The 72,089-nt window shown below is 42.0% G+C and overlaps 3 protein-coding genes and 1 long non-coding RNA gene across 6 annotated transcripts; all 4 read right to left on the bottom strand.

Moving 5' to 3' along the window:
- Nucleotides 1–14,621: 14,621 nt before the first annotated feature.
- LOC139559415 (uncharacterized) lies at nucleotides 14,622–17,661 on the bottom strand. The gene is made up of 5 exons (XM_071375424.1): nucleotides 17,608–17,661; nucleotides 17,076–17,095; nucleotides 16,830–16,944; nucleotides 16,471–16,641; nucleotides 14,622–15,915 (listed from the first exon to the last, which is right to left on the bottom strand). The coding sequence occupies exons 1-5, from the start codon at nucleotides 17,608–17,610 to the stop codon at nucleotides 15,211–15,213; spliced, it is 1,014 nt and encodes a 337-aa protein (XP_071231525.1). The 5' UTR covers nucleotides 17,611–17,661; the 3' UTR covers nucleotides 14,622–15,210.
- Nucleotides 17,662–40,113: 22,452 nt separating this feature from the next.
- LOC139559413 (uncharacterized) lies at nucleotides 40,114–41,998 on the bottom strand. The gene is made up of 2 exons (XR_011671754.1): nucleotides 41,524–41,998; nucleotides 40,114–41,029 (listed from the first exon to the last, which is right to left on the bottom strand). It is a non-coding gene; the product is annotated as an uncharacterized lncRNA (long non-coding RNA).
- Nucleotides 41,999–48,983: 6,985 nt separating this feature from the next.
- On the bottom strand, nucleotides 48,984–60,049 carry LOC139559412 (uncharacterized). 3 transcript variants are annotated; one of them, XM_071375421.1, is made up of 7 exons: nucleotides 59,946–60,049; nucleotides 55,633–55,794; nucleotides 52,272–52,318; nucleotides 52,038–52,093; nucleotides 51,300–51,685; nucleotides 50,951–51,086; nucleotides 48,984–50,760 (listed from the first exon to the last, which is right to left on the bottom strand). In XM_071375421.1, exons 3-7 carry the CDS (start codon nucleotides 52,274–52,276, stop codon nucleotides 50,711–50,713), a joined length of 633 nt encoding a protein of 210 aa, XP_071231522.1. In that variant the 5' UTR covers nucleotides 52,277–52,318; nucleotides 55,633–55,794; nucleotides 59,946–60,049; the 3' UTR covers nucleotides 48,984–50,710. The 3 variants fall into 3 exon arrangements, with proteins under 3 accessions (XP_071231522.1, XP_071231520.1, XP_071231521.1); XM_071375419.1 differs by lacking the exons at nucleotides 55,633–55,794; nucleotides 59,946–60,049 and adding an exon at nucleotides 52,673–52,839; XM_071375420.1 differs by lacking the exons at nucleotides 55,633–55,794; nucleotides 59,946–60,049 and adding an exon at nucleotides 52,677–52,820.
- A 2,133-nt stretch (nucleotides 60,050–62,182) lies between these two features.
- LOC139559414 (uncharacterized) lies at nucleotides 62,183–65,643 on the bottom strand. The gene is made up of 5 exons (XM_071375423.1): nucleotides 65,629–65,643; nucleotides 65,339–65,358; nucleotides 65,100–65,214; nucleotides 64,737–64,907; nucleotides 62,183–63,394 (listed from the first exon to the last, which is right to left on the bottom strand). The coding sequence occupies exons 3-5, from the start codon at nucleotides 65,148–65,150 to the stop codon at nucleotides 62,783–62,785; spliced, it is 834 nt and encodes a 277-aa protein (XP_071231524.1). The 5' UTR covers nucleotides 65,151–65,214; nucleotides 65,339–65,358; nucleotides 65,629–65,643; the 3' UTR covers nucleotides 62,183–62,782.
- Nucleotides 65,644–72,089: the final 6,446 nt, after the last annotated feature.

Here is a 72,089-nt window from a genome sequence, read left to right as displayed (position 1 = left end):
TGATGTGAAAGCATATACAGTGTTGAATTACTTCAAGAAGAGATAATGTTGATTAAGGTTATGCACATGATTGTCAGTTGAAATGGAGCAGATGGGAAACTAAGTAAAAATGACATGATTTGGGAACACCTCTCAGAACCTGGGGCCAAAAGGGGAAGACTGGGTGGAAGCATGAGGAAGCTTTTTAGGGCTTTTATTTTTGTGGAGTCCAGCAGAAAAAGTATCCTGGAGGCATAGAGTCAGGTGAAGAGAGAGTGGGAATTGTCATGGTCTCAGATTTCAGTTTTCATGAATATATTTATGCATAACACATAACATTGTCAATGCTGTTATTTTTTGTCGTTTTCCAAGTCTTATGTTTAGGAAACCAGAAGGAGAGGGGTTCGCCAGCTTCAGCTGGAATGTCTGTTTGTTGTGTGATGAGTGATGGAAGTAAGAGGATGTATGGTGCAATCATAGAACAGAGGCCATAAGTCTCTAAGTATGAATGCCTCACAGAAAGTAGGCAGAAACCTGAATCAGGATGAGAGGTTCCGTGTCTGATGATCCAAGGGGACCAGAAGGACCTCTCCCAGTGACACCAGGAGATCTAGTACACGTTCGAGTGTTCCGGAGGAAGGGGGATCCACCGAGGAGAGAAGGACCCTATGAGGTGGTCAAAGCAACAAGAACGGCCGTCCAAGTGAAAGGAAGCCAGACGTGGTACCATCTGAACCACTGCACTGAGTCCCAACAGAGAGAAGGACACAACCATATAGAGATGAGGACACAGAGGATGTTGACTCACCAGGAGGGAGCCCGGAGGGAGCAGGAGCAGCGGAAACGATTGAGACGCCAGGGAGGAGCCAAGAAAACAGCAAATCAAGTGAAAGCCAAAATGTGACAGGTGCACCGACTAATGCACCCAGAAGAGGAGGAGAGGACTCACAAGGAACAGAATGAGAACATTTCTTCCCTAAAATTGAAACCCTTCCAGATGGAAGCTAAGTCCGGCCTGAGGAGGGAGCCTCAGGTGAAGAAAGAGAAGGAAAAGACCCGCAAGCTGAAGAAAATGGGGATTTCCTCACAATTGACTTTTCAACTCTTGAATGGTCTCCTTTACAGACAATTGAAGGTAGAACAACAAAAGAATAATGACATTGACATAAACAAAAGTAACAGTGAACACTAGTACAGAAACAACAGACTCACGCACAATCAAAATGTATGGTGGAAGCAGGAAGAGAAGAAAGGAATCAGCTGAACAATCCAAAAAGACTGACAAGGTTAGAATCTCTGTTCCACCTCAACTTATAACAGAAGCAGGAGAACTGAAGTCTATCTCAATCATAAGGATCAAACCCTTACCGGAGATGGCACTCTGTGGATGGACACATCACCAAACAAAGGGACAAGTCGTTTGGGATCCGAAAGGATGTGACCTGACATTAATCAAAGAAAAGGACGAGAGGGTGCTCATCATGAATCAGATTGAACCAGTTGAAGGTGAAGAATTAATAGTTGAAATAACAAGAACAACAGTGACCGAAGGGAGTAGCACCACGGTCATTAAGATTGATCCTACCCCTGCACCTGAACAGGAAGAACCTGTGACAACAAGGGTGGCGGCTGCTGTGACGACCACAGTAGCTACCACTAAGATGACATCGACTGCCCTTACCAAGCAGACCACCGTATCCACAAAGCAATCTGAGACATCAGAGTCAGGAGAGTTTTTTTACTGACATTTGGAACTTTCTGATAAACTCTAATGATCTACCTCAAGATAAGAACATTGAAAAAGCGACAGAATTAGATATATCAGAATCAGAACCACTCAGGGACACCACATGAGAAGAAGTAGTGAAGAAGGAGTGATACGAATGAGCTAAGTATATGGCAAACAAACACAAAATGGACAATTGTATTTTGTGTAGAAAATCAACTTTGTCTGATCTTTTAATAGTCTCTGAACCAGCATCATTTAAAAACTGTGTAAGTTGGAAAAATGACCATTGTACCAATAGAAAGTATTCTATTCCCTTGTGTGACATAGAATGTAGGATTGCTCTGGGTAACCACTAGGGGTAAAACTATGTTTAATGAGACCATGCTGGGAGACAACGATTGTGCTGCCTATAACATTAGAACTGAATCAAATGGACCTCAATTAGACAGAAGTACCGTGGTTAAAGGAAAATATGAATGTTTTTACAGACACCACACCGAAGGAATGGATGTAGGAAACACCACTGTAGAATGTGATACTTTGGGTGTTAGAGAATGTGGGAGTACGTAGAAATAATGATAAAGGGTTGATAATGAATAGAGAAGGGTTGTGTGGTAAAATAACTCAGGTTGCGCCATCTCTTACTATGTTGAAAAATCAAGACAGAGGTATTGCTGATTGTTCTTTCCACACATCCAGAAACTAACTGTTGAATGTATTATCTGATGGATGGATTGGTCTTTGTGCCTTAGTTAGAGCAATTAAATAGGTTACTATTATTAAATCACCCCATGATGACTATGTTAAACCTAGAGTTAAAAGGGCTTATGAGAAGGATCCTGAGGTATACCTTAATGCAATTGGACTGCTTAGAGGTGTACTTAGGGAGTTCAAGGCAAGAGATGAAGTTAAATCAGGATTTGAATCTATATTTTTGTGGATAAGACCAAATAAAAACTTAGAGTGGATTAATTATATATACTACAACCAACAGAGATTCATTAACTATACTGACTCGGATCTGATGGCGTTGGGGGAACAGGTACAGGATACCAGTAAAATGACTTGGCAAAATAGACAGGATCTCAATTGGCTCTTAGCGGAGAAGGGTGGAGTTTGTGTCATGTTTGGGGATGACTGTTGCACCTTTATTCCCAATATTGCTATGGCCAAACTCAAAGGATTACGAGCAGAAGTAAAGGCTAATGCTGGTTTAGACTCTCATGTATGCGTTTGGTTGGACCTAGCGTTAGGAAAGTGGGGAGCCATGTTTGCTAGGATGGCCATCATGTTGGGAGGAGGGTTGTTGGCTTTGGGTATTGCATTTTGTTGTGTTATACCCCTGGTAAAGTCAATTGTGGTTCAGACAACAGTTAAATAGATGTCTGTAAGGAGAGATGACCCTCCTGTGGTGATTGATCCTGTACCGGGTAGCCCAGGCAAGTATACTAATAAGTATGGAAAGCCTTGTAATGCGGTCGGTGGACCTTTGGACTGCCCCTTTGGGAATCCAAACTGTCTATATAGAGTAGTTCCTGGAGGTGGTTATGCTTGCCATGATTTTCGTAAGGATGGTCTACCTGTATATGCTGTATTCCCAAATTCAGGCGAATGTCTACTTGTACATGTCCACAAAAAGTGTCATTTGCGCCGTAAGTGCAAGTGGTGCACAAAATTTAATGTGGAAGGCCATGACCATCACGGAGACCCCGTGTTTTGCGCTAAATGTTAAAGAGGTGATTGTAGAATCTGTCAGGATGAGGACTGTGCTCCTATGTAAGGATTTTAGTATATCTATTTTTGTTTAAGGCCTTGTGTTTTTGTATGTTTGGTTGAATTTTTAGATATGTATATCAATGAATATATATGGTTTCCTTTAATTAAAGCTAGTTATGCCTTCTAAAAAACTAGGTTAATTTCAAAGACATGTTAGGTAACAGAGGGTATTCCGGTTACAAGTGTCTATGGACCATGTCCTTAATCTTCTTAACAAAGGTTGGTATCATTGATATCACTTTATTAGAGAGGTGTCTGCAAGGGAGGATCATGTTGAAATGCTTAAAGTTAGAATGATGTTGTGTCAATTTTCTTTTATAACTGCATGTAGGTCTTTGATTTTCTCATATTCAATTTATTATTATACTCATTGTATTATCTTCTATTTTTTATTTTCACATAACTGAGACAACCTCAGGCAAGGCTAGGTACCTACATGCTCATGTTTTAAATTTTTTTTAAATATATTAATCTTTTTAATTTTATACCAAATTAGATATTTTACTCTCATGAAAACTAGAGATGTTTGGTCTAGTTAGGTTTTCTTTAATGTTTCTGTTTGGATCTTTTACTCCTATTTCACATTGGAGATGTTTGGTCTAGTTGGTTTATATGCTTTACTTTGTTTTTGTTTTTATTTTATTTTATTGTCCGTCATATGTATTCTCATTTACCATTCCAAAGTCATATTTGCATAATTTATGTGGCTATTTAGCCTCAGAGGAGGGATGTGTAGGAGTACATGAGATACATATATAACATATATACGTATAGGACAGCACATAGATGTATAAGCTAGCTGAACATTAAAAATAGGCAACTGAACAAGAGACACATAGTCTGCTGATTCCATTAAGTGCAACTGACCAGACACATAGGCGCCTAAGGATAGGGGGGAACAGAACAAAGAGTGCATTGATTTAGTGGTGAAGGGAAGGGACACGGAGTCTGTTGACACACTGGGATAGAGGGTCTGGCCACCATTATAAACTAATTGAAAGCAGATGGTGGTGAATGACTTCAGAAAGGAAACTTCATTTGCATAAGGGATGGACATAATACTATGTGTGTATAAATGTTGGAGCCGGGGCTGGGAAGCGGGGTGTGTTCCGCGGGACATTCCAGCTGGCTATACAATTGTATTAAAAGCATGTTTGAATTCACAAGTTCTTGTAAGAGTTATATTTGAATTGATTTTCCACGACAGTCATTACAACACACTAACTAGATACATTTTAGTGAATCTGCTCAATTTAATAAATCCCTTACGCCATCTCTGTATGTGCTGTAGCCTGATCAAGGGCAGTTGACGTTTTCTGAAGGAGGAAGGAAACAGAATATAAAGATAGGACGCCTGAACAGTCACCATTAGAGGAGCATCACTCATGTTGCATAACGTTTGGACAAGACAAAACGCAGTCATCATTCGCTATTATTGTCTGACAGCTTGTTCAACTGCTCATTTCATGTAACATAAAAAGGTCAGAAATATTTGATATAATTAGATCTACTAAGAGAAAAGGTTTGAAAGAAATGTTCTAAAACATTCAGACATAAAAATACCCTTAAAGCTATCAAAAGTAAACGTGAAACTATTGAGCACAAAAACAACTTGAAATGCAAACAACATACGCAATCATCCTTTATTTCACCAATTTAATTAAGCCTACCTGCCACTATTATTGTGAAGAAATGTCGTGAATTGGCAAGTAAGATGCTTATTTCCTAACTCTGTAGACACGAAGAGAGAACGGACCGCTGTGCAATTCACGACGCACAGAAATTTCTGCCGTTTGCTTTTCCGCGTTTGAAGTAAACATAACGTCACAGATGATTCACAGGATGTACAAGTGTGACGCATCCGGTTGGAGTTTCCGCTCAACTGCGCAAGTGCAGGCAGTCAAACCAAAGGCACTCCTTATATACAGCATGAAGTCGTTTTTGACGGAAAAAAAAAACGTGTCAGTTTGTCACTTTCACGAAGTTGGAGAAATAACATGTTCAAATTCTTAAGAAGTTGGAGAAATAACATGTTCAAATTCTTAAGAAATTGGCTCGAATCTTGGTTGTGACTTTAGATTTTGAAAAAATGAACAACTCAAACCCCGGCCTGGTCTACTTAGTCTGCTTCGCAAGAGATTCAGAAAGTCTTGCGATGTTGCGACTCTGGGTTTAGAAACTCTGTGCCTATAATCATTCTCCATGGTTTGAACACTGAAGGGTGGTTGTGACTAGAGAGAGTACAACTACTGTACGACCAGAAGTGACTTTTCGTAACAGGCTAGGAGAGCATTTTATTTAACCCTAACCCTTTTCCTAACCTAATTCTCATAACCTGCCACCTAAATGATCCTAACCTGCCACCTAAATGATCCTAACCTGCCACCTAAATGATCCTAACCTGCCACCTAAATGATCCTAACCTGCCACCTAAATGATCCTAACCTGCCACCTAAATGATCCTAACCTGCCACCTAAATGATCCTAACCTGCCACCTAAATGATCCTAACCTGCCACCTAATTGATCCTAACCTGCCACCTAATTGATCCTAACCTGCCACCTAAATGATCCTAACCTGCCACCTAAATGATCCTAACCTGCCACCTAAATGATCCTAACCTGTCCGTATGGGAGCAGCAGCTAGCATCAACCATATGCTCAGTAGGCCTACTATAAATACCACAAACTCTGCCACTAGAGAGCACCACCCAGACATTCTAGTGGTAAATACAACAATAACAACATTTTAGATGCCACAATTTCCTATAACCTGGGGATAATTCTAATGCACACAATCAAGAAAAGAGGGGGCAGTCAGGTGCACAAGAGATTAAGTTTATGGGTAAAATGAACAGAACACAAAATATATTAAAAAGTAAGAACAGACAGCGGCTAGAAGATGCCCATTGTATAACCCCTGGCCCCAAATGTAGCCGTATAATTTATTCAATTACATCAAGGTCCTCTCAATCTATCCATGTCCTCATCGTTTATTTACCATTATTTAAGCAGGTAGCCCCACAGACTAAAGTCTCTTTTGCAAAGGGAGCCCTGCATCAGAAGAGCAGCAATGAATTACACATTAAGAAGTGGCCCTAAAAAGTAGACTACAAACTGTTAATGACTCAGATATAGTTCAGCAATAGTAAAAGCGCCAGTCAGTTTGCTAGCCTATAAAAAGCCTCACAAATAGTGCAGTACAGGAATGATGCTGGAACTGACTAAACAAATGCCTTGGTGTTTGTTCGGGGGGCTAACACCATTGTCTAGTATGCAGAAGAATTGCATTCAAACTGTTGGTCACACTCAGTAACTACAAATACTGATGCTAAACACTCATGCTAGCTTCTCTGGTGGCAAACACATACAGGTGTTGTCTTAACTGATGCTGTTCTGGATGCTGAAGACTGCTCTATTCCAGTCATATGGGCCCATAGGGGTCTGGTCATAAGTAGTGAACTACTGAATATAGGAAATTGGGTGTCATTTGTGATGTAGTGTTTGATGCCTGATACTGATTAGTCCCCAAGTAGCACAAACATCTGGCCCGATTCCAGCAAGCCAGATATAAAACTGCTGGCCCGGGTCTGGCAGCCGGATCCGTCCCGAGCCCGAAATGAATGACGGTACAGACTAGGCCCAAGCCTGAACTTAGCCAAAGCTGCAATTTTAGAACCAGAATACTCCCAGCAATGGCCCAAATCCACTCAATATTATATTAAAATGTAGGTAGTAATATTGCAGCTATTAAACGAACTATGAACAACAAAAAATACATGACATTTTCTCATTTTAAGACTAGATAAAATTGACTTAAAAAAAACAAATGTATTTCACCTTTATTTAACCAGGTAGGCCAGTTGAGAACAAGTTCTCATTTACAACGGCGACCTGGCCAAGATAGACCTGCTGCTCGGACAGCTGATGCTTAAAGTTAGAGAGGGAGATATAAGGCTCCAGCTTCAGAGATTTTTGCAATTCGTTCCAGTCATTGGCAGCAGAGAACTGGAAGGAAACACTGTCATCCCTCAACATGTATAGCTGCATGGATGAACCCAAATAAACGTCACTAGAAAACAGCTTAAACGCAAATGCAGCTACTTTGATGTTATTCTATCTGTTGAGTTGACGTGACTGTGTTAGACCTAGTTGGCTAGCTAGCAAGCAAGGGATAAGAACATTGCCAACCAGCTTAGCAATCAAACAAAGAGAATGAACGACCAGCCCGCTTCTCTAGCAACCTAACTGATAGAACTAACAACCAGATTTAGTGAAAGGATGAAAGTATGAATTTACTTATTCAAATATAAATGAAAAAAAAATGACCGGTAAATTTGTGCTTGTTTCTTTGGCAACCATGGTATAAGCGGGATAAACGCCTCCGCTCTATACATTATCTGGAGCTAATAAGTACCAAGTGCGTGCGTGTGTGTTAGCCTAGTGGTTAGAGCGTTGGACTAGTAACCGAAAGGTTGCAAGATCAAATCCCCGAGCTGACAAGGTACAAATCTGCCGTTCTGCCCCTGAACAGGCAGTTAACCCATTGTTCCTAGGCTGTCATTGAATTTGTTCTTAACCGACTTGCCTAGTAAAATAAATATGTAAATGCATCCATCTCTAGGTCTATCCGCCCTCTCCTGGCTGTGTTTGGTCCTCTCCTTTCTGTCTCGGTCTGGTGCAACCTTATGACAAACTTCTCCGTCTCTCCATCTGTAGCTTTGGATGTGAAGGTTTCACCTGACAGCACCTTTGAATAACAGGGCAGAGCAAAAGAAGTAGTTACAACAATTAGTCAGATTGACACCACACAAAAATCCTAGGAATCACAATCCAGACCTCAAATATCAAAACAATAACCACAGAGGTTTTCAATTTCAACACTGAGTAACAGATCAAGAGATAAACATTGAGAAAATTATAAAATGCTACATGCAAAGTGTTAGTCCCATGTTTCATGAGCTGAAATAAAAGATCCCAGAAATGTTCCATAGGCACAAAAAGCTTCTCATTTTGTTCACATACCTTTTTGTAAGAATTTCTCCTTTGCCAAGATAATCCACAGGTGTGGCATATCAAGAAGCTGATTAAAACAGCATGATCATTACACAGATGCACCTTGTGCTGGAGACAATAAAAGGCCTCTAAAATATGCAGTTTCGTCACAACACAATGCCACAGATGTATCAAGTTTTGAAGGAGCGTGGAATTGGCATGCTGACTGCAGGAATGTCCACCAGAGCTGTTGCCAGATTAACATTAAATAATTTCTCTACCATAAACCACCTCCAACGTCGTTTTAGGGAATTTGGAAGTACGCCCAACCGGTCTCACAACTGCAGACCACGTGTATGGCGTTGTGTGGACGAGCGGTTTGCTGATGCCAACGTTGTGAACAGAGTGCCCCAGGGTGACAGTATGGTATGGGCAGACAGGCATAAGCTATGGACAATGAACGCATTTTATGAATGCAATTTGAATGCACAGAGATACTATGATGAGATCCCGAGGCCCATTGTCGTGCCATTCAGATCGGCCCTGTGGTTCCGGAGATGTAATTTAGGTGTTATTCACAAAATAAAAAAATGGTGGAAAATCCATCATGGTTGATCTTATGAATTAATTATGCTTCACCATCTGGCAGTCCGTTGGACAAATCTGGATTTGGAGGAAGCCAGGAGAACGCTACCTGCCTCAATGAATAGTGCCAACTGTAAAGTTTGGTGGTTTGAATAATGGTCTGGGGCTGTTTTTCATGGTTCGGGCTGGGTCCCATAGTTCCAGTGAAGGGAAATCTTAAAGCTACAGCATAATGACATTCTAGACGATTCTGTGCTTCCAACTTTGTGGAAACAGTTTGAGGAAGGCCCTTTCTTGGTTCAGTATGACAATGTCCCTGTGTACAAAGTGAGGTCCATGTAGAAATGGTTTGTTGAGATCGGTGTGGAAGAACTTGACTGGCCTGCACAGAGCCGTGACATCAACCCCATCGAACACTTTTGGGATGAATTGGAACGCCGACCGCGAGCTAGGCCTAATCGCCTAACATCAGAGTCCGACCTCACTAATGCTTGTGACTGAATGGAAGCAAGTCCCCACAGCAATATTCCAACATTTAGTGGAAAGCCTTCCCAGAAGACTGGGGGCTGTTATAGCAGCAAAGGGGGGAGGGGGGGGACCAACTCCATATTAATGCCCATGATTTTGGAATGAGATGCTCGACGATCAGGTGTCCACATATCTTTGGTCATGTAGTGTAATTAATATATACAGAACCAGTCAAAAGTTTGGACATACCTACTCATTCAAGGGTTTTACTTTATTTTTACATTGTAGAATAATAGTGAAGACATCAAAACTATAAATAACACAAGGAATCATGTAGTAACCAAAAAAAAGTTAATACAGAAGCCCTATTTGGTAAAAAATATTATGGCAAGAACAGCTCAAATAAGCAGAGAAACGACAGTCCATCATTACTTTAACATATGAAACTCAGTCAATCAGGAACATTTCAAGAACTTTTAGAGTTTCTTCAAGTGCAGTCGCAAAAACCATCAGCTTCAGAAATTGCAGCCCAAATAAATGTTTCACAGAGTTCAAATAATAGACATCTCAACATCAAATGTTCAGAGGAGACTGCGTGAATCAGGCCTTCGTGATCGAATTGCTGAAAAGGAACCACTGCTAAAGGACACTAATAATAAGAAGAGACTTGCTTAGGCCAAGAAACACGAGCAATGGACATAAGACCGGTGAAAATCTGTCTTTTGGTCTAATCAGTACAAATTTGAGATTTTTAGTACCAACCGCCGTGTCTTTGTGAGTAGGTAAACGGATGATCTCCGCATGTGTGGTTCCCACCATGAAGCATGGAGGAGGTGGTATGATGGTGCTTTGCTGGTGACACTGTCAGTGATTTATTTAGAATTCAAGGCACACTTAAACTGCATGGCTACCACATAAATCTACAGCGATAAGCCATCCCATCTGGTTCGCGGTATGGGACTAGCATTTGTTTTTCAACAGGACAATGACCCAAAACACACCTCCAGGCTGTTTAAGGGCTATTTGACCAAGGAGAGTGATGGAGTGCTGCATCAGATGACCTTGCCTCCACAATCACCCAACCTCAACCCAATTGAGATGGTTTGGGATGAGTTGGACTGCAGTGTAGGAAAAGCATCTCAATTTATTGTTGCGAGTTAAAATAGTAGAATACACAAGACGCAATTTTGAAATTTGGTTGTGCATCAGAAGTTTTTTCTTGTTATTTTAGTCACTGATAGTTAGTCCCATGTCAGCTAACATTTTTTAGATTGAAGTTCTTTTTAGAAGCTCTTCATTTGGCATTAGGGAAAACACGAGATTAACTGCTACAAAAAAGACCTCCTAAAGAACACTCTGTAATGTTCACAACTACATATACTTTGAACTCGCGAAAAGCTGGAGGTGTGGTCAAGAAACACTGGCATATTTAATCATCGGACCCAGCTTTGCTGGCTGAATTTAAAAATCCACCACTTACTGTGTATAGGAGAGGTCGCAATTTACGCAATAAATTGGTTCATGCCAACTGCCAGCCACAAAAGAAAATCAGCCAGGCTCTTTTACGCCATCTACCAAATGGTAGCTATAAATGCAGAGGATGTGCACAGTGCAACAATATGATAAAGTGTGAATATTTCTGCCACCCACACACAGGAAAACGGTTCCAAATAAATGACATTATTACGTGTCCCACCACCCATGTTATTTACATGATTAAATGTCCATGTGGGCTCTGCTATGTGTGTAAAACCTCAAACAGACAATTAGTGAACATAACAGTTCAATCAGGAGAAACGACAGGGATTATCCAGTCGCAGTACATTTTAATGACCTAAAGCATGACATTTCTACCTTTTAGATTTTGTTGTATAGAGAAAGCTAAGATATCAGACAGGGAAGGTGATATTAATAATACTCCAGAGTAAAATGGAATGTTTTTGAATTTTCACCCTCCAGACATTATTTCCTAAAGGACTTAATGATGAAATGCCTATGTATGTTATGTTGTGAATTTGAACATGAATTATGTGCCTATTTAAGATTACTCTGATGTTTTTCGTACGATGTACCCAATGATTAATGAAAACTTGCTATGTCCTCATTGTGGTTCTACAGACGTGTTTAATACATCTTATTTATACACTTCTGTAATATTTATGAAATGCATATTGTTATATTTGGTAGCACTTATTTGTTTTTCCTTTGCCTCCAACCCCTTTCGATGTGTGGAACGGATGTGGGTGGGGCTAGGTCTACATAAGGGTGCTAATTAACAAAATTCACAAAAGCTCTTCACAAATTCACAAAGGCCGTGAGGCCGATACGTAAGCTTATTAAATATCAGTGACACTAACAAGAGCAGTGTGCGGTTTCCTTTTTCCTACAGCTTGTGTGGCCTAACACTTCACAGCCGAGCCGTTGTTGCTCCAAGACGTTACCATTTCACAATAACAGCACTTACAGTTGACCGGGGCAGCTCAAGTGGGGCAGAAATTTTACGAAATGACTTGTTGGAAAGGTGGCATCCTATTACGGTGCCATGTTGAATGTCACTGAGTTCTTCAGTTAGGCCATTTGACTGCAAATGTTTGTCTATGGAGATTGCATGGCTGTGAGCTCGAGTTTATACACCTGTCAGCAACAGTATTGAATGAAATAGCCGAATCCACTAATTTGAAGGGGTGTCCACATACTTTTGTATATATACTGTCAGTTGACAAGCAAAATGTGTCTCACAGTAGTTTCCTTTCTAGCATAAAACCTAGTGCATAAAATGCTGTACAATAATGAAAATATGACTAAAACATTGACAAGTTCGTCAAGAAACATAAGGAAAATTACTGTACTCACAGTGAAGGATAAAACGGTTAATAATAATGCTGGAAAATCGAAGATTCTCTGCACAGCCACAGATGGCGAGCTGAATTTGGCTAATTAACACTGCAAACTCGCGCTAGCTTTGACGTCATCAGTCACTCTTAAAGGGACATGCTTTCTTACAGGTGAATAAAACAGAAATTAATATAGAACTGTTGTTTCTGATCAACGAAAATGTGGTAATTAATGTTGTTGTATTGTGCTGGAACTAAGGACAACAAATTATAATTGAATGGGTTCAATTAAGAAAAAAAGTTGTAATATGATTCTGATTGGGCTAACAAAATCCTACAAGAGTTATCAAAAACCTATAGAATAAATGTACTTTTAATCTGTCTGTCTGCATATTTCAAGACATGGCATATGAGGGTGCAGTGAGATAAACGATGGGCTGGACGATACTCTTCTCATCAATCAGCAGGAAAAACATACTTAAAACCTGGAAATCAACCAATCCTCCATCCTCCACAATGGAAAGGTCAAATGCTTTATTATCTAAATGTTGAAAGTGCATGGGCAATGGAGAGAAAGAAAATGGTGCAGCTTGAGGCCATGTGGCAGAGAGTGATATGGGCGCTGCAGATGGGGGATGTGAGCAGGTGGGTCTGGGCAAGAGGAATGTTGTGGATGTTGGTGAGCGTTTGTATGTGCACGTTTTGTACTGTTGAAAAAAAATGAATAAAAATCAAAAGTAAAGAAACACTAGAGGTTCCAATGGGATTACTTTTGATTTCACATAGGAAAAGAAGTAGTCTAATACAATTCTGATAGAGTTGATTCAAAATCCTACAGGATTGCGAGAATCATATAGGGTCAAGAATCCTATAGAACTGCAAGAATCATATAGGATCCAAGATGATTACTTTTTATTTCCAATAGGAAAACAGTAGTCCAGTAGAATTCTAACAGTAGAGGTGACACAAAATCCTATAGGATTGTGAGAATTATATAGGATTCTTTTGAAAAAAAATAACTCGTCCTATAAATCACTAGTCCTATAGGATGTTTTTACTAGGGTAGTGTAGTTTTGTTTCTTCCCTCTTATTCTCTATATAGTTTCCACTAAGCGTTCCTATTTCTACTGACTGTTACTGGGATAGAAGACTGGTTTATACTTGGTAGATCATTGTCGTTTCTGGAAAAATTGTATGGGAGAGATGGAATGTGAGAAGAGAACAGTGAAAGGGAGGGTGGAGAAAGTAGAGAGAGGGAGAGGGGTACGGGTGCTGAGGCAGGGTGTCAGTATCAGGCCAATCCAGCAAATGGCCAATCGCAAAACTCCATTGGTCGAGCCCCCAGACAGCTCAGTCAATCAGCTCTCTCCCTCTACTTCAACAGGAAATTCCCTTTCCAGGATGCCACGACAGAGAGACAGACATATTTTTTTTGACACAGACACATTGAGCTTTGTGTTTGCCAGCACTGAGGCATGGTATGGGCTCAATCCTTTTTTTGGAATAGAAACTGAGTTTGAGCACCGTGTGTATGCGTGTGTGACTATGCGTCTCCAATCAGCTGGAGTCCCATCATGTGATCTCTACCTCAGATCAAGAGAAAGGGAAAGGAGAACATACAAATAGAGGAAGTAAAAATGGTCTAACAGACTCTCAACTTCAGTTCTTTATACAAACTAGAATTGTTTCTGACTGTTCTTTGACACGGGGGAGGAGTTACGGAGGGAGAAAGTGAGAGGTAGAGAGATGGAGAAAGAGGGAGAAAGGGAGGGAGGAATATAGTATGAGGGTAGAGAGGGAAGAAGAAAAGAGGGAGAGGTACAGAGATGGAGGAACAGAATAGGGGGAGACTGAGGGAGGGAAATTGCCGAACAAAAGGGTGGAAAATGCCAGTGCGCCAGTTTACTTGATAAAATAGCAAACTATAGTGCGTTTGACACTTGCAACTAAGCGGCAGCCGAAAATAAAGCCCTTGGTCTTGCCATATCCATGTTTCATATTTATTTGTGCAGGTCATTAACCTTATGTTTTTATTAATCCTAGGACATTTCTCTTCCCACACACATACAGTATATTCACTTCAATATACTAATATACAATATACCATGAATAGTTGCACTTCACTTTTCAGCACCCTGTTTTTCTGTTCTGCTATTTCAACTCTCTTCACCCTTCCGTTTGCAAACTAAGAACAGTAAGCACTGAAAATCTCTCTCTCACACACACAAATTACAACATAGGCTACATTACAATGACTACAATGTAAGTTCCTTTATTAGATGAATTCCTCACATAGCTATATATCAACCCAGACATGAATTCACACCAACGTTTACAGTATTAGTAATTTGTTACAGATGAGTAAAATGTGCATTAATAACTACAGAATACAGAAGTAAAGTTTAAAATCCCAATGAAAATCATCTTAAAAAAATATATATGTTAAATGCTTAGTCTAGACTAGAATATTAAATTAAATTACAGGCATATTGTGAATTATACAGTATCTCCATGAGGTACTCTAAAGAACGGTCCCCTTCTAAAAGAACCATCTACCTCACAGATGTCATTGATAAGAGCTGATAGCTATAGCCTAGCAGTTATACTGTATACTATATGCACAGAGTGGTTCACTGCTTTGGCAATGTTTCAACGCTGGTTGTCAGCCACAAATCAGACGTTGCTAGCCTGGCAGCAAGCTATGACTATATGTTTCATGTTTTGGATCTCAGTGTGTTGCAGTATGAGTGTATATATGTGTGTGTAAAGTGTGTAAGTGCTTGTGTGTGTATGTATGTGTTCGTACGTGTGTGTATGGATGTGCTTCACCATCATCTTTGACAATCTACTGTGGAATGTAATAGTCACCATCCCATACATATTCAATAGACATGAGTTTTCTTTGCAGGTCAGCTCTTACCGACCGTATCACCTGCATTCGCACCTCGTCATTTACTACTTGCCCAGCATCAACTTTCTCTCCGTTGTACAGTTTGCTCAAGCTCTCTGCCTCGGCGCAGTTCCCGTAGGGCCACATCTTAGTTTCCGTTGTCTCAAGGCCAAACAGATTATGACATGATTTGCAAGGATGCATCTCGTTCCCAGTCTTTACATTGAAAGCCTGGCACCTGACATTCGTTGGTAGTTTGAAGGTGTGGTCAAAGTTCTCTCTCTTCTTCTTGGTGTTTGGGTCGTATGTCATCACGGCATTGGATACACGGCAGTTCCAGGTACGCAGACAGGACACAGCAACCATGATCTGTCCTTCTTGCCTCCCATTGCAGGACATGGACACTCCATAGTAACTTCTTTGAACTTCCTTCGTTTGAGAGACACAGATGGTTGAGGAGGTGAACTGGTATTTTCCTAGCACCCGTGCTTCTACACCTGCATTGCTTGTTGTTTGGGGTTTTAGGCTGGGATTTATAAATGAAAGAAATAAATTTGATTGCATTTGATATTTCATTTCGGGGTCCGACATGTATTTGGCGATTTCCTGCAGATTCTTCAGTATGTCGATCTCTTCGTCTGGTCCAAGCAAGGAGACCACCTGGGAGTAGATGACAACAGATGTCAAAAGAGAGGTCAGGTAGAATCCCAAAAAATAAAAAAAAGGTGGCCTGTATATTTCAGAGAAACCTTATTGCTATTCACACAATGATTTACACAAATATATACAGATAGGAGCAGATCAATATATTATGTTAGAGCAGGTCACACACATCTTTTTGTGAATACTTTACAAAAGTTTCTCCGCAATATACTGTCCACCTTTTTTTACAAACGGTAGACATCGTAGGATAGGAATGCCCCTTGTGGGCCGTGGTGTGTATTCATGGATACCAAAGGAAGCCAGGCTTCTCTCTGTGTTTCATAATTTTCCGTCAATTCGCATGAATTGTGTATCTCATAGGAGAAAGCATCCAAGCGAGTAAAACAGAACCCCTCTGTCTCTCTACTGGTATGCTATCTATCTAATGCTGTCTGGTCCAAACGAGTATGACATTGTTGCTGCATATAGCATTTAAGTCATTGAAGGTTTGTCCCTTCTCCGTTGAATTAATACTGTATAATAATAAAAAGCATTCATCAACACAACACTTACCATATCCAGCACAGAGGAGAACGGAGTGCGTTTTGGCAGTTTACATGTGTAACTCTCAAATGGTCTCGGGAAAGTCTCCTCCAATGCAGGCATAAGTTCACCAAGGATATCCTTGGGGGTGAATTGTTGGGGTTTATGAATGAAACCTAAGAAGAAGATGCTGTGGAGAATCTTAGAGACAAACACAGGTTTGCTATGAGAAGAACATATAAAATGATTGTCTATTTGGATGCATAACCCTAATTTCTGGATGGCTCTATCCATCATCCATTCATTCATATTTTTTTAGATAGTTTTTTGCAGGAAAAGAAGATAAACTATCCAATTGCAGATAATGACACCTTCAAATGCATACATACCTCATCCACATGCACCTTACAGTCAGGCTCGTCTTTGCATAGTTGAATCATTACATCGATGATCCTGAAGGCATTTGTTATAAAACTTGCTTCAGCCAATAGAAATTCTTCTGCCCTAAGAAATATATTTTTTTTGTCAGTTATGACAGAACAAGATTTTTATTAAATAAATAAGTGTGCAATTATTTAATATATTGAAATATCAAAAGAAGAGTTCATGTTAATGGTGAATATGTTAAGGCTTACTTCTTCTGTTGTTTAGCATCCTGTCATGAGAAAGATGACGTCATAACCATTAAATAGATCACTTGGCCTATACAATAACTGATACTGCTATTATGAAAACTCATTAGAAGGTTCATATTAATTTGAAATTAGCCAAATTATTTACTGAAATAGCTACGTTTTTAAGAGGACTGAGCAAATATAGTAGACTACACCTAATATTTGCATAGACGTGTCTGCGCACGGGGAGAGGCTATTAGGACACTTCTGACCTGCAAAACGACTTAACAAAACATAATACTGACCCTTACCTTATCTAAACCCCGATCCTAACATAATTTTAACCAAATCTGAAATTAAATTTGGTTTCCTTATAGCCTTTTACGTGCGCGCGTTCCTGCGCGTCAAAACTCTTCAATAGATTTCGAGTTGTTTTGGCTAAATCGATAGATGGATACAAGATAGTGTGTTCAATTGTTCATTTTTGCCGTGTAGGCCTATCTTAATTTCTTCTTAATTTCTTCTCAACAGACGGTGCAAAAAAGCTACTCACCATTTTTGAGGAAGTTGCAAAGATGAAAATGAAAGTCAAAAGCCAAACAGTCGTTTAGTCACCATCACGTGATTTACAGTAAGAATTCAAGAATTAGATGTGTGCTGACTAAGTGCCGACTTTTCATATTTGATTGATGGTTACGCCTTCCGTCCTATAGCCTAATCCAGAATTGATTTTACAGTTCTTACAACAAATTCCTATAATTAGGTTAAGGTTGTTTGAGAAACAGCTCTATTGAATAACTTCAGTGAGTGTACAAAAAGTTAAGGACACCTTAATTAACCATATGTCAAGTTGGCTGGATGTCATTTGGGTGGTGCATCATTCTTGATACACAAGGGAAATTGTTGAGCATTTTTTTTTAAACAGCAGTGTTATAGTGCTTGACACAAACTGGTGCACCGTTCAACAGCATTGAAATCTTTTGTCTCGTCCATTCACACTCTGAATGGCACACCTACACAATCCATGTCTCAAGGTTTGAAAATAATTGTTTCACCGGTCTCCTCTCCTTCATCTACACTGATTGAAGTGGATTTAACAAGTGACGTCATTGAAGGGATCATAGCTTTCAACTGGACTACAGGAAAGGAGGACCGAGCACGTGCCCATTCTCATCGACAGGGCTGTAGTGGAGCAGGTTGAGAGCTTCAAGTTCCTTGGTGTCCACATCACCAACAAACTAACACGGTCCAAGCACACCAAGACAGTTGTGAAGAGGGCACGACAAAACCTACTCCCCCTTAGGAAACTGGAAAGATTTGGCATGGGTCCTCAGATCCTCAAAAGGTTCTACAACTGAACCATCGAGAGCATCCTGACTGGTTGCATCACTGCCTGGTATGGCAACTGCTCGGCCTCTGACCGCAAGGCACTACAGAGGGTAGTGCGTAAAGCTTCTTGCCATCCAGGACCTCTATACCAGGCGGTGTCAGAGGAAGGCCCTACAAATTTTCAAAAACTCCAGCCACCCTAGTCATAGACTGTTCTCTCTGCTACCGCACGACAAGAGGTACCGGAGCGCAAAGTCTAGGTCCAAGCTTCTACCCCCAAGCCATAAGACTACTGAACATCTAATCAAATGGCGACCCAGACCTTTCACTGTAAGGTCTACAACTGGTGTATTTGGCGCATGTGACTTATGAGGAGAGGAAGAGTCTTGGTGGTTCCAAACTTCTTCCATTTAAGAATGATGGAGGCCACTGTTTGGTACACTTCCCCAGATCTGTGCTTTGACACAATCCTGTCTCGGAGCTCTAAGACAATTCCTTCGACCTCATGGCTTGGTTTTTGCTCTGACATGCACTGTCAACTGTGGGACCCCTTATATAGACAGGTGTGTGCTTTTCCAAATCACGTCCAATCAATTGAATTAACCACAGGTGGACTCCAATTAAGTTGTAGAAACATCTCAAGGATGACCAATGGAAACAGGATGAACCTGAGCTCAATTTTGAGTCTCATAGCAAAGGGTCTGAATACTTACGGAAATACGTTTTTTTATATTTTATAAATGTACACAACATTCTGAAAACCTGTTGTCGCTTTGTCATTATGGGGTATTGCGTGTAGATTGATAAGGGGAAAAAGTAATTTAATCGTAACAAAATGGGGAAAAAGTCAAGGGGTCTGAATACTTTCTGAATGCACTGTATAGGAAATAGGGTGTCATTTGGGACGCAACCATCAGTGTAACACATATAACTATCAGTGTAACACATATAACTATCAGTGTAACAGAGCCACAGACTCAGTGATGAGAGGCTTTATAGACCCTGACTGGTGTAAGTAAAATAATTCTAGTGATTAGATGGAGACGTAGTGTTTGATGCTTGATACTAATTACTCCCCAGGTAGCACAAACGTCTGGCCCACTTCTGGCCTGATTCCGGCATGCCGGATCTAAAACTGCGGGCCCTGGTCTGGCAGCCGGATCCGGCCCGAGTCCGAAATGAATGATGGTGTATTATATTAAATGTAGGTAGCAATATTGCAGCTATCAAACAAACTATGAACAACAAACAAAAAAAGAGTGGTAAAGTGGCCTTTACTGCTTCTAACAGCAGACCTATCAGCTTGCTGTTGGAAAAAATATTTCTTTGTAAACTAATTAACAACAGACTTTCAGCATGCTTACAGAGAAGATCACTCAACATGTACTGCACTGACACAAATGTCTGATGATTGGTTGAAAGAAATTAATGATAAGAATATTGTGGGAGCTGTACTGATATATTTCTGGAATTAACCTGTTGTTGAGAAAACACATGTGTTATGGCGTTTTAACCTCTGCCATATCGAGCTACAGAGCTACAGTTGAAGTCGGAAGTTTACATACACTTAGGTTGGAGTCATTAAAACTCGTTTTTCAACCACTCTACACATTTCTTGTTAACAAACTATAGTTTTGGCAAGTCGGTTAGGACATCTACTTTGTGCATGGCACAAGTCATTTTCCCAACAATTTCTTACAGACAGATTATTTCACTTATAATTCAATGTATCACAATTCCAGTAGGTCAGAAGTTAACATACACTAAGTTGACTGTGCCTTTAAACAGTTTGGAAAATTCCAGAAAATGATGTCATGGCTTTAGAAGCTTTTGATCATTTGAGTCAATTGGAGGTGTACCTGTGGATGTATTTCAAGGCCTACCTTCAAACCCAGTGCCTCTTTGCTTGACATCATGGGAAAATCAAAAGAAACCAGCCAAGACCTCAGAAATAAAATTGTAGACCTCCACAAGTTGGGTTCATCCTTGGGAGCAATTTCCAAATGCCTGAAGGTACAACGTTCATCTGTACAAACAATAGTACACAAGTATAAATTCATGGGACCACGCAGCTGTCATAGCGCTCAGGAAGGAGACACGTTCTGTCTCCTAGAGATGAAAGTACTTTGGTGCGAATAGTGCAAATCAATCCTAGAACAGCAGCAAAGGACCTTGTGAAGATGCTGGAGGAAACAGGTACAAAACTATCTATATCAACAGTAAAACGAGTCCTATATCGACATAACCTGAAAAGTCGCTCAGCAAGGAAGAAGCCACTAGTCCAAAACCGCCATAAAAAAGATCTTACTTTTTGGAGAAATCTGGTCCTCTGGTCTGATGAAACAAAAATAGAACTGTATGGCCATAATGACCATCGTTATGTTTGGAGGAAAAAGGGGGAGGCTTGCAAGCCGAAGGACACCTTCCCAACCGTGAAGCACGGGGGTGGCAGTATCATGTGTTGGGGGTGCTTTGCTGCAAGAGGGATTGGTGCACTTCACAAAATAGATGGCTTCATGAGGAAGGAAAATTATGTGGATATATTGAAGCAACATCTCAAGACGTCAGTCAGGTAGTTAAAGCTTGGTCGCAAATGGGCCTTCCAAATGGACAATGACCCCAAGCATACTTCCAAAGTTGTGACAAAATGGCTTAAGGACAACAAAGTCAAGGTATTGGAGTGGCCATCACAAAGTCCTGACCTCAATCCTATAGAAAATGTGTGGGCAGAACTGAAAAAGTGTGTGCGAGCAAGGAGGCCTACAAACCTGACTCAGTTACACCAGCTCTGTCAGGAGGAATGGGCCGAAATTCACCCAACTTATTGTGGGAAGCGTGTGAAAGGCTACCCGAAACGTTTTACCCAAGTTAAACAATTTAAAGGCAATAATACCAAATACTAATTGAGTGTATGTAAACTTCTGACACTCTGGGAATGTGATGAAAGAAATAAAAGCTGACATAAATCATTCTCTCCACTATTATTCTGACATTTCACATTCTTAAAATAAAGTGGTGATCCTAACTGACCTAAAACAGGGAATTTTTACTCGGATTAAATGTCAGGAATTGTGAAAAACTGAGTTTAAATGTATTTGGCTAAGGTGTATGTAAACTTCCGACTTCAACTGTATATACATATGAGATGAGTAATGCAAAATATGTAAACATTATTAAAGTGAGTAGTGTTCCATTTTTAAAGTGGCCAGTGAAATCCAAGTCTATAAAAATATAGGGCAGCAGCCTCTTATGTGCTAGTGATGGCTATTTAAAAGTTTTTAACAGTCAGCCTTGAGATAGAAGCAGTTTTTTAGTCTCTCGTTCCCAGCTTTGAAGCACCTGTACGGACCTCGCCTTCTGGATGATAGCGGGTGAACAGGCAGTGGCTCAGGTGGTTATTGTCCTTGATGATCTTTTTGGCCTTCCTGCGACATCAGGTGAGGTAGGTGTCCTGGAGGACAGGTAGTTTGCCCCCGGTGATGCGCTGGTCAGACCGCACGACACTCTGGAGAGCCCTGCAGTTGTGGGTGGTGCAGTTGCCTTACCAGGCGGTGATACAATCCGACAGGATGCTCTCAATTGTGCATCTGTAAAAGTTTGTGAAGGTTTTAGGTGCCAAGCCAAATTTCTTCAGCCTCCTATTTTCCTGGCACCACACTCCCATCAAATCAAATGTATTTATAAAGCCCTTCTTACATCAACTGATGTCACAAAGTGCTGTACAGAAACCCAGCCTAAAACCCCAAACAGCAAGCAATGCAGGTGTAGAAGCACGGTGGCTAGGAAAACTCCCTAGAAAGGCCAGAACCTAGGAAGAAAACAGGCTATGAGGGGTGGCCAGTCCTCTTCTGGCTGTGCCGAGTGTAGATTATAACAGAACATGGCTAAAATGTTCAAATGTTCATAGACGACCAGCAGGGTCAGATAATAATAATCACAGTGGTTGTAGAGGGTGCAACAGGTCAGCACCTCAGGAGTAAATGTCAATTGGCTTTTCATAGCCGATCATTCAGAGTATCTCTACCGCACCTGCTGTCTCTAGAGAGTTTAAAACAGCAGGCCTGGGACAAGGTAGCACGTCCGGTGAACAGGTCAGGGTTCCATAGCCACAGGCAGAACAGTTGAAACTGGAGCAGCAGCACGACCAGGTGGACTGGGGACCAGGTGGACTTGGAGGGGTGCAACTCCCCTCCAAGTCTCCGACCACTACCTTGTATCCTTTTCCCTCTCGCTCTCATCCAACACTTCCCACACTGCCCCTACTCGGATGGTATCGCGCCGTCCCAACCTTCGCTCTCTCTCCCCCGCTACTCTCTCCTCTTCCATCCTATCATCTCTTCCCTCTGCTCAAACCTTCTCCAACCTATCTCCTGATTCTGCCTCCTCAACCCTCCTCTCCTCCCTTTCTGCATCCTTTAACTCTCTATGTCCCCTATCCTCCAGGCCGGCTCGGTCCTCCCCTCCTGCTCCGTGGCTTGACGACTCATTACGAGCTCACAGAACAGGGCTCCGGGCAGCCGAGCGGAAATGGAGGAAAACTCGCCTCCCTGCGGACCTGGCATCCTTTCACTCCCTCCTCTCTACATTCTCCTCTTCTGTCTCTGCTGCTAAAGCCACTTTCTACCACTCTAAATTCCAAGCATCTGCCTCTAACCCTAGGAAGCTCTTTGCCACCTTCTCCTCCCTCCTGAATCCTCCCCCCCCCCCCTAATCCCTCTCTGCGGATGACTTCGTCAACCATTTTGAAAAGAAGGTCGACGACATCCGATCCTCGTTTGCTAAGTCAAACAACACCGCTGGTTCTGCTCACACTGCCCTACCCTGTGCTTTGACCTCTTTCTCCCCTCTCTCTCCAGATGAAATCTCGCGTCTTGTGACGGCCAGCCGCCTAACAACCTGCCCGCTTGACCCTATCCCCTCCTCTCTTCTCCAGACCATTTCCGGAGACCTTCTCCCTTACCTCACCTCGCTCATCAACTCATCCTTGACCGCTGGCTACGTCCCTTCCGCCTTCAAGAGAGCGAGAGTTGCACCCCTTCTGAAAAAACCTACACTCGATCCCTCCGATGTCAACAACTACAGACCAGTATCCCTTCTTTCTTTTCTCTCCAAAACTCTTGAACGTGCCGTCCTTGGCCAGCTCTCCTGCTATCTCTCTCAGAATGACCTTCTTGATCCAAATCAGTCAGGTTTCAAGACTAGTCATTCAACTGAGACTGCTCTTCTCTGTGTCACGGAGGCGCTCCGCACTGCTAAAGCTAACTCTCTCTCCTCTGCTCTCATCCTTCTAGACCTATCGGCTGCCTTTGATACTGTGAACCATCAGATTGGTTGACAACCATCGGTTGACAACTCCATTGTGTCCTCCTCCCAGAGTGCTAAGAACCTTGGCGTGATCCTGGACAACACCCTGTCGTTCTCAACTAACATCAAGGCGGTGACCCGTTCCTGTAGGTTCATGCTCTACAACATTCGCAGAGTACGACCCTGCCTCACACAGGAAGCGGCGCAGGTCCTAATCCAGGCACTTGTCATCTCCCGTCTGGATTACTGCAACTCGCTGTTGGCTGGGCTCCCTGCCTGTGCCATTAAACCCCTACAACTCATCCAGAACGCTGCAGCCCATCTGGTGTTCAACCTTCCCAAGTTCTCTCACGTCACCCCGCTCCTCCGCTCTCTCCACTGGCTTCCAGTTGAAGCTCGCATCCGCTACAAGACCATGGTGCTTGCCTACGGAGCTGTGAGGGGAACGGCACCTCTGTACCTTCGGGCTCTGATCAGGCCCTACACCCAAACAAGGGCACTGCGTTCATCCACCTCTGGCCTGCTCGCCTCCCTACCTCTGAGGAAGTACAGCTCCCGCTCAGCCCAGTCAAAACTGTTCGCTGCTCTGGCACCCCAATGGTGGAACAAACTCCCCCACGACGCCAGGTCAGCGGAGTCAATCACCACCTTCCGGAAACACCTGAAACACTCTTTAAGGAATACCTAGGATAGGATAAAGTAATCCTTCTAACCCCCCCCCCCCCCCTTAAAAGAGTTAGATGCACTATTGTAAAGTGGTTGTTCCACTGGATATCATAAGGTGAATGCACCAACTTGTATGTCGCTCTGGATAAGAGCGTCTGCTAAATGACTTAAATGTAAATGTAAATGTGGGGACAGCAAGGAGTCATCAGGCCAGGTAGTCCTGAGGCATGGTCCTTGCTTGGGCTCAGGTCCTCAGAGAGAGAGAGAAAAAAAGAGAGACAATTAGAGAGAGCATACTTCAATTCACACAGGACACCGAATAAGACAGGAGAAATACTCCAGATATAACAGATGACCCTAGCCCCCCGACACAAACTACTGCAGCATAAATACTTGAGGCTGAGACACTGTGGCCCCATCCGACGATACCCCTGGAGAGGGCCGCCAAACAGGCAGGATATAACCCCACCCACTTTGCCAAAGCACAGGCCCCACACCACTAGAGGGATGTGTTCAACCACCAACTTACTATCCTGAGACAAGTATAGCCCACGAAGATCTCCCCCACGGCACGAACCCAATGGGGGGCGCAAACCCGGACAGGAAGATCACGTCGGTGACTCAACCCACTCAAGTGACGCACCCCTCCTAGGCATGGCATGGAAGAGCACCAGTAAGCCAGTGAGTCAGCCCTCGTAATAGGGTTTGAGGAAGAGAATCCCAGTGAAGAGAGGGGAACCGGCCAGGCAGAGACAGCAAGGGTGGTTCGTTGCTCAAGTGCCTTTCCCTTTACCTTCACACTCCTGGGCCAGACTACACTCAATCATAGGACCTACTGAAGAGATGAGTCTTCAGTAAAAAGTTAAAGGTTGAGACCGAGTCTGCGTCTCTCACATGGGTAGGCAGACCATTCCATAAAAATGGAGCTCTATAGATAGCCCTGCCTCCAGCTGTTTGCTTAGAAATTCTAGGGACAGTAAGGAGGCCTGCGTCTTGTGACCGTAGCTTACGTGTAGGTATGTACGGCAGGACCAAATCGGAAAGATAGGTAGGAGCAAGCCCATGTATTGCTTTGAGCGTTAGCAGTAAAAGCTTGAAATCAGCCCTAGCCTGAACAAGAAGCTAGTGTAGAGAGGCTAGCACTGGAGTTATATGATCACATTTTTTGGTTCTAGTCAAGATTCTAGCAGCCGTGTTTATTACTAACTGAAGTGAATTTTTTTTGCTTTATCCGGGTAGCCGGAAAGTAGAGCATTGCAGTAGTCTAATCTAGAAGTGACAAAAGCATGGATACATTTTTCTGCATCATTTTTGGACAGAAAGTTTCAGATTTTTGCAATGTTACATAGATGGAAAAAAGCTGTCCTTGAAACAGTCTTGATATGTTTGTGAAAAGAGAGCTCAGGGTCCAGAGTAACGCTGAGGTCCTTTACAGTTTTATTTGAGAAGACTGTACAACCATAAAGATTGTCAGATTCAACAGAATATCTATTTGTTTCTTTGGACCTAGAACTAGCATCTCTGTTTTGTCCGTAACGGGAGGAGGAGAGACCAGAGAAGGCTCGGCCTCTGACTCCGACCCGTTGCTTAATGGGGAGAACCAGTTGAACGTTTCTGTCGGCTGAATGAGCGACACCGGTTGAGCATTCCTACAGCATTTTCTTCCAGAAACCATGAGAAAATTGTCCGGCTGCGGGGATTGTGCGAGGAGATTTATACTACTATCTGTACTTATTGGTGGCACAGACGCCGTTTCATCCTTTCCTAACCTTAAATTACACTTGCCTAACGATTGAGTCTGAAGCTGGGCTTGCTGGGCTTGGGCTTGCAGATCATTCTCCTGTATATTATGAGTACAGCGACTGCAATTAGAAGGCATAATGTTAATGTTACTTAGCTTCGGCTGGTGGAGGTCCTGACGATCCATGGCCCTCACCTCCTCCCTGTATACTGTCTTGTCATTGTTGGTAATCAGGCCTACTACTGTTGTCATCTGCAAACTTGATGATTGAGTTGGAGGCGTGCGTGGCCACGCAGTCACGGGTGAACAGGGAGTACAGGAGGGGGCTGAGCACGCATCCTTGTGGGGCCCCTATGTTGAGTATCAGCGAAGTGGAGGTGTTTTTTCCTCCCTTCACGACCTGGGGGCGGCCCGTCAGGAAGTCCAGGACCCAGTTGCACAGGACGGGGTTCAGACCCAGGGCCTCAAGCTTAATGATGAGCTTGGAGGGTACTATGGTATTGAATGCTGAGGGTACTATGGTGTTGAATGCCCCCCCCACTAGCAGTAACTTTGCTCATAGCTACACTACATGACCAAAAGTATATGGACACCTGCTCGTCAAACATCTCATTCAAAAATCATGGGCATTACTATGGAGTTGGTCCTCTTTTGCTGCTATAACAGCCTCCACTCTTCTGGGAAGGATTTCCACTAGATGTTGGAACGTTGCTGCGGGGACTTGCTTTGATTCAGCCACGAGAGCATTAGTGAAGTCGGGCACTGATGTTGGGCGATTAGGTCTGGCTCACAGTCGGCATTCCAATTCATCCCAAAGGTGTTCGATGAGGTTGAGGTCAGGGCTCTGTGCAGGCCAGTCAGGTTCTTCCACACCGATCTCAACAAACCATTTCTGTATGGACCTCGCTTTGTGCACGGGGGCATTGTCATGCTGAAACAGTACAGGGCCTCCCCCAAACTGTTTCCACAAAGTTGGAAGCACAGAATCGTCTAGAATATCATTGTAATCTGTAGCTTTAAGATTTCCCTTCACTGGAACTAAGGGGCCTAGCCTGAAGCATGAAAAACAGCCCCAGACCCTTATTCCTCCTCCACCAAACTTTACAGTGGGCACTAGGCATTGGGGCAGGTAGCGTTCTCCTGGCATCTGCCAAACCCAGATTAATCTGTTGGACTGCCAGATGGTGAAGCGTGATTCATCACTCCAGAGAAGGCATTTCCACTGCTCCAGAGTCCAATGGCGGTGAGCTGTACACCACTCCAGCCGACACTTGGCATTGCACATGGTGATCTTAGGCTTAGTGCAGCTGCTTGGCCATGGAAACAAATTTTCATGAAGCTCCTGACTAATAGTTATTGTGCTGACGTCGCTTCCAGAGGCCGTTTGGATCTCGGTAGTGAGTGTTGCCACCGAGGACCGACGATTTTTAAGCACTTGCTTCAGTTTCCACTTCACAATAACAGCACTTACAGTTGACCGGGGCAGCTCTAGCAGGGCAGAAAGTTGACAAACTGACATGTTGGAAAGGTGGCTTCCTATGACGGAGCCACATTGAAAGTCACTGAGTTCTTCAGTAAGGCCATTCTACTACCAATGTTTGTGTATGGAGATTGCACGAGATCACAAATCCACTAATTTGAAGGGGTGCCCACATACTTTAGTGTATATATAGTGTATGTAAAATCAGAGTATATATGTACTATCAAATGATCTGTGTAGTGTAGCTTATTCAAAGTGACCACAGGCAATATGATCTCATTGAAAATTAGAGATACTATTATGGTTGATTGAGATATAACATCTACAACTAAAGTCAGATCCATAATTATTGGCACTCTTGATAAAGATGAACAAAAAAGACTGTATAAAATAAATACAAATACTGAGCTATATTGTATGCAAAAAAAATACAAAAGTAGCACCCCCCCCCCCCAAAAAGGGCAAATTGTATTATTTTATACTCATACAAAATTAGCACAGGTTTCAATCCGAGTGCCAATGCTGAGATAACTGGGGATGGATCAATAACATTGTAGTTACTCCACAATACAAACTAAGTGACAGAGTGAAAAGAAGGAAGCCTGTACAGAATAGAAATATTCCAAAACATGAATCCTGTATTCCAAAACATGAATCCTGTTTGCAACAAAGCACTAAAGTAATACTGCAAAAAAATTGGGCAAAGAAATGCACTTTTTGTCCTGAATACAAAGTGTTGTATTATGGGGTATTGTGTGTAGATGGATGGGGAAAAAAATCTATTTAATCCATTTTGAATTCAGGCTGTAACACAACAAATGTGGAATAAATCAAGGGGTATGAATAGTTTCTTGAAGGCACTGTATGGAGGAATGGTGTAAGATCCCTCCCAATTAGGGCTGTCATTATGGGCGGGGCCTAGGAGGCCTGGCCCACCCTACCATACCTCCTTGCCCGACTAAATAAAATATTGAAACATTGATCATTTATTTGCCGAAACGTGCGCACACAGAAAGACCCATCAATCTCAGAGCGAGGTGAACAGTGCTCCTCTGTCTCCGTATGTGTATACCATGTATCTGATACTGTGTGGACAAAAGGAGTATGGCATGTCATACTCCTTTTGTCCACACAGTATCAGATACATGGGCTACATATAGTAAGATAGAGGGGTGCTGTTTTGCTTGCCAGTTTCAGCAGAGAGGAAGTTACGAAGCGACAGGGCTCACTCTCGCCACAATCTGTCTTGAATGAAACCCAATGAGTTTCTATGGGCATATTATGCAGACCTAAACTTGTCTCATGCATTCCCGCCTTTGGGACAATGACTCGCATTGTTAGGGCAGAGACATGAGCATCTCATCATTATATACAGATTCTGGTTTCAGCACTTGCGAATTAGAATGGAAAATTGGCGGGTGCACAGTCCACTGTTCGGATGCTGGCTTCCCCTAAAGTACATTTATGTTTTGCCAAAATTATGTAATTACTCCTGTCTAAATCAAATCAATCAAAATACTTTAGCAGAGAGCTTGATTTAGACACTGAGAATCATTATCTTTTTTTCTTTATAGCTGTGGATTGTTTCAAATCACAAATGCGTAGGCCTATGCCTATTTGGGAAGTCAGCAATTTGGCAGCGCACATGGCAATAGGCCTAGCTGATTATTATTGAGATGCTGCTGTCATTATTGAGATATGTCCGTTTTTCTCCAGAATGCATGCACTCAGCTCTCTAGAATGTGCTCCGCTATCTCCTGCCAATTCTTGCACATTCATTGTTTCATTGTGTGAAATGTTTGCCCTTTTATTTTGTATCAATTCCCCAGCAGGCCTAGTAAATGTACCATTAATCCCCCTCATTTGGTCATTTGGTGGCATTAATTACTGGTAATGCATGCATTTCATTCATTTACCGGAGTGGAAACCTTGTTTGCAGAGTTCACAACCTGCTACACTTATGAGAAACAAGTTTTGGTTTATTTCATAACCATCATTTAAGAATTTTGTCAAATTTGTCCTTATTTTGTTTGGAGCGCTCCATGTAAGCAATGAGCATGTGTATGGTTTCTCTGTCATGAAAAAGTTGAGGTAGGACGCGTCTGAGCATGCCAACCTCCTGAGTTGACAATGTTGCACTTCACTAGCAGTAGCTTAAATCACAACAGATATAAAGGGAGGCAGACAGGCAGAGTAGAGATTAATGCATTGAAAGAACCTGCATTTTCATCAGGATATTTTCGACAGTTTTTATTTGTCTGCTTCAGGCGTGTGTAATTTACTTAGTTGATGATGGAAGTTATAGGCGTATGGCTGCATTGGCCTATAGGCTATCTCTGAGTTCCATGCGCTAATTTCTTTAGCCGCCAATCGATCATCGTGTAGCAGTGTGTCCATATGGCAAAGGCTGGTGCTCTTGCATTAGTTGAATTTAAACTTCTACATTTTATAATTTTAAATCAGTTTTTTATTAACCACGTGGCAATAATTTTGAGAAACAAAAACGTTATTATTGAAATTAAACTGTTCCATGAAAATGCGCATATAAAAATAATCCTAACTGTCACGCAGATAGGTAGAAATGGTAGGATAAATTGTAACCTTCCCCGAACATGAAACTCATGGGCTGCCTATGGTCTTACTCTTTGTTATAACACCCATTAACACAATTCCTGCAAGCACGTGCACACAGGAGGTCTCGTGTAAAAAAACGGGTCCGCCTATAGATATCAAATGCCAGAACAACTGATTCATTCTGGCGCTGGCCCTACTCCGGATGTGTTCTCCAATCTCATAAAACATTTTTGGAACAGTCTGTGTTGTTATCCTTGGGAGGGTAGGGAGCACTGAAAACAGGGGTGCCAATAATTCTGACCCCTATCTTTTTTAGTCTTACTTGTTGAACAAAATCTCTTTCTCTGAGCAATTGTATTAGTATAAAATAATATATTTTTTCATTTTTTTGTAGCATGCAATATAGCCCGTTATTTGTATTATTTATTGTATACAGTATTTTTTGTTCATCTTTATCAAGGGTGACAATTTTGGACCTGACTGTATGTGAAAGCACTTTGCGGCTAATGTATTTGTAAGAAAAAAATACATTTGATTGGTTGGTTTGTTGGTCGATCGATCGATCAATTGACTGACAGACTAACTGATTGATTGACTGATTGATAATGTGACAACCAGTTCCAGTCTGATTGTTCTGTGTTGATCATGACAGGGCCAGAGCCTTTCCCCATTGGCCTCGTTGCTGGAGTGGTGGATAGAAGGATGACGTTAGATATTGTTTCAGTACAATGTTGCTCTCTTGTGATACTCTCCACCAAACCAATCTAGCAAAACCATTAACAACTTCATGTTCATCTTTGTATTTCAGAGTTTACTTTGAAGTAAGTACATGTATTAATTCACAAATTATCAAAGGAACACTGAAACTGGAGGAAATGTGTCTTTTTGGGATATACAGTATTTTGTTTTACTGTGTCCATCATTACAGAATGTGGTATTCACCTGACTTGGGTCAAATACACGTCAACTTGTAGAAAATATTTGTTGTTTTCCTAGTACAATGGAGCCAATGGAATTGTTCCAAAAATGCAAACTTCAAGCTATAAAAAAAGCACACCTCTCAAAGTTTATATATGTAAATAAACAATACAATTTAAGACGGAAAATAGTATATTCAATACCGGAGATAAATAACCAAGTGCGCGCCCTCCCCGGAGCGCGTCAAACATTTTCCAACCAGGCAGATGCATCACGAAAGTCAGAAATAGCGATAAAATAAATTGCTTACTTTTGAAGATCTTCATCTTTTTGCAATCCCTAAGGTCCCAGTTATACAATGAATGGTCATTTTGTTCTATAAAGTCCTTCTTTATATCCCAAAAATGTCAGTTTATTTGGCGCGTTTGATTCAGAAATACACCTCTTCCAACTCACCCAACTGGCCTACAAAGGAATGTAAAAAGTAACCTGTAAACTTGGTCCAAACATTTCAAACAACGTTTCTAATTCAACCTCAGGTACCCTAATATGTAAATAATCGATCAAATTTAAGACGGAATAAACTGTTTTCAATACCGGAGAAAAACAACGAGGAGCGCGCAGTCATTCACGAGCACCAAAAGACTAGAGTCCTGAGTGACACTCAGAAAGAACACGAATACTTCTTCATTTTTCAACAACAACAAAAAATCGAACAATTTCTAAAGACTGTTGACATCTAGTGGAAGCCATAGGAACTGCAATCTGGGTCCTAATAATTATGCTTTCCCATAGAAAATCTTTGGAAAGTCCAATGACCTCAAAAAAATGTTTTGCTGGATGGATTGTCCTCGGAGTTTTGCCTGCCAAATCAGTTCTGTTATACTCACAGACATTATTTTAACAGTTTTAGAAACTTTAGAGTGTTTTCTATCCAATACTACCATGCATATGCAAATCCTAGCTTCTGGGCCTGAGTAACAGGCACTTTGGGCACCTCAGTCATCCAAACTTCCGAATACTGCCCCCTATCCCTACAAAGTTAACGAGGAAAAGGAGTGATATGGATTGCGAGAAGCAGGGTAGACGCACATTACGAGTCCGGACATAACGGTCCCGGACTGGATAGTTGATTAGTATAAGCCAGTTAAATCATAGAGAGGTGCGACCGGTACGAACACAAGCAACCCCGGTTACCTATTATCCGGGACAAATAGTACCAGGGGAGGACAACCCTTTTCCAGATGACGCGCAGCCCCAAGTACGGATACAAATACAGCATCACCATCAGCCATCAGCCACATAGCGGAACCACGTCAAGGCGTAAAGCTGTAGATCCCTGTTTTAAATGTGGTGCCATTGGTCATTGGAGAAATGAGTGTAGGGTGGTACTGGAACCTGCTGCCTTGGGAGGAAATGCTGCTGTACAAACGTTTGCGTCTTTGCTGCTGCTCTTTTGACAAACCCTCTTGAAAGCATCGGGAGAGGAACATTTTGTTTTCCATTTTGTTCCAGTACATGGCCTCCGTTCGATCAATAGTGGTTCATAGAGATGACGTTTTTTATGTGAAAGGAGACGTAGGAGTTCACATCCCACACAAAACTTTCTAATAGATACAGGCTCAAATATCACTGATTCCATACAATGAAAAATTGGCTAACAAAGGGCATTGAAAAATCAGGGTAACAGGGGCACAATCTAAGGCGATACAATTATTACCTGTCATTATTATTACCTGTCATGTACTCTCAGTTCAAGACGACATGGTAGGGAAAGGGCGTGTTAGGAACATTTCGGGTCTGGGTTAAAAGATGTGTGATATGTGCCCAACATAATATTGCACAAACAATGCCTACTCCCGCCCGACAGCGACCCCTGCCGGAAGGACCATTCACATCATTGCAGATAGACTTTATAGGGCCACTCCCTCGAAGCAGGGGGAAGACCGATGCATTGGTTGTGGTGAACAGATTTTCAAGATTGATGGAAGTATTTGCAACTTCCACGTCAATGAACTTTGTGGCACAAACTTTGTTTAGGGAAGTGATACCGAGATGGGGCTTATTTCGGACATTAGATTCCGATCAAGGAACGCATTTCACTTCTAAAGTGCTACAAGCGGTATGTAAGGCTTTGGGAATCTCCCATGCTTTTCATTGTCCGGTAAGGCTGCAAGCGGCAGGGATTACCGAGCGTCGAAATCGTTTGATTAAGGAAAAATTGGCCAAGACTTTAGGCACCGAAGGGAAAGACTGGGTTACGAATTTACCCGTGATACTGATGTCAATGAGGGCGTCAACTAACACCACCACCGGACTCACGCCACACAAAGTGGTGACTGGCAGACCGATGAGGGTTCCAGGGGCTGTTATTCACATGTCACAAATTAGTGATTTGGCAATAATGGGAGAATCTATGTTGCAGTGTGTATATTCCCAGGTGAAAATAGCACACGAGGAAAAGGTGCCAGGAGATAACCGAGGTCACGGGCTGACTCCTGGAGATCGAGTGTACATCAAGATTCAACAGGCGGGGGTGTTGGGACGGCATTGGTCAGGACCACACACCGTACTACTTACAGCACCCGCAGCAGTAAAGACCACAGCCTCTCCTCGGTGGGTTCACACTTCTCACGTGAAGCGAGATCCCGCAGCATAATGAGTGAGCTAGAAGTCGCCATTAGAGTTGAAGCGGAGCTAAAGAGAGAGAGGAAGAGTAGAGTCCACTGTAGGCAAGCTGTTGGTTTGGTTCTGGGATATATTTTAACCGCCACAGTTTTAGTGTCGGTTGCTTTGATGGCTAATGGACCATGTAAAGACGATAGATTGACTATTGGTATAGAATGGGTTGCTAAATATGAAGACACGAGAATGCATTTGGGTAAAGTCAATACTAACGCTATACAGTGTGTGCAAATGAAGTAAGATTAGGGAGGTAAGGCAATAAATAGGCCATAGTGGCGAAATAGATGTGCAGAAGATGAATGTGCAAGTAGAGATACTGGGGTACAAGGGAGCAAAATAATAAAAAATAACAATATGGGCATGAGGTAGTTGGGTGGGCTATTTACAGATGGGCTATGTACAGGTGCAATGATCTGTAAGCTGCTCTGATAGTTGAGGGAGATATGAGTATCCAATTTCAGTGATTTTTGCAATTCATTCCAGTCATTGGCAGCAGAGAACTGGAAGGAAAGGAGACCAAAGAAGGAGTTGGCTTTGGGGGAGACCAGTGAAATATACCTGCTGGAGCACGTGCTACGGGTGAGTGCTGCTATGGTGACCAGTGAGCTGAGATAAGGCAGGGCTTAACCTAGCAAAGACTTATAGCCGATTCTAGATGTAATTTTGGATTGGAGATGCTTAATGTGAGTCTGGAAGGAGAGTTTACAGTCTAACCAGACACCTAACCAGACACCTAAGTCAGAACCGTCCAGAGTAGTGATGCTAGAGGGGCGGGCAGGTGCGGGCAGTGATCGGTTGAAGAGACTGCATTTAGTTTTACTTGCATTTAAGAGCAGTTGGAGGCCACGGAAGGAGAGTTGTATGGCATTGAAGCTCGTCTGGAGGTTTGTTAATACAGTATCCAAAGCAGGGCCAGAAGTATACAGAATGGTGTCGTCTGCGTAGAGGTGGATCAGAGAATCACCAGCATCAAGCGCGACATCATTGATATATACAGAGAAAAGAGTCGGCCCGAGAATTGAACCCTGTGGCACCCCCATAGAGACTGTCAGAAGTCCGGACAACAGGCCCTCCAATTTGACACACTGAACTCTGTCTGAGAAGTAGTTGGTGAACCAGGCAAGGCAGTCATTTGAGAAACCAAGGCTGTTGAGTCTGCAGATAAGAATACGGTGATTGACAGAGTCGAAAGCCTTGGCCAGATCGATGAATACGGCTGCACAGTATTGTCTTTTATCGATGGCGGTTATCATATCGTTTAGGACCTTGAGCATGGCTGAGGTGCACCCGTGACCAGCTCGGAAACTTGATTGCATAACGGAGAAGGTACAGTGGGATTCTAAATGGTTGGTGATCTGTTTGTTAACTTGGCTTTCGAAGACCTTAGAAAGGCAGGGCAGGATGGATATAGGTCTATAACAGTTTGGGTCTAGTGTCTTCCCCCTTTGAAGAGGGGGATGACCGCGGCAGCTTTCAAGTCTTTGGGGATCTCAGACGATACAAAAGAGAGGTTGAACAGGCTAGTAATAGGGGTTGCAACAATTGCGGTGATTTTTTTAGAAAGAGAGGGTCCAGATTGTCTAGGCCAGCTGATTTGTAGGGGTCCAGATTTTGCAGCTCTTTCAGAACATCAGCTATCTGGATTTGGGTGAGGGAGAAATGGGGGAGACTTGGGCAAGTGGCTGTGGGTGGTGGAGAGCTGTTGACCGGGGTAGGGGTAGCCAGGTGGAAAGCATGACCAGACGTAGAAAAATGCTTATTGAAAATCGCGATTATCGTAGATTTATCAGTGGTGACGGTGTTTCCTAGACTCAGTGCAGTGGGCAGCTGGGAGGAGGTGCTCTTATTCTCCATGTACTTTACAGTGTCCCAGAACTTTTTGAAGTTTGTGCTACAGGATGCAAATTTCGGTTTGAAAAAGCTAGCCTTTGCTTTCCTAACTGTTTGTGTATATTGGTTCCTAACTTGAGGTCAATATCCTTCCAGAATACCTGGGCCAGGTCGATTAGAAAGGCCTGCTCGCTGAAGTGTTTTAGGGAGCGTTTGACAGTGATGATGGGTGGTCGTTTGACCGCGGACCCATTATGGACGCAGGCAATGAGGCTGTCATCGCTGAGATCCTGGTTGAAGACAGCAGAGGTGTATTTAAAGGGCAGGTTGGTCAGGATGATATCTATGAAGGTGCCCGTGTTTATGGATTCAGGGTTGTACCTGGTAGGTTCCATGATAACGTGTGAGATTGAGGGCATCTAGCTTAGATTGTAGAATGGCCGGGGTGTTAAGCATATCCCGGTTTAGGTCACCTAACAGTACAAACTCTGAAGATCAATGGGGGGCAATTAATTCACATATGGTGTCCAGGGCACAGCTGAGGGCTGAGGGGGGTCTATAACAAGCGGCAACAGTGAGAGACTTATTTATTTATGGAAAGGTATGGTGGTAAATAGGTATGGTGATATGGGTGGAGCCACTTGATAATAGATCTTGCACATAGGTTGTTCTAAACAAGGCGTGGTTTTATTACAGACAGGAGTGTGAAAGGAACGTAACAATTACAATTACAGACCGAAACTAGATTTTCTCTGTTGCCACAGATGGATGTCATGTGCCAGGGTTCAAGATCAGCTGAAGCTCAGTCGATAACTTTCAGATGAACGTTACCAGAACTCAAAACATTTCAGGAGGTTGATAGAGTGGACACAACCATTGCTGATGATAGAGCAGCAAAGGATAGTGTGGGGGAAGTGCTATCTCATAAAGGAGGTTGTATTCACCAGTAATGCCCTTTAGTACAGCAACTAGGGGAGTGAAGTGGTCAGGGAAAGTTTTGGACACCAGTAGACCACGAACCTGGGGAAAGATAGCTTGTTGGGGTAATTACACTCTGGACAATATCCTAAGGGGGGAATATGGGAACCAAACTATTCTTACTGTCAAGCGACAGGGGGAAGAAGATGCAAATGAGCAGATGAAGGCATACTTACAGACTCATTTAGGGGCTGAACTAGTGACAGACATCCATCAATGTTGATGGTATGATGGAGGGGTCAAGGGTCAGTCTTATGGAGTGTTAGTTGCAAATTCTGGAAGGATCGATATCAGTGCATTCTATAGAGTCCCAAAAACCAAGGCATTAATGTTACAGGGAATTGGGAGAGCAGAATGTAATATGACTGGGGCAGAAGTTTGTGTGGCTAGTAATTTAAGGAAGTGGGTACTAGAGTCTCTGGGGAACAATACCACTCCTCTATGTATATTGTTACAGGAAATAGATCGTAGGAAAGGGAAGACAGCTAGTTTTGTACAATATAGGGACAATTACGAAGATGAATTGAACGTTACACATACCCAGATCATGGTGAAAGTAGCAGAGATAGTGTTGTCATTTCAGACACTGTTGTCAACTTTCAGTAATGAGTTTGTCACAGAAGGCATAAAACTTGAAAGAATAGCAACCGATCCCTGTATACATTATCACCAGAAGGAAAGTTTGCTGTGATAATAGCATCACATCTCCTGCAGAGTGTGATTAAGATACATGTGACTCAGAGTTTTGTATGGTTGGATCCTCTTCCAACCACTAATCTCTGCCCCAATTCTGACCGCTAGTAAACACTTGACATACTTCCCAGAGGATTGGGACCGAGTGATGGTAAACGGAAAGTGTCAGAAGGTGGCTGCTTATCAACCTTTGGGGCTCAAAGTCTACAGTAACAAGGGTGTTCACAAACGGGTGGGTGGTAGATCGGTCTTGGGATGAGAAATGTGTACCTAACTTGAGCACAGGAAAGTATTATCCACAGGTACCAACTGTAGCAGAACACAGGAGGTCATTGGAGATGTTGGTGGCTAAGGACCAGGGAATGAACCGGGAGACAGGTAAGGAGTATCTGAAAGGTTCAGTCCTAGACCTATCAGTAAACCACAAAAATAAGAGGAGATCAGGAGACGGATTCCGAGTGAAAGCTATTCTTACGGCAGTCGCTGTAGGGACAGTAACAGAAGGAGCAGTACTAGTAGCGCAGGATGCTATATTGACAGCATGGAACTGGACTACTGCACAAATGAGGGGTATTGTGAGATATGGGTCAGGAGCAGTGTTAGTAATAGCAGGGGTTACTTTGGTGATATTGTGTGGATATCATGTACCGAGGGCATTGATGTTAAAAATGACTACACAGTGATGAGTTACCTCAAGATGAGGTAAAATTGATTAAGGCTAGCGTATATATCGGGTGGCTATGGAGGAAGAGGATGGGGAGCAAAGTGAGAATGACATGGCTTGGGAACACCTGTTGGATCCTGTAATCTAAAGGGGAAGACTGGGCAAAAGCATGAGGAAGCTTTTTTAGAGCTTTCATTTATGCCAACCTCAGCAGAAAAGTTTCTTGAAGACATAGTCAGGCTAAGAGAGAGTGGGAATTGTCATGCTTTCAAACTTTGGGTTGTCATGCATATATAATTGTGCATATCTTCACATGTTATTAATGCTGTTATGTTTTATGTATTTTTGTTGCTTTCCAAGTCTTGTGCTATCACCTCTTAGGAACTTGAAGGAGAAAGTGGTGGGGAAACAAAAGGCAGCTCTAGCTGACATGGTACAAGACAGCAGATTCAGTTGGAATGTCATTTTGTTGTGTGATGAGAGATGGAAATTAAATTGTGTATGGTGTGATCATAGAACAGAGGCCATATGTTTCTGATTTGGTATACCCACAGAGAAAGTTTGTTATCATTGTTTTTATAATAATTTGTAGGTTTTTTAATTCATGTTTTATTATAATTGTTTGTCCATTTATAAGTAATTTCCAAGTTCATGTAAATTGAACATTAGGGAGCTATTGTTCAAGAGGGGGGGGGGCTGTTGGATTCGGGGTAAACTTTGAACATTGAGATATTAAAGACATGATAGATCTGACGCATAGTGTATAAGGAGTGAAAGAGACTGGGTTTTATTTCAGGAGATAATGGTCTCTGTAGAAAGACAGATGGCTTTGGAATGTGTTGGGTGGACGGGTGGAGATCACAGGATTGCTTTAGGGGAAGCGGATGGACATCTGTGGATTAGGCGAAGGAGGGGTTGAGCTCAGGTCAGATCCCCTGAATGGAGTAATAAGGGTTTATTTATTTAAGCAAACCAGACGGTATAATTGATGATCATTTTTTTTATTGAAGGATAGCCATGGGCACACTCCAACACATAATTTACAAACAAAGCATTTGTGTTTAGTGAGTCCGCCAGATCAGAGGCAGTAGGGATGACCAGGGAGGTTATCTTGATAAGTGTGTGAATTGGACCATTTTCCTGTCAAAATGTAACAAGTATTTTAGGCTATCAGGGATAATGTATGGCGTAAAAAGTACATTATTTTCTTTAGGAATGTAGTAAAGTAAAAGTTGGCAAAAATATAAATAGTAAAGTACAGATACCCCAGAAAATGACTTAAGTAGTACTTTAAAGTATTTTTACTTAAGTACTTTACACCACTGAAATTGGTAGGCTGACTGCAGAAATGTCCACCAGAGCTATTGCCAGAGAATTGAATGTTAATTTCTCTACCATAAGCCGCCTCCAACGTCGTTTTAGACTATTTGGCAGTACGTCCAACCGGCCTCACAACCACAGACCATGTGTATGGCGTCGTGTGGGCGAGCGGTTTGCTGATGTCAACATTGTGAAACGAGTGCCCCATTGTGGCGGTGGTGTTATGGTATGGGCTGGTATAAGCTATGGACAACAAACACAATTGTGAAATTTATTGTCAATCAGTGTTGCTTCCTAAGTGGACAGTTTGATTTCACAGAAGTGTGATTGACTTGGAGTTACATTGTGTTGTTTAAGTGTTCCCTTTATTTTTTTTGAGCAGTGTATATACTGTATATATATATATATATATATACACACACTTGTGATGGTGAAAACATGTTTTTGTCTGAATTACAGCTGTAACAACCCTTTGGGAAGAATTAAACTTGGTTAAGCTTTTCTAGTGTCCGTGAGTTATTTACTCTGAAAAATTAGAACCTAACACTACAATGTGCCCCCGCACATTGATTCTGTACCACCTCCCCCTGTATATAGACTCTTTACTGTTATTTTATTGTTGCTCTTTAATTATTATCTTGTTTTTTATTTATTTATTTTTTACTTCAGTTTATTTTAGTAAATACTTTCTTAACACTTATTTTTCTTAAAACTGCATTTTTGGTTAAGGGCTTGCAAGTAAGAGTTTCACTGTAATGTCTACACCTGTTGTATTCAGCGCAATACTCTTTTGCATACTCACTCTTTTGCATACCAAATGTAAAATAGGGAGCTTGTAGTAGTTGTATGGACAAAGATTCAGCAACAGGCAGGCAGGTAGAGGTGCAAATCAGTGTGATTTTATTTACACAGTGTTGGTGGTTCAAGATGACTTTGATAAATGTACCAAGTAAACAGATTCAATAACCTTTTACATACTCATTTCAGTTTGATTTGAATTTCATTTCCCAATTGAAACCCCAAACATATGTTCTTATATGACCGATTGGGGTTATAACCACCTGTGCAATACAATACGGTGTTTGCTCTATATCCTAAAGCTTAGGCATTAGCTCAGGAGAGCGTCATTGGCTGTTAGTTACAGTACATGTTCAATTGTAAAAGACGTTGCACATAGTGTATATCTGAAATAACGCTGGCAAACATGCTTTACTTACTCTAGCCTATCATGCATGTTAATATAAAAACCTGTGCTACAGTTTTCAAAATAAAATGTTAAAAAATATATATTTGTGTTAAATCTAGTTTTTGTTAATAGACTGATGGTACTCTTATTTTCTCCGACTATGATGCTGCGTCTGGGAGAGCTTTTCCTCCATTACAGAAAGCAGTTTATGTATTTCTGATTTAGCTTGGGACTTCAGTTCAGTTGGCAATTTGTGGAGCATTGAAGTTATCATTTGGCCAAGTAAGGCATCATCATCACTACCTCCCATACTACTGACCCTATGCTCTCTGGTATTATCAGCCTTCTTAGGGTTCTTACTGGAGCCTTGATCTACTCTGTCATGTGACCTCTTCCTTAGTTGGGCTGGTCCACTGGTAGAGCTGGAGCTTGGTTTAGATGAAGAGGGGCTGTCCCCAGACTGTATCAGGGTAGATGTGGGTCTGTCGGATCTGGGGTGTGTGGTCACAGGAGGGGTAAAGGTGCTGTCTGCTGCAGGGGTGGACAAGGGGATTAAACGGCAGCCTCGATTGCCTCCAGTCTCTCCTTGTCTTCTCCCTGACAGAATCTTGGTGGCATAATAAGAAACTAAAGGTTTGCATTAATGGACGCACACACACACACCGTGACACCAGTATGAGAAGGAGAAAACTCCTTTGTGTTAATAGCTTGTCAAGGAGGTTCTATAAAGCTTAGTTGTATGTTCAAAGGACATTAGTTGTATGTTCAAAGGACATCCTGAAATTATAAACCATACAGAAATACATTTCTAACTAAATATTATATTTATAATTCTTTCAAAACATCAATAAATGAGTTGGTGTGTTTTCACTGCAATGTTTCTGTGTGAGTGGAGAACCCCCCCCCCCCCCCTCGAGTGAAGTTCTATCACAAGGAGAGTTGAACAGATAAACGTTGTGAAGATACATGTCAACCTAGGCGTAGCATCTCATCTAACCACTAGGTCCCGCCCATCCGTGAGATTATATTATATCAATCAGAAGAAAATACGATAAAGTCCTCTGAATGTCTTACTTCAATCAAATATGCTACACAGCTCACCTTTCCTCCTGGAACTTGGGTCGGTTGGGTTTTGTGTTTTATGAAGGAGGAGAGCCAGTCCAACTCCTGTAATATCTCAGGACTTTCTGGTCCAACACTTGAATTCCTGCTCGTGATCTTGATCTTATGCTCCCTGGCATAGTTCTCTCTCAGCCTTCTCCATGTTGTCCTGCAAAAACGTAAGTCTATTTCTCTTTTGCCTTTGCTGACAATACGAGCGATTTGAACCCAATCATTATCATTTTTACTTGTATCTTTTGAATTGTAAAGGTTTGGGTATTTCCTAACCATCCTGGCAAGGCGAATCTCAAAATCACTCAAACTCATCTTGTCCTCTATCTGAATCTGTGGCTACACTGAAGGTAGGTACAGAGCCTGTGGTAAAGGCAGGAGTGGCTGATGTGGTTTCTTCCTTCTGGCAGGTTCTTTCCGACACAGTTCTACCTGTAGTGTGTTCCAATAGCCACATTAACATACCACTTATAATGAGGAAATGGATTGTGTTTGCATCATACAGTAAGGGCACAGACAGAAGGCGTAACCCAGACACGTCACAGGGGCTATAAAGCTGAAACATCCGTTTAGAACCGTTTACTACTACCAAATATGGTAGTGAGAGGAAATCCAGTCACAGGTAGTGGGGGAGGATGGAGCTAGGTGAAACTGGGCCTACATTCTGCTAAAGTTGTTATCGATGAAACATCTGATCTCAATACATTTGTCTGTTCCCAAAACTAGAATCTGTTACGAACACTGCTAAATTTCTTTGCCAAAGTTTAAAACCTGCGTTGTTTAGAAGGAGTGCAAGGCCGAATTGAGTTTGTGCAGATGCGCACTTCACAGAGGAGGCGTTCCCTAATGGAAATATATGCTACAACGCGCTAATAGGATCTAGCTAGCTCCAGTTTGGCTATTTCTGCCCACTATGCTTCATTTGTTCCCACTATAAACAACACATATTAACTGACTTGGGTTAGTTATAAATATCTTTGGTAAGCCATTTTTTATGACACAAATTCAGACTGAAACCACGTCTATCGGCCTGCCCCCTTAACTACTATCAGATACAGATGAGCCTAATCCAGGGCCAAAAGGCATTTTAAATGGAGTGCGGATACTGAAACAAAGCCAGGCATCTCTGTCTGTGGCTGCCAGTGTTCTGTTGATTGAACACCACAGCTCCTCCTCCATACCCCCAGGGTGCTATTCAATCAAAACCACCTTCTGGATTTCCTGGAGGAGTCAAAAACCACCTCCCTTTTCCTACACAAGCAAAGTTTGCTTGTTTCATGACTGTAAATATGGTTCTGAGAGCAGGAATAAACATTTAGACAGCAATGGAAGAATGCTGTGGTTGTTTTTTTCTTTTACTTATCCCGTAAATTATGTTACTGGGTTTGATTGAATGTGTTCTGTATTGTTCATAGTTCAAAACATATGTTTAATTGCTTTCTCTTGGGAAAGATCCCCCCTTTTGAAACATATACAGTATATTTTTTTCATTTCAGTGTGTTCATTTCAGAGGGATCACCGTTATGAATAAAGGATAAATAAATCCAAATATTTTTGGATTCCATGGGAAAAGGCCCATGGAACACGCTTTACACCTCACTTTATTTATAAACTGGATGGCCTACCCTAAAACCAGGGCTGGTCCGGTATTTGAACCCGGGACCTCTCACACCCTAAGCAAGAATCATACACCTAGACCAACGAGCGTGTCCTTGACACATGAAAACAGGCTTTGAAATCAAGATAAATACAACGTAATGTCAACTTAGATTCTTTACTGGTAGTACTCCACCATCAGGTGGCGCTGTGAAGTACTGCTGCTGTCACTAGAGGGACATCAGAGCTTGAATCCTACACCAACGTATGTGGCACTTGAGTTGAAAGTGATGCTCTTATTACATTTTTTTTAAAGGGAGTTAATCTGGCTTGTTGGTCTAGACTCTAGGGCAACATGGTGTCAGGGAAATTCGTATTATCAAGTACTTAAATCAGCAACACTCACATTTAGTATGATATGTTACATTATGTTCAGGGGTTTAGTGATGCAGGAGCTCGAGGGAGCAGTGCGCCCTCATTTTCTTCAGTTTGAGAATACAGAGCAGGTTAAAATATTTCTGGAAAATCATTTCTCAAGCTGAATCAATTACTGCAAGATCACATAATGATGAATTATATTTTACGTAAGAGAACCGAATATAATAGCATACTGTAGCACAGTAGGCCCATAACTTTACTGTTACACCAAAAACACCTCATTTGTAATGAGATTTTAGGATGGTTAGCTGAAGCTGAATCGTCACATTTCTTTTTTTATGTGGCCAAAACTCAGTGCGCCACTAGGCAGTATATATGCTTTGACTGAAACAAAATTACCAGTTCTGGTTCAAACCGTGCACCATTCATTTTGGCCTGAAGGGACGACCTTCCAATTTGGCCTACCTCAAACTTTGGCGTGAGTGACCTACTATTAGGCCTATTCATAACGTCACTGGAAATTCGAGAAGCGTGGATTTGTAGGTCTTATATGTCAAGCTGCTCTGTGCCTCTGCTCTTTTCCCCTGCATAGTCGCTTACACAACTGGACAAATAAACATTGTAAACAATAGCTTAGCCAACTGCCAATTTGTTTTTCTAAGTGTGAGGCCCTTTTCCCTGGGACTGTCTGGAGAACATTGAAGGTGACATAGTCCAGGAGAGACCGACAGATCAGGGCCTGGTTTCCCAGTTGTGATGTAACTTAAGCATTATGATGGTCATAATGTACCAGATGCATAGTTATTTACTATCCAACTTTTTAAAAGTGTTTCCCAAACAAGCACGTAGCATTAACTTGTAAGAGGCAGTTGGGGGCATGTTCTGTTTTGTACATGATCCAGTTGGAGGGGGGGGGGGGCTGTCCACTTCCCTGTTGCTGAAATCGAAGGCGCTTGCATCGTATGCCAACACCACTAATAGCCTACATTTCATATGAAACGTAGGCTAGGCCTATACATTTAGAAGACTACATTTTATTAATGAAAATAAATAACTCCATAATCTACAAACAAACCATTTTCGTCAGGTAATGTTAATTGATTTCAAGATTTGAAGTCTGGTCTTCTTGTTTCAACTTGGGCCCGGTTTTCCGATAGCGCTGGAACTTTTGAAGCTTTTGAAACAATTGCTTTAATGATGCATCTTTTCCACAATGGCCGAAGATGTAACATGCGTTTCCAAAAACACAATGCTGAGAAAACGGTTGTTAAGTGCTTCGTTGAAGCATGTGTTCATACTGATAGGATCAAAAGAAAGGGAGTGCTGCTCTTGGATCAGCATCCTCCATTCAAATCTTTCATTAACATTAGAATTACCTCACAATACTGTCTACGGATCAGCTCCTAGAGAGATATGACAACCTATGGCTGTAAATATTGATTGCTTACCCAATGAAAATGTTAGCTACACTTAATGAAGTATATTGAGACAAATTGCAGACAGTAGCCTAGCAACATAGAACTCAATTGATTGAACATTAAATGTATTCCAATATGATTGAAAGAGGCATGCATAGCCTACTGTTTATATTTAATGCAGTCATCTCGGTTTTCATTTGAAGCATCTTTTTATACGTTGCTTGTTTGTATCAATTGCAAAGACATTGACAACTTTGTATTTGTAGTCAACTTTGTTATGAAGTTATCAGCAGTCACAGAGAGATGGATATATGTTGCCAATTCGTCTTGTCAAGCTTACCAGCGTGTTTTCTGAGTTCCTGTTTTTTTACTAGACTCTGATTTGACCTCTTGCCTGCCCTGACACTGAGCCCGCCTGCCTGACCATTCAGCCTGCCCTGACCTCGAGCCTGCCTGCCGCCCTGTACCGTTTGGACTGACCTGGTTTATGAACTTTTGCCTGTCCTCGACCTGCCTCTAGCCTGCCCCTTGGTTGTTCAATAAATATCAGAGACTCGAACCATCTGCCTCCTATGTCTGCATCTGGGTCTCGCCCTGTGTCATTATACCCTGAGGATGAAGTCACCATCAGACTGGAACACTCAGGTTGTCAAGACCAACTGGAGTTAGTAATTATGATCATACAGAGAAACTGTGAATGTTACGGCATACTATGTAGAGAGGCTAACATTTTCAGTCCACAAAAAGGACCTCCGTCATGTTAATTGATAATTTTTGCCTTTGAATATTGGTAAAACATTTAACTCTATGCATATAGTCATAGGCTATTAATTTATTTTGACCTCAAACCACAAATTCCCAAACGTGCAAAATAAAAACGAATTACCTCAATGATAAAGCATTTACTGTGTGGAGAGGTGTCCTCTTTCCTGGCCAATGAAGTCTAATTTTGGGGACCATTTTTTACTCATCAACGGCCAAATGTTGGAAAACATTTCACAGTTGAGTTTTAATTCAAAACTAGTTGGGATACCACAGATCATAATTACGTCACTTGCAATTAATGTCTGCACTGTTGACTTCAAATTACATAGCCAATTACCATTTTCTCATGGACATTTACAATAAGAACTGTAATACGATCTTTGTAAGCACTGAGAAGCAGTGGAGGAGTGTCATACTAAGACCAACGCCTAAACAAGTACCCATAATTCATTAACATTTTTTTTCTTCTGTTCAGTTCCAGAGGATGACAATGCAGGTTTCATCATTGGGAGTGTGGAAGCTGCTGCTACTTTTGCTGTCCTCCTGGCTGCTGTCTGGTTAAACAGGAGGAGGACTAGTGGGGACCAGTGGGGAGAGACTAGTGGGGACTAGTGGGGAGAGACTAGTGGGGAGACTAGTGGGGACCAGAAACATGGGGTAGATTCATTACATTCAGGAATGTCATTCCAACTAGTGTTCTCCCCTATCATTTGTATTTTCCTACGTGGAATTCTTTAGGTATTATACAGTATATTCCTCCACCAGTTTCCCACATTATGAAGAACTTCTCATTCTAGATAACTATCAAGTTAAGTGGGTGGGTAATCTATTACAATATTATGGATGTTCTAGTCTAGGTAAACAGCCAAGTAATGTACATAATGTTAATATGGAATATGTGTAAGTTATGTGCAAAATGTAAATATAGAATATAAGTAATGTACAAAATGAGGACATGACTGTGTAAACAGATGTAAATATGTTCATCAGACAAAAGTCAATCCAAAAGGTTAAATTTTTCACATGATATGTTTATACTGAAAGTTGCTGTATTTTTCTAGCCTTTTTTATACTCAAAGCAAACTTCATTGTGATACTGTACAGTACGTTGATCATAAAAACCTGATTGTAGTTGTAGCCTAGTAAAGAGAAACCAGTTATAATCAGCAAGCCAATTGAAACTAATTAGAGACCACATTTGTATTAATGTTTGTATCTTTGTTATGAAAAAACAAAACGTCTGCTGTGTTTTCCTGACATGCTGATGTTGAAAGGCCCACAGTCAGTTCAGCCCTGGGGTGATACTGTTCTGACTGCTCTGTTCTGACAGCCCTGGGGTGATACTGTTCTGACTGCTCTGTTCTGACAGCCCTGGGGTGATACTGTTCTGACTGCTCTGTTCTGACAGCCCTGGGGTGATACTGTTCTGACTGCTCTGTTCTGACAGCCCTGGGGTGATGCTGTTCTGACTGCTCTGTTCTGACAGCCCTGGGGTGATACTGTTCTGACTGCTCTGTTCTGACAGCCCTGGGGTGATACTGTTCTGACTGCTCTGTTCTGACAGCCCTGGGGTGATACTGTTCTGACAGCCCTGGGGTGATGCTGTTCTGACTGCTCTGTTCTGACTGCTCTGTTCTGACAGCCCTGGGGTGATGCTGTTCTGACTGCTCTGTTCTGACAGCCTTGGGGTGATGCTGTTCTGACTGCTCTATTCTGACAGCCCTGGGGTAATGCTGTTCTGACTGGTCTGTTCTGACAGCCCTGGGGTGATGCTGTTCTGACTGCTCTGTTCTGACAGCCTTGGGGTGATGCTGTTCTGACTGCTCTGTTCTGACAGCCCTGGGGTGATGCTGTTCTGACTGCTCTGTTCTGACAGCCTTGGGGTGATGCTGTTCTGACTGCTCTGTTCTGACAGCCCTGGGGTGATGCTGTTCTGACTGCTCTGTTCTGACAGCCTTGGGGTGATGCTGTTCTGACCGCTCTGTTCTGACAGCCTTGGGGTGATGCTGTTCTGACCGCTCTGTTCTGACAGCCCTGGGGTGATGCTGTTCTGACTGCTCTGTTCTGACAGCCCTGGGGTGATGCTGTTCTGACTGCTCTGTTCTGACAGCCCTGGGGTGATGCTGTTCTGACTGCTCTGTTCTGACAGCCCTGGGGTGATGCTGTTCTGACTGCTCTGTTCTGACAGCCCTGGGGTGATGCTGTTCTGACTGCTCTGTTCTGACAGCCTTGGGGTGATGCTGTTCTGACTGCTCTGTTCTGACAGCCTTGGGGTGATGCTGTTTTGACTGCGCTGTTCTGACAGCTCTGTTCCAGTCATACGGGCTCAAATGTCAGCCTATTCCCTATATAGTGCTCTACCAGGCCCCATAGTAGTTATGGGTCTATGGGCTCTGATCAAAAGTAGTGCACTAAATAGGAAATATGGTGCCATTTGGGACACAACCATGGTGTCAGTGTAACAGAGACACTGACTCAGCAGGAATTGACATTAGTCCTTCGGACAAGTAGGACAGATTTTTTTACTTTCCCGAAAGCTCAAGGACCAGTGGAAGCAAAGTTTCCCTATAACCTCAAAGATCCTCCACCATATTTTACAGTAGGTATGGGATTATTTCATGCATGGGGCGGCAGGTAGCCTAGTGGTTAGAGCGTTGGACTAGTAACCGAAAGGTTGCAAGATTGAATCCCTGAGCTGACAAGGTAAAAAAAAAAAACTGTCATTCTGCCCCTGAACAAGGCAGTTAACCCGCTGTTCCTAGGCCGTCATTGACAATAAGAATTTGTTCTTAACTGACTAAAAGGTTAAAAAAAAAAAAAAAAAATTAAATCACTTGATGCAAAACCAACCACTGGTGTGCGTGGCCAAATAGCTTTTTCTAACAAATTTAAACACCTATAGTTTGATAAACGGCATTGGAACTGGTGCTATGGTCAGATGACATGAAAATAGAGCTCTTTGGCCACGCACACCAGTTGTGGTTTTTGCGTGAAAAAATATGCACATGCAGAAAAGTACCTCATACCTACTGTAAAATATGGTGGATCTTTAATGAATGCATTAACTGTAAGTCACTCTGGATAAGAGTGTCTGCTGAATGACTAAAATGTAATGTAAAATTTAAGGGGCTATTTTGCTTCCAATGGTCCTGGGGCCCTTGTTAAGGTCGACGGCATCTTGAACTTTATCCAGTACCAGGACATTTTAGTCGAAAACCTGTCTGCCTCTGCCAGGAAGCTGAAACTTGGTGTATCTTCCAGCAAGACAATAATCCCAAACACACAACAAAATCCACAAAGAAATCGTTAATTGACCACAAAAAATCAACATTTTGCAATGGTCATCTCAGTCCCTGGAATTGAACCCCATTGAAAACGTGTAGTTTGAATTGGAGAGGGCAGTACATAAGTGGAGATGAAGGTTATCAAGAATCTGGAAAAATTCTGTATGGAGGAATGGTCTAAGATCTTTCTAAAACTGTTCTCCAATCTAATAAAATCTTTAAGATAAAAAAGATTACTTGTTAAACAACATTTTTCTCTTAGCAATTGTGTTAGTATAAAATAATATACAGTTGAAGTCAGAAGTTTACATACACTTAGGTTGGAGTTATTAAAACTTGTTTTTCAACCACTCCACACATTTCTTGTTAACAAAATATAGTTTTAGCAAGTCGGTTAGGACATCTGCTTTGTGGATGACACAAATAATTTTTCCAACAATTGTTTACCGACAGATTATTTCACTGTATCACAATTCCAGTGGGTCAGAAGTTTACATACACTAAGTTGACTGTGCCTTTAAACAGCTTGAAAAATTCCAGAAAATTATGTCATGGCTTTAGAAGCTTCTGATAGGCTTATTGAGTCAATTGGAGGTGTACCTGTGGATGTATTTCAAGGCCTACCTTTTTTTATGGCCTGTGTTGGTCAGTCCTTACACACCTACACACACACACCCATCTGTATTGTTTGTGTGTGTGTGTGTAACAAAACAATATTCATCTTCAAACAATATGCTAACAGGCTATAGTGCATAAACATAAATCCTAACAAAAGACTAAATTGAAAATAGTTTGATGGGGGTGAGAATATTATCACTTGTGAATGATGCCCAGGGTGTGCAGTCTAAGGCAAGAAACAGCGCATGCATTTTTTGTGGGAGTTTTTCTAATCATAGTCGCAAGCATCATGTAGCCTAGCACATAGGCCTATATGTTTTGATAAGGTTGATTCACAACTAAAGTGGCCAAATAACTCCAAAAGCAGCATATAGTCCCAAGACCCCTGGAACACAGTTGGACAGCCCATAGCCTACAGAGCCTAGTGAAATGGGTTCTTAAAAGCCCAGTCATTGCGCAATCGCGTGTGAACACAGTTTGACTGGCTACTATTTAAAAGAGGATCCCAGATTTCTCATGTTGCTATATTTATTGCTCAATTCCTAAAATTAAGCACATTAATCCGCTTTACAAACCGTGTAGCCTACCTGGCATATTAAAAACATAACAGCACGTAACCTCCACTTTCTATTAGTGCCAGGTTTTTTGGGGGGAGGTTGGCCATTCTAAAAATATATATATATTCCACACATATAGGCTATATGTAAAGGCTATATGTAAAGACCTGATTATATTGAGAATAGTCTGATGGGTGAGAATATTAGCAATGAGAGACTGATGAAATGTGTGCAGCCTGTGCAAGAAACAGAGCAAAGTGCTTGCCTTTCATGCAACTTTTTTTCTATTCATCATTACTGGCATCATGCAGCCTTAGAATGTATTAGAAATCAAAACCTATAGCCTAACATTTATCACAACTAAAGTTGCATAAATAACTCTAAATTGAGCTAAATGTGTTTGTTAAATAACGGTCAAATACCACGACATCGGCAGGAATTTGCATAACAATTCAAATTTCATGACCACCACAGCCCTAATACACCAGCATACACGTTAACTTGAATTTATTACCAGTTTTTGTCACTATGGGTCTATAAGTAGTGATTATATTGCTTCTTAAACAAGTACTGTTGGAGGTTCCACTGGTTCGGGATAGCTACAGGCACCTGTGAGGGAAGGGCAAAGGTGCTTGTTAAGAAAGGAGTAAATTCAAAAATGGCAAGTTTTCTAAACAGCAATTACTGTAACAGTATAAAACCAGTTAAATCTATCTTAACTTTTTATCATCATTGATCACATTGGATGGGCACACCAATAATGAGCTCTGTCGTTGTGCTACACATTAAACCTGCCCACCTGTGCTGCTATCTCCTTTGATGGAGTCAAGACAACTCAGGAAGCTGGGTTTGGCTTGTCTCAGTAACTCCTGGTGCTCATTTTCAAGTCTCCTCCCCACTTTGCCCTGTCTAACCATGGCCCAGTCTTCCTTCGTCTACACAACAGAATGCAACGCAAAACAGCACAACATAAGGGTTAGATATCAAGTATGATCACTCCTCAAGATTAGTAAATACACCTGATCCGTTATCAATATTAACAAAACTATACCAAATTAATAATAATAAATGTTACTCTACTTGAATCACTACATTTTAATTCTTACCAGCTATAACAACTGTTTGATTCACTACAGATTGATTCTCACCATGTCCTTAAAGCACTCTCCTCTGTAGAAGGACTTGAAGCCAGGATACTTAAGCCCAGAGTCAAAGACTTCCTTCAGGCTCAGAGCGACCAGGTGCATCTCCTCTCCGTCATAAGCATACACCTGACGGTCCTCACACAGCATTATGACCAGCTGGCCACTCTCTGTCGGGTAGGGGAGGTTTTCCACAGCTCCTAACACCTCCATCGTCACACTGTCTGGTAGGTAGAAGTTCCCCCACTCCTTAACTTCCTCTTCTCCTTTGTAGAACGTGTCATCCAGGCCCCCAACCTTCCACTCTGATTTCTCTGGCTTCTTGAGAGGAATACTCGCATGGCGATGTTTGCACACTGTGTCAGAGACCTGTTTCAGGTATTCCACTGCATCTGTTGACGATATTGTAAAACAAAAGTCTCAATCTCAATTACTGGAGAGGCGGTGTCGAATATATGCAGGTTTTTGTTTTAGCCAAACGTATTATTGTATGCTAGGTCTATGCTCCACAACTTTGAATAGATCTTAAAGGCAACGTTTTGGTCAATAGTTCTTCATTAGGGTTACAACTCTGACCAAAACATGTTTCTTAAAATCAATTCTAAACGCTGTGGCATACAACAATATTACTGGTGACAAAAGCTGCTGCTGTAGGCTAACCAACTGCTATGCAGCTACCATATTATCTCAAACCGTTGATTGACCAAAACCAAGGTATGACCAAGAGAACAAATCAACAGGTACCTCGTGTCTTTTCACATTGTAAGAAATTGTTCTTAATGTCCTGATAGCCTGCAGATCTGTATGGGATATAGACCAGAGACAAACTGTCATGAGTTTTTATTAGATTAACACTGGATTTGTGTGTACAGTTCTCTAATGATTTCAACCCCACCACACATTATTTATTGCTGTGTCATTACAACACACTAACTAGATACATTTTAGTGAATCTGCTCAATTTAATAAATCCCTTACGCCATCTCTGTATGTGCTGTAGCCTGATCAAGGGCAGTTGACGTTTTCTGAAGGAGGAAGGAAACAGAATATAAAGATAGGACGCCTGAACAGTCACCATTAGAGGAGCATCACTCATGTTGCATAACGTTTGGACAAGACAAAACGCAGTCATCATTCGCTATTATTGTCTGACAGCTTGTTCAACTGCTCATTTCATGTAACATAAAAAGGTCAGAAATATTTGATATAATTAGATCTACTAAAAGAAAAGGTTTGAAAGAAATGTTCTAAAACATTCAGACATAAAAATACCCTTAAAGCTATCAAAAGTAAAAGTGAAACTATTGAGCACAAAAACAACTTGAAATGCAAACAACATACGCAATCATCCTTTATTTCACCAATTTAATTAAGCCTACCTGCCACTATTATTGTGAAGAAATGTCGTGAATTGGCAAGTAAGATGCTTATTTCCTAACTCTGTAGACACGAAGAGAGAACGGACCGCTGTGCAATTCACGACGCACAGAAATTTCTGCCGTTTGCTTTTCCGCGTTTGAAGTAAACATAACGTCACAGATGATTCACAGGATGTACAAGTGTGACGCATCCGGTTGGAGTTTCCGCTCAACTGCGCAAGTGCAGGCAGTCAAACCAAAGGCACTCCTTATATACAGCATGAAGTCGTTTTTGACGAAAACAAAAACGTGTCAGTTTGTCACTTTCACGAAGTTGGAGAAATAACATGTTCAAATTCTTAAGAAGTTGGAGAAATAACATGTTCAAATTCTTAAGAAATTGGCTCGAATCTTGGTTGTGACTTTAGATTTTGAAAAAATGAACAACTCAAACCCCGGCCTGGTCTACTTAGTCTGCTTCGCAAGAGATTCAGAAAGTCTTGCGATGTTGCGACTCTGGGTTTAGAAACTCTGTGCCTATAATCATTCTCCATGGTTTGAACACTGAAGGGTGGTTGTGACTAGAGAGAGTACAACTACTGTACGACCAGAAGTGACTTTTCGTAACAGGCTAGGAGAGCATTTTATTTAACCCTAACCCTTTTCCTAACCTAATTCTCATAACCTGCCACCTAAATGATCCTAACCTGCCACCTAAATGATCCTAACCTGCCACCTAAATGATCCTAACCTGCCACCTAAATGATCCTAACCTGCCACCTAAATGATCCTAACCTGCCACCTAAATGATCCTAACCTGCCACCTAAATGATCCTAACCTGCCACCTAAATGATCCTAACCTGCCACCTAATTGATCCTAACCTGCCACCTAATTGATCCTAACCTGCCACCTAAATGATCCTAACCTGCCACCTAAATGATCCTAACCTGCCACCTAAATGATCCTAACCTGCCACCTAAATGATCCTAACCTGCCACCTAAATGATCCTAACCTGTCCGTATGGGAGCAGCAGCTAGCATCAACCATATGCTCAGTAGGCCTACTATAAATACCACAAACTCTGCCACTAGAGAGCACCACCCAGACATTCTAGTGGTAAATACAACAATAACAACATTTTAGATGCCACAATTTCCTATAACCTGGGGATAATTCTAATGCACACAATCAAGAAAAGAGGGGGCAGTCAGGTGCACAAGAGATTAAGTTTATGGGTAAAATGAACAGAACACAAAATATATTAAAAAGTAAGAACAGACAGCGGCTAGAAGATGCCCATTGTATAACCCCTGGCCCCAAATGTAGCCGTATAATTTATTCAATTACATCAAGGTCCTCTCAGTCTATCCATGTCCTCATCTTTTATTTACCATTATTTAAGCAGGTAGCCCCACAGACTAAAGTCTCTTTTGCAAAGGGAGCCCTGCATCAGAAGAGCAGCAATGAATTACACATTAAGAAGTGGCCCTAAAAAGTAGACTACAAACTGTTAATGACTCAGATATAGTTCAGCAATAGTAAAAGCGCCAGTCAGTTTGCTAGCCTATAAAAAGCCTCACAAATAGTGCAGTACAGGAATGATGCTGGAACTGACTAAACAAATGCCTTGGTGTTTGTTCGGGGGGCTAACACCATTGTCTAGTATGCAGAAGAATTGCATTCAAACTGTTGGTCACACTCAGTAACTACAAATACTGATGCTAAACACTCATGCTAGCTTCTCTGGTGGCAAACACATACAGGTGTTGTCTTAACTGATGCTGTTCTGGATGCTGAAGACTGCTCTATTCCAGTCATATGGGCCCATAGGGGTCTGGTCATAAGTAGTGAACTACTGAATATAGGAAATTGGGTGTCATTTGTGATGTAGTGTTTGATGCCTGATACTGATTAGTCCCCAAGTAGCACAAACATCTGGCCCGATTCCAGCAAGCCAGATATAAAACTGCTGGCCCGGGTCTGGCAGCCGGATCCGTCCCGAGCCCGAAATGAATGACGGTACAGACTAGGCCCAAGCCTGAACTTAGCCAAAGCTGCAATTTTAGAACCAGAATACTCCCAGCAATGGCCCAAATCCACTCAATATTATATTAAAATGTAGGTAGTAATATTGCAGCTATTAAACGAACTATGAACAACAAAAAATACATGACATTTTCTCATTTTAAGACTAGATAAAATTGACTTAAAAAAAACAAATGTATTTCACCTTTATTTAACCAGGTAGGCCAGTTGAGAACAAGTTCTCATTTACAACGGCGACCTGGCCAAGATAGACCTGCTGCTCGGACAGCTGATGCTTAAAGTTAGAGAGGGAGATATAAGGCTCCAGCTTCAGAGATTTTTGCAATTCGTTCCAGTCATTGGCAGCAGAGAACTGGAAGGAAACACTGTCATCCCTCAACATGTATAGCTGCATGGATGAACCCAAATAAACGTCACTAGAAAACAGCTTAAACGCAAATGCAGCTACTTTGATGTTATTCTATCTGTTGAGTTGACGTGACTGTGTTAGACCTAGTTGGCTAGCTAGCAAGCAAGGGATAAGAACATTGCCAACCAGCTTAGCAATCAAACAAAGAGAATGAACGACCAGCCCGCTTCTCTAGCAACCTAACTGATAGAACTAACAACCAGATTTAGTGAAAGGATGAAAGTATGAATTTACTTATTCAAATATAAATGAAAAAAAAATGACCGGTAAATTTGTGCTTGTTTCTTTGGCAACCATGGTATAAGCGGGATAAACGCCTCCGCTCTATACATTATCTGGAGCTAATAAGTACCAAGTGCGTGCGTGTGTGTTAGCCTAGTGGTTAGAGCGTTGGACTAGTAACCGAAAGGTTGCAAGATCAAATCCCCGAGCTGACAAGGTACAAATCTGCCGTTCTGCCCCTGAACAGGCAGTTAACCCATTGTTCCTAGGCTGTCATTGAATTTGTTCTTAACCGACTTGCCTAGTAAAATAAATATGTAAATGCATCCATCTCTAGGTCTATCCGCCCTCTCCTGGCTGTGTTTGGTCCTCTCCTTTCTGTCTCGGTCTGGTGCAACCTTATGACAAACTTCTCCGTCTCTCCATCTGTAGCTTTGGATGTGAAGGTTTCACCTGACAGCACCTTTGAATAACAGGGCAGAGCAAAAGAAGTAGTTACAACAATTAGTCAGATTGACACCACACAAAAATCCTAGGAATCACAATCCAGACCTCAAATATCAAAACAATAACCACAGAGGTTTTCAATTTCAACACTGAGTAACAGATCAAGAGATAAACATTGAGAAAATTATAAAATGCTACATGCAAAGTGTTAGTCCCATGTTTCATGAGCTGAAATAAAAGATCCCAGAAATGTTCCATAGGCACAAAAAGCTTCTCATTTTGTTCACATACCTTTTTGTAAGAATTTCTCCTTTGCCAAGATAATCCACAGGTGTGGCATATCAAGAAGCTGATTAAAACAGCATGATCATTACACAGATGCACCTTGTGCTGGAGACAATAAAAGGCCTCTAAAATATGCAGTTTCGTCACAACACAATGCCACAGATGTATCAAGTTTTGAAGGAGCGTGGAATTGGCATGCTGACTGCAGGAATGTCCACCAGAGCTGTTGCCAGATTAACATTAAATAATTTCTCTACCATAAACCACCTCCAACGTCGTTTTAGGGAATTTGGAAGTACGCCCAACCGGTCTCACAACTGCAGACCACGTGTATGGCGTTGTGTGGACGAGCGGTTTGCTGATGCCAACGTTGTGAACAGAGTGCCCCAGGGTGACAGTATGGTATGGGCAGACAGGCATAAGCTATGGACAATGAACGCATTTTATGAATGCAATTTGAATGCACAGAGATACTATGATGAGATCCCGAGGCCCATTGTCGTGCCATTCAGATCGGCCCTGTGGTTCCGGAGATGTAATTTAGGTGTTATTCACAAAATAAAAGAATGGTGGAAAATCCATCATGGTTGATCTTATGAATTAATTATGCTTCACCATCTGGCAGTCCGTTGGACAAATCTGGATTTGGAGGAAGCCAGGAGAACGCTACCTGCCTCAATGAATAGTGCCAACTGTAAAGTTTGGTGGTTTGAATAATGGTCTGGGGCTGTTTTTCATGGTTCGGGCTGGGTCCCTTAGTTCCAGTGAAGGGAAATCTTAAAGCTACAGCATAATGACATTCTAGACGATTCTGTGCTTCCAACTTTGTGGAAACAGTTTGAGGAAGGCCCTTTCTTGGTTCAGTATGACAATGTCCCTGTGTACAAAGTGAGGTCCATGTAGAAATGGTTTGTTGAGATCGGTGTGGAAGAACTTGACTGGCCTGCACAGAGCCGTGACATCAACCCCATCGAACACTTTTGGGATGAATTGGAACGCCGACCGCGAGCTAGGCCTAATCGCCTAACATCAGAGTCCGACCTCACTAATGCTTGTGACTGAATGGAAGCAAGTCCCCACAGCAATATTCCAACATTTAGTGGAAAGCCTTCCCAGAAGACTGGGGGCTGTTATAGCAGCAAAGGGGGGGGGGGGGGGACCAACTCCATATTAATGCCCATGATTTTGGAATGAGATGCTCGACGATCAGGTGTCCACATATCTTTGGTCATGTAGTGTAATTAATATATACAGAACCAGTCAAAAGTTTGGACATACCTACTCATTCAAGGGTTTTACTTTATTTTTACATTGTAGAATAATAGTGAAGACATCAAAACTATAAATAACACAAGGAATCATGTAGTAACCAAAAAAAAGTTAATACAGAAGCCCTATTTGGTAAAAAATATTATGGCAAGAACAGCTCAAATAAGCAGAGAAACGACAGTCCATCATTACTTTAACATATGAAACTCAGTCAATCAGGAACATTTCAAGAACTTTTAGAGTTTCTTCAAGTGCAGTCGCAAAAACCATCAGCTTCAGAAATTGCAGCCCAAATAAATGTTTCACAGAGTTCAAATAATAGACATCTCAACATCAAATGTTCAGAGGAGACTGCGTGAATCAGGCCTTCGTGATCGAATTGCTGAAAAGGAACCACTGCTAAAGGACACTAATAATAAGAAGAGACTTGCTTAGGCCAAGAAACACGAGCAATGGACATAAGACCGGTGAAAATCTGTCTTTTGGTCTAATCAGTACAAATTTGAGATTTTTGGTACCAACCGCCGTGTCTTTGTGAGTAGGTAAACGGATGATCTCCGCATGTGTGGTTCCCACCATGAAGCATGGAGGAGGTGGTATGATGGTGCTTTGCTGGTGACACTGTCAGTGATTTATTTAGAATTCAAGGCACACTTAAACTGCATGGCTACCACATAAATCTACAGCGATAAGCCATCCCATCTGGTTCGCGGTATGGGACTAGCATTTGTTTTTCAACAGGACAATGACCCAAAACACACCTCCAGGCTGTTTAAGGGCTATTTGACCAAGGAGAGTGATGGAGTGCTGCATCAGATGACCTTGCCTCCACAATCACCCAACCTCAACCCAATTGAGATGGTTTGGGATGAGTTGGACTGCAGTGTAGGAAAAGCATCTCAATTTATTGTTGCGAGTTAAAATAGTAGAATACACAAGACGCAATTTTGAAATTTGGTTGTGCATCAGAAGTTTTTTCTTGTTATTTTAGTCACTGATAGTTAGTCCCATGTCAGCTAACATTTTTTAGATTGAAGTTCTTTTTAGAAGCTCTTCATTTGGCATTAGGGAAAACACGAGATTAACTGCTACAAAAAAGACCTCCTAAAGAACACTCTGTAATGTTCACAACTACATATACTTTGAACTCGCGAAAAGCTGGAGGTGTGGTCAAGAAACACTGGCATATTTAATCATCGGACCCAGCTTTGCTGGCTGAATTTAAAAATCCACCACTTACTGTGTATAGGAGAGGTCGCAATTTACGCAATAAATTGGTTCATGCCAACTGCCAGCCACAAAAGAAAATCAGCCAGGCTCTTTTACGCCATCTACCAAATGGTAGCTATAAATGCAGAGGATGTGCACAGTGCAACAATATGATAAAGTGTGAATATTTCTGCCACCCACACACAGGAAAACGGTTCCAAATAAATGACATTATTACGTGTCCCACCACCCATGTTATTTACATGATTAAATGTCCATGTGGGCTCTGCTATGTGTGTAAAACCTCAAACAGACAATTAGTGAACATAACAGTTCAATCAGGAGAAACGACAGGGATTATCCAGTCGCAGTACATTTTAATGACCTAAAGCATGACATTTCTACCTTTTAGATTTTGTTGTATAGAGAAAGCTAAGATATCAGACAGGGAAGGTGATATTAATAATACTCCAGAGTAAAATGGAATGTTTTTGAATTTTCACCCTCCAGACATTATTTCCTAAAGGACTTAATGATGAAATGCCTATGTATGTTATGTTGTGAATTTGAACATGAATTATGTGCCTATTTAAGATTACTCTGATGTTTTTCGTACGATGTACCCAATGATTAATGAAAACTTGCTATGTCCTCATTGTGGTTCTACAGACGTGTTTAATACATCTTATTTATACACTTCTGTAATATTTATGAAATGCATATTGTTATATTTGGTAGCACTTATTTGTTTTTCCTTTGCCTCCAACCCCTTTCGATGTGTGGAACGGATGTGGGTGGGGCTAGGTCTACATAAGGGTGCTAATTAACAACATTCACAAAAGCTCTTCACAAATTCACAAAGGCCGTGAGGCCGATACGTAAGCTTATTAAATATCAGTGACACTAACAAGAGCAGTGTGCGGTTTCCTTTTTCCTACAGCTTGTGTGGCCTAACACTTCACAGCCGAGCCGTTGTTGCTCCAAGACGTTACCATTTCACAATAACAGCACTTACAGTTGACCGGGGCAGCTCAAGTGGGGCAGAAATTTTACGAAATGACTTGTTGGAAAGGTGGCATCCTATTACGGTGCCATGTTGAATGTCACTGAGTTCTTCAGTTAGGCCATTTGACTGCAAATGTTTGTCTATGGAGATTGCATGGCTGTGAGCTCGAGTTTATACACCTGTCAGCAACAGTATTGAATGAAATAGCCGAATCCACTAATTTGAAGGGGTGTCCACATACTTTTGTATATATACTGTCAGTTGACAAGCAAAATGTGTCTCACAGTAGTTTCCTTTCTAGCATAAAACCTAGTGCATAAAATGCTGTACAATAATGAAAATATGACTAAAACATTGACAAGTTCGTCAAGAAACATAAGGAAAATTACTGTACTCACAGTGAAGGATAAAACGGTTAATAATAATGCTGGAAAATCGAAGATTCTCTGCACAGCCACAGATGGCGAGCTGAATTTGGCTAATTAACACTGCAAACTCGCGCTAGCTTTGACGTCATCAGTCACTCTTAAAGGGACATGCTTTCTTACAGGTGAATAAAACAGAAATTAATATAGAACTGTTGTTTCTGATCAACGAAAATGTGGTAATTAATGTTGTTGTATTGTGCTGGAACTAAGGACAACAAATTATAATTGAATGGGTTCAATTAAGAAAAAAAGTTGTAATATGATTCTGATTGGGCTAACAAAATCCTACAAGAGTTATCAAAAACCTATAGAATAAATGTACTTTTAATCTGTCTGTCTGCATATTTCAAGACATGGCATATGAGGGTGCAGTGAGATAAACGATGGGCTGGACGATACTCTTCTCATCAATCAGCAGGAAAAACATACTTAAAACCTGGAAATCAACCAATCCTCCATCCTCCACAATGGAAAGGTCAAATGCTTTATTATCTAAATGTTGAAAGTGCATGGGCAATGGAGAGAAAGAAAATGGTGCAGCTTGAGGCCATGTGGCAGAGAGTGATATGGGCGCTGCAGATGGGGGATGTGAGCAGGTGGGTCTGGGCAAGAGGAATGTTGTGGATGTTGGTGAGCGTTTGTATGTGCACGTTTTGTACTGTTGAAAAAAAATGAATAAAAATCAAAAGTAAAGAAACACTAGAGGTTCCAATGGGATTACTTTTGATTTCACATAGGAAAAGAAGTAGTCTAATACAATTCTGATAGAGTTGATTCAAAATCCTACAGGATTGCGAGAATCATATAGGGTCAAGAATCCTATAGAACTGCAAGAATCTTATAGGATCCAAGATGATTACTTTTTATTTCCAATAGGAAAACAGTAGTCCAGTAGAATTCTAACAGTAGAGGTGACACAAAATCCTATAGGATTGTGAGAATTATATAGGATTCTTTTGAAAAAAAATAACTCGTCCTATAAATCACTAGTCCTATAGGATGTTTTTACTAGGGTAGTGTAGTTTTGTTTCTTCCCTCTTATTCTCTATATAGTTTCCACTAAGCGTTCCTATTTCTACTGACTGTTACTGGGATAGAAGACTGGTTTATACTTGGTAGATCATTGTCGTTTCTGGAAAAATTGTATGGGAGAGATGGAATGTGAGAAGAGAACAGTGAAAGGGAGGGTGGAGAAAGTAGAGAGAGGGAGAGGGGTACGGGTGCTGAGGCAGGGTGTCAGTATCAGGCCAATGCAGCAAATGGCCAATCGCAAAACTCCATTGGTCGAGCCCCCAGACAGCTCAGTCAATCAGCTCTCTCCCTCTACTTCAACAGGAAATTCCCTTTCCAGGATGCCACGACAGAGAGACAGACATATTTTTTTTGACACAGACACATTGAGCTTTGTGTTTGCCAGCACTGAGGCATGGTATGGGCTCAATCCTTTTTTTGGAATAGAAACTGAGTTTGAGCACCGTGTGTATGCGTGTGTGACTATGCGTCTCCAATCAGCTGGAGTCCCATCATGTGATCTCTACCTCAGATCAAGAGAAAGGGAAAGGAGAACATACAAATAGAGGAAGTAAAAATGGTCTAACAGACTCTCAACTTCAGTTCTTTATACAAACTAGAATTGTTTCTGACTGTTCTTTGACACGGGGGAGGAGTTACGGAGGGAGAAAGTGAGAGGTAGAGAGATGGAGAAAGAGGGAGAAAGGGAGGGAGGAATATAGTATGAGGGTAGAGAGGGAAGAAGAAAAGAGGGAGAGGTACAGAGATGGAGGAACAGAATAGGGGGAGACTGAGGGAGGGAAATTGCCGAACAAAAGGGTGGAAAATGCCAGTGCGCCAGTTTACTTGATAAAATAGCAAACTATAGTGCGTTTGACACTTGCAACTAAGCGGCAGCCGAAAATAAAGCCCTTGGTCTTGCCATATCCATGTTTCATATTTATTTGTGCAGGTCATTAACCTTATGTTTTTATTAATCCTAGGACATTTCTCTTCCCACACACATACAGTATATTCACTTCAATATACTAATATACAATATACCATGAATAGTTGCACTTCACTTTTCAGCACCCTGTTTTTCTGTTCTGCTATTTCAACTCTCTTCACCCTTCCGTTTGCAAACTAAGAACAGTAAGCACTGAAAATCTCTCTCTCACACACACAAATTACAACATAGGCTACATTACAATGACTACAATGTAAGTTCCTTTATTAGATGAATTCCTCACATAGCTAGAAATCAACCCAGACATGAATTCACACCAACGTTTACAGTATTAGTAATTTGTTACAGATTAGTAAAATGTGCATTAATAATTACAGTATACAGAAGTAAAGTTTAAAATCTCAATTAAAATCATCTTTATAAAAAATATATGTTAAATGCTTAGTCTAGAATATTAAATTAAATTACAGGCATATTGTGAATTATACAGTATCTCCATGAGGTACTCTAAAGAACGGTCCCCTTCTAAAAGAACCATCTACCTCACAGATGTCATTGATAAGAGCTGATAGCTTTAGCCTAGCAGTTATACTGTATACTATATGCACAGAGTGGTTCACTGCTTTGGCAATGTTTCAACACTAGCTGTCAGCCACAAATCACATGTTGTTAGCCCTGCACCAAGATATGATTATATGTTTCATGTTTTGGATCTCAGTGTGTTGCAGTAGGAGTGTATATATGTGTGTGTAAAGTGTGTAAGTGCTTGTGTGTATGTGTTCGTACGTGTGTGTATGGATGTATGGATGTGTGTGTATGGATGTGCTTCACCATCACCTTTGACAATCTACTGTGGAATGTAATAGTCACCATCCCATACATATTCAATAGACCCGAGTTTTCTTTGCAGGTCAGTGCTTACCGACCGTATCACCTGCCTTCGCACCTCGTCATTTACTACTTGCCCAGCATCAAATGTCTCTCCATTGAACAGTTTGCTCAAGCTCTCTGCCTCGGCGCAGTTCCCGTAGGGCCACATCCTCGTTTCCGTTGTCTCAAGGCCAAACAGATTATGACATGATTTGCAAGGAGGCATCTCCTCCCCAGTCTTCACATTGAAAGCCTGGCACCTGACATTCGTTGGTAGTTCGAAGGTGTGGTCAAAGTTCTTTCTTTTCTCCTTGGTGTTTGGGTCGTATGTCATCACGGCATTGGATACACGGCAGTTCCAGGTACGCAGACAGGACACAGCAACCATGATCTGTCCTTCTTGCCTCCCATTGCAGGACATGGACACTCCATAGTAACACTTTTTTCCTTGAACCTCCTTCCTTTGAGAGACACAGATGGTTGAGGAGGTGAACTGGTATTTCATTTTGGGTTCTGACATGTCTATGGCGATTTTCTGCAGAGTCGTCAGTATGTCGATCTCTCTGTCTGGTCCAAGCAAGGAGACCACCTGGGAGTAGATGACAACAGACGTCAAAAGAGAGGTCAGGTAGAATCCCAAAAAATAAAAAAAGGGTGGCCTGTATATTGCAGAGAAACCTTATTGCTATTCACACAATGATTTACACAAATATATACAGATAGGAGCAGATCAATATATTATGTTAGAGCAGGTCACACACATCTTTTTGTGAATACTTTACAAAAGTTTCTCCACAATATACTGTCCACTTTTTTTTTTTTTTTTTACAAACGGTAGACATCTTAGGATAGGAATGCCCCTTGTGGGCTGTGGTGTGTATTCATGGATACCAAAGGAAGCCAGACTTCTCTCTGTGTTTCAGAATTTCAACTCGCAAGACGCTGAATGTACAGTATCTCACAGGAGAAAGCATCCAAGTGAGTAAAACAGTGCTCCTCTGTCTCTCTACTGGTATGCCATCTATCTGATGCTGTCTGGTTCAAACGCGTATGACATTGTTGCTGCAAATAGCATTGAAGGCAAGGGAAGCCAGCGAGCGTTTTGTCTCCCTTGATAAAAAAAAGTATACAAAATCAGCCAATCAGCGTTGAGCTAAACTGAGCGAACTCAACTGTGAATGGTCCTGACGCACCAAAACAAAGTGTCAAGGGAAGCCAGCTTGGATTTTGGCGTCACTCTTCTATCAAATCCCACTGAAAACATACATCATTGACAGAAAAACTTGAATTGTTACATCTCGTTGTGTTGTCCTCCGGTGGCTAGATAGCTTAGCTAGCTAAAATTGTCCTTTCCCAAAATTAGCCATGGATGGAGATAGGGATTTGGACTTGTGGTTTTACTTAAATTATCTGTACTGACCAATGATTATAATGGCGATTGTGATCCAACCATTAATTCATACATTGTTGTGCCCCTGGCCTGAGAGGATGGATGTTCAATATGTAGTTGGATGTAGAAGGCTAATGTTAACAAGCTAACGTTGGCTATGAATGGATGTTAGGCTAGCGAGCAAGCATTTTAGCCAGGTAGCCTAGGACAAAAAATAAAAGTGTGTGCTGTATGATAGACCGTTTCATCAACATGAAAGACTGGAGGGTGGCATTGGCGTTTCTCTACAAGTAGGGTGAGTCAACATGTATTTCTACTTGCACAAATGCGCGCGCACACACACACACACACACAGATTTCAAAACCATGGACAGCCACATGATATTTTACCCACATGATATTTCACCGCTACTGCTTGTGGGCATCCATAGTTCAGTTAAAATTCAATAAACATGGTGAAAGATGACCACCACTGTTTGTCCCTTCTCTGTTGAATTAATACTGTATAATAATAAAAAGCATTCATCAACACAACACTTACCATATCCAGCACAGAGGAGAACGGAGTGCGTTTTGGCAGTTTACATGTGTAACTCTCAAATGGTCTCGGGAAAGCCTCCTCCACTTCAGGCATTAGTTCACCAAGGATATCATTGGGGGTGAATTGTTGGGGTTTATGAATGAAACCTAAGAAGAAGATGCTGTGGAGAATCTTAGAGACAAACACAGGTTTGCTATGAGAAGAACAAATAAAATGATTGTCTCTTTGGATGATTACCGGTAACCCTAATTCCATCCATCCATCCATCATCCATTCATTCATATTTTCTTGAGGTAGTTTTATGCAGGAAAAGAAGATAAACTATCCAATTGTAGAGAATGACACCTTCAAATGCATACATACCTCATCCACGTGCACCTTACAGTCAGGCCTGTCTTTGCATAGTTGAATCATTACATTGATGATCCTGAAGGCATTTGTCCTAAAACTTGCTTCAGCCAATATAAGCAATTCTGCCCTAAAATATAAATATATTTTTTGAAAGAACAAGATTTTTATTAAATAAATAAGTGTGCAATTATTTAATATATTTAAATATCAAAATATGAGTTCATGTTAATGGTGAATATGTTAAGGCTTACTTCTTCTGTTGTTTAGCGTCCTGTCATGAGAAAGATGACGTCATAACCATTAGATAGATCACTTGGCCTATACAATAACTGATACTGCTATTATGAAAACTCATTAGAAGGTTCATATTAATTTGAAATTAGCCAAATTATTTACTGAAATAGCTACGTTTTTAAGAGGACTGAGCAAATATTGTAGACTACACCTAATATTTGCATAGACGTGTCTGCGCACAGGGAGAGGCTATTAGGACACTTCTGACCTGCAAAACGACTTAACAAAACATAATACTGACCCTTACCTTATCTAAACCCTGATCCTAACATAATTTTAACCAATTCTGAAATGAAATTTTGTTTTGCAGGTCATCCTTATAGCCTTTTACGTGCGCGCGTTCCTGCGCGTCAAAACTCTTGAATGGATTTCGAGTTGTTTTGGCTAAATCGATAGATGGATACAAGATCGTGTGTTCAATTGTTCATTTTTGCCGTGTAGGCCTATCTTAATTTCTTCTCAACAGACGGTGCAAAAAAGCTACTCACCATTTTTGAGGAAGTTGCAAAGATGAAAATGAAAGTCAAAAGCCAAACAGTCGTTTAGTCACCATCACGTGATTTACAGTAAGAATTCAAGAATTAGATGTGTGCTGACTAAGTGGCGACTTTTCATATTTGATTGATGGTTACGCCTTCCGACCTATAGCCTAATCCAGAATTGATTTTACAGTTCTTACAACAAATTCCTATAATTAGGTTATGTTGTTTGAGAAACAGCTCTATTGAATAACTTCACTGAGTGTATAAAAAGTTAAGGACACCTTAATTAACCATGTGTCAAGTTGGCTGGATGTCATTTGGGTGGTGCATCATTCTTGATATACAAGGGAAACTGTTGAGCATTTTTTTTTAAACAGCGGTGTTATAGTGCTTGACACAAACTGGTGCACCCGTTCAACAGCATTGAAATCTTTTGTCTCGTCCATTCACACTCTGAATGGCACACCTACACAATCCATGTCTCAAGGTTTGAAAATAATTGTTTCACCGGTCTCCTCTCCTTCATCTACACTGATTGAAGTGGAGTTAACAAGTGACATCATTTAAGGGATCATAGCTTTCACCTGGACTACAGGAAAGGAGGACCGAGCACGTGCCCATTCTCATTGACAGGGCTGTAGTGGAGCAGGTTGAGAGCTTCAAGTTCCTTGGTGTCCACATCACCAACAAACTAACACGGTCCAAGCACACCAAGACAGTTGTGAAGAGGGCACGACAAAACCTATTCCCCCTTAGGAGACTGGAAAGATTTGGCATGGGTCCTCAGATCCTCAAAAGGTTCTACAACTGAACCATCGAGAGCATCCTGACTGGTTGCATCACTGCCTGGTATGGCAACTGCTCGGCCTCTGACCGCAAGGCACTACAGAGGGTAGTGCGTATGGCCCAGTACATCACTGGGGCCAAGCTTCTTGCCATCCAGGACCTCTATACCAGTGTCAGAGGAAGGCCCTACAAATTTTCAAAAACTCCAGCCACCCTAGTCATAGACTGTTCTCTCTGCTACCGCACGACAAGAGGTAGCGGAGCGCCAAGTCTAGGTCCAAGCTTCTACCCCCAAGCCATAAGACTACTGAACATCTAATCAAATGGCGACCCAGACCTTTCACTGTAAGGTCTACACCTGGTGTATTTGGCGCATGTGACTAATACAATTTGATATGATTTGTCTGGTCAGTCTATGTCATGGAAAGAGCAGGTGTAAATTATGTTTTGTACACTCAGTGTCTATGTTAACATATTTTCTGGTGTCTGCTCCCCATAGGCAGGGTCTAAAATATAATCTACCTGCTTAAGTACAGGTAATAAAGTAGCTAAATACATGAATGAATAAATATATACAGTTGTATGAAATGCAGTGGATGATCTTAATGCAACAGTGAAGACTTCAAACAGGAGAACAACAATGAATTATTCTAGTTAATTCAGGCTAATTCTCAGAGCTGCTATGGTGCACCTCAATAGTCTACAGTAGCTTCATGCTTTATCCTCATCACCTTTCCTTCATCTGCACTGACATGAAAGAACAGCTCGTGAGAGCAAGTCCCCTGAAGATATCCCCCATTTTGCTTCTACCTGTCAGTGTCCTGTTTTCTCAGATAAGAGCAGATGAGGTCAGGGCGTGGGTCTATAATGGACAAGAAACCACTTCAGACTATTGAAAAGCACACAGACTGAATATGTGCCACAATAATAAATTTTTGTATATTGGTTTATTAGTGCATTCATTCATAAAGATATACAGTACATTCTGAAAGTATTCAGACCTTTTGACTTTTTCCACATTTTGTTAAGTTACAGCCTTATTCTAGAATGGACTAAATTGTTTCCTCAATCTACACACAATATCCCATGACAAAGCAAAAACAGTTGTAGAATTTTTTTCAATGTTTAAAAAGTAAAAAACGGAAATACCACATTTACATAAGTATTCAGACCTTTTACTCAATACTTTTTTGAAGCACCTTTGGCAGCAATTACAGCCTTGAGTCTTCTTGGGTATGACGCTACAAGCTTGTCACACCTGTATTTGGGGAGTTTCTCCCATTCTTTGCAGATTTAGGCAGAGATTTAGGCCAGAGTTCAATCTTGGTTTTATCAGACCAGAGAGTCTTGTTTCTCATGGTCTGAGTCCTTTAGGTGCCTTTTGACAAACTCCAAGCGGGCTGTCATGTGCCTGCTACTGAGGAGTGGCTTCCATCTGGCCACTCTACCGTAAAAGCCTGATTGGTGGAGTGCTGCAGAAGCAGTTGTCCTTCTGGAAGGTTCTCCCATCAACTTCCAAAGTTGTGGCAAAATGGCTTAAGGACAACAAAGTCAAGGTATTGGAGTGGCCATCACAAAGTCCTGACCTCAATCCTATAGAAAATGTGTGGGCAGAACTGAAAAAGTGTGTGCGAGCAAGGAAGCCTACAAACCTGACTCAGTTACACCAGCTCTGTCAGAAGGAATGGGCCAAAATTCACCCAACTTATTGTGGGAAGCGTGTGAAAGGCTACCCGTTTTCGGGTAGCAGTTTGCCCCCGGTGATGCGTAGTTTGCCCCCGGTGATGTGCTGGGCAGACCGCACGACACTCTGGAGAGCCCTGCGGTTGTGGGTGGTGCAGTTGCCTTACCAGGCGGTGATACAACCCGACAGGATGCTCTCAATTGTGCATCTGTAAAAGTTTGTGAAGGTTTTAGGTGCCAAGCCAAATTTCTTCAGCCTCCTATTTTCCTGGCACCACACTCCCATCAAATCAAATGTATTTATAAAGCCCTTCTTACATCAGCTGATGTCACAAAGTGCTGTACAGAAACCCAGCCTAAAACCCCAAACAGCAAGCAATGCAGGTGTAGAAGCACGGTGGCTAGGAAAACTCCCTAGAAAGGCCAGAACCTAGGAAGAAAACAGGCTATGAGGGGTGGCCAGTCCTCTTCTGGCTGTGCCGAGTGGAGATTATAACAGAACATGGCTAAAATGTTCAAATGTTCATAGACGACCAGCAGGGTTAGATAATAATAATCACAGTGGTTGTAGAGGGTGCAACAGGTCAGCACCTCAGGAGTAAATGTCAATTGGCTTTTCATAGCCGATCATTCAGAGTATCTCTACCGCACCTGCTGTCTCAAGAGAGTTTAAAACAGCAGGCCTGGGACAAGGTAGCACGTCCGGTGAACAGGTCAGGGTTCCATAGCCACAGGCAGAACAGTTGAAACTGGAGCAGCAGCACAACCAGGTGGACTGGGGCCTGAGTCATCAGGCCAGGTAGTCCTGAGGCATGGTCCTTGCTTGGGCTCAGGTCCTCAGAGAGAAAGAGAGAGAGAAAAAAAGAGAGAGAATTAGAGAGAGCATACTTCAATTCACACAGGACACCGAATAAGACAGGAGAAATACTCCAGATATAACAGACTGACCCTAGCCCCCCGACACAAACTACTGCAGCATAAATACTGGAGGCTGAGACAGGAGGGGTCAGGAGACACTGTGGCCCCATCTGACGATACCCCTGGACAGGGCCAAACAGGCAGGATATAACCCCACCCACTTTGCCAAAGCACTAGAGGGATGTGTTCAACCACCAACTTACTATCCTGAGACAAGGCTGAGTATAGCCCACGAAGATCTCCCCCACGGCACGAACCCAATGGGGGGCGCAAACCCGGACAGGAAGATCACGTCGGTGACTCAACCCACTCAAGTGACGCACCCCTCCTAGGCATGGCATGGAAGAGCACCAGTAAGCCAGTGAGTCAGCCCCCGTAATAGGGTTTGAGGAAGAGAATCCCAGTGAAGAGAGCGGAACCGGCCAGGCAGAGACAGCAAGGGTGGTTCGTTGCTCAAGTGCCTTTCCCTTTACCTTCACACTCCTGGGCCAGACTACACTCAATCATAGGACCTACTGAAGAGATGAGTCTTCAGTAAAAACCTAAAGGTTGAGACCGAGTCTGCGTCTCTCACATGGATAGGCAGACCATTCCATAAAAATGGAGCTCAATAGATAGCCCTGTCTCCAGCTGTTTGCTTAGAAATTCTAGGGACAGTAAGGAGGCCTGCGTCTTGTGACCGTAGCATACGTGTCGGTATGTACGGCAGGACCAAATCGGAAAGATAGGTAGGCGCAAGCCCATGTATTGCTTTGAGCGTTAGCAGTAAAAGCTTGAAATCAGCACTAGCCTTAACAAGAAGCTAGTGTAGAGAGGCTAGCACTGGAGTAATATGATCACATTTTTTGGTTCTAGTCAAGATTCTAGCAGCCGTGTTTATTACTAACTGAAGTGAATTATTTTGCTTTATCCGGGTAGCCGGAAAGTAGAGCATTGCAATAGTCTAATCTAGAAGTGACAAAAGCATGGATACATTTTTCTGCATCATTTTTGGACAGAAAGTTTCAGATTTTTGCAATGTTACATAGATGGAAAAAAGCTGTCCTTGAAACAGTCTTGATATGTTTGTGAAAAGAGAGCTCGGGGTCCAGAGTAACGCCGAGGTCCTTTACAGTTTTATTTGAGACGACTGTACAACCATAAAGATTGTCAGATTCAACAGAATATCTCTTTGTTTCTTTGGACCTAGAACCACCATCTCCGTTTTGTCCGTAACGGGAGGAGGAGAGACCAGAGAAGGCTCGGCCTCTGACTCCGACCCGTTGCTTAATGGGGAGAACCAGTTGAACGTTTCTGTCGGCTGAATGAGCGACACTGGTTGAGCATTCCTACAGCATTTCCTTCCAGAAACCATGAGAAAATTGTCCGGCTGCGGGGATTGTGCGAGGAGATTTATACTACTCTCTGTACTTATTGGTGGCACAGACGCCGTTTCATCCTTTCCTAACCTTAAATTACACTTGCCTTACGATTGAGTCTGAAGCTGGGCTTGCTGGGCTTGGGCTTGCAGATCATTCTCCTGTATATTATGGGTACAGCGACTGCAATTAGAAGGCATAATGTTAATGTTACTACTTAGCTTCGGCTGGTGGAGGTCCTGACGATCCATGGCCCTCACCTCCTCCCTGTATGCTGTCTTGTCATTGTTGGTAATCAGGCCTACTACTGTTGTCATCTGCAAACTTGATGATTGAGTTGGAGGCGTGCGTGGCCACGCAGTCACGGGTGAACAGGGAGTACAGGAGGTTGCTGAGCACGCATCCACGCATGTTTTTTCCTCCCTTCACGACCTGGGGGCGGCCCGTCAGGAAGTCCAGGACCCAGTTGCACAGGACGGGGTTCAGACCCAGGGCCTCAAGCTTAATGATGAGCTTGGAGGGTACTATGGTATTGAATGCTGAGGGTACTATGGTGTTGAATGCCCCCCCACTAGCAGTAACTTTGCTGATAGCTACACTACATGACCAAAAGTATATGGACACCTGCTCGTCTCATTCAAAAATCATGGGCATTACTATGGAGTTGGTCCACTTTTGCTGCTATAACAGCCTCCACTCTTCTGGGAAGGATTTCCACTAGATGTAGGAACGTTGCTGCGGGGACTTGCTTTGATTCAGCCACGAGAGCATTAGTGAAGTCGGGCACTGATGTTGGGCGATTAGGTCTGGCTCGCAGTCGGCATTCCAATTCATCCCAAAGGTGTTCGATTATGTTGAGGTCAGGGCTCTGTGCAGGCCAGTCAAGTTCTTCCACACCGATCTCAACAAACCATTTCTGTATGGACCTCGCTTTGTGCACGGGAGCATTGTCATGCTGAAACAGTACAGGGCCTCCCCCAAACTGTTTCCATGAAGTTGGAAGCACAGAATCGTCTAGAATATCATTGTAATCTGTAGCTTTAAGATTTCCCTTCACTGGAACTAAGGGGCCTAGCCTGAAGCATGAAAAACAGCCCCAGACCCTTACTCCTCCTCCACCAAACTTTACAGTGGGCACTAGGCATTGGGGCAGGTAGCGTTCTCCTGGCATCTGCCAAACCCAGATTCATCTGTTGGACTGCCAGATGGTGAAGCGTGATTCATCACTCCAGAGAAGGCATTTCCACTGCTCCAGAGTCCAATGGCGGTGAGCTTTACACCACTCCAGCCGACACTTGGCATTGCACATGGTGATCTTAGGGTTGGTGCAGCTGCTTGGCAATGGAATCCCATTTCATGAAGCTCCCGACTAATAGTTATTGTGCCGACATCGCTTCCAGAGGCCGTTTGGATCTCGGTAGTGAGTGTTGCCACCGAGGACCGACGATTTTTAAGCACTTGCTTCAGTTTCCACTTCACAA

Source organism: Salvelinus alpinus, chromosome 29 (assembly GCF_045679555.1).
Source record: "Salvelinus alpinus chromosome 29, SLU_Salpinus.1, whole genome shotgun sequence".
In the NCBI taxonomy this organism is placed as follows: Eukaryota; Metazoa; Chordata; class Actinopteri; order Salmoniformes; family Salmonidae; genus Salvelinus; species Salvelinus alpinus.
This window is presented reverse-complemented; position numbering and strand designations above follow the sequence as displayed.

Excerpts from the sequence above, each read along its gene's own strand:
- LOC139559414 (XM_071375423.1), bottom strand. The coding sequence starts at position 65,150 with ATGATTCAACTATGCAAAGACAGGCCTGACTGTAAGGTGCACGTGGAT. Across the intron at positions 64,908-65,099 it reads GTAAGGTGCACGTGGATGAG|ATTCTCCACAGCATCTTCTT; the intron begins GTATGTATGCAT and ends TTTGTCTCTAAG. Across the intron at positions 63,395-64,736 it reads TCTCCTCTGTGCTGGATATG|GTGGTCTCCTTGCTTGGACC; the intron begins GTAAGTGTTGTG and ends ATCTACTCCCAG.
- LOC139559415 (XM_071375424.1), bottom strand. Across the intron at positions 16,642-16,829 it reads GTAAGGTGCATGTGGATGAG|ATTCTCCACAGCATCTTCTT; the intron begins GTATGTATGCAT and ends TTTGTCTCTAAG. Across the intron at positions 15,916-16,470 it reads TCTCCTCTGTGCTGGATATG|GTGGTCTCCTTGCTTGGACC; the intron begins GTAAGTGTTGTG and ends ATCTACTCCCAG.
- LOC139559412 (XM_071375421.1), bottom strand. Across the intron at positions 51,686-52,037 it reads ACAATGTGAAAAGACACGAG|ATGCAGTGGAATACCTGAAA; the intron begins GTACCTGTTGAT and ends TATCGTCAACAG. Across the intron at positions 51,087-51,299 it reads GAGAGTGCTTTAAGGACATG|ACGAAGGAAGACTGGGCCAT; the intron begins GTGAGAATCAAT and ends TCTGTTGTGTAG.